Consider the following 72,089-nt stretch of genomic DNA (forward strand, 5'->3'; position numbering starts at 1 on the left):
TTTCATTGATTCAACTCCTTTTTTTTTTTGGGGGGGGGGGGGGGGGGGGGGGGGGGGGCGCTATTCAAGCATTTTTAGTCTAGAAGCAAATAAGAGCTGAGCATTGATATTAATTGCACGTTATTTTGTATTGGGAAAAGATATAATAGTAAAACAAAAGGTCTCCGATAGCATTAATTCCACCACCCCACCGCTCCGTACAGCTGCAATGGCAGAAGAACAATGATGGGTAGCTGATTTTAGATTTGATCTGTTTCAAAGAGGATGATGAATGAGAGAGATTTTTTTTTTTTTTTATTCTTTCTTTATTTTTCTCTCTTAACTATACAATTCATGTAATTTAATTATTTTATTCGTATAAAACCATGGTTTGTACAATTCATTTAATTTAATCTATTTTATTCGTAATTTAATTTCATAATTTTTTGTTTTCCTTTCATTCATATTTTTAATTGAAGTTGAATGTTTTTTCTTTTGATAGTCTCATTTTTTATAGTCATAATATAAGTGAAAATAAGTGATATTACAAAAAAAAAGAGTCATTTTACAAATTTATCCTTGAAAAATGAGTTACATGTTTGACACATGTCAGTTTTTAACGAAACATTAATGGAAGTTAGTGATAGGTGCCATTTAAAATAAAATCAAAAAGTTCAGGTATTGGTTATGATCAAAATTGAAGTTCAGGTACCATCGATAAGATAGAGGATAAATTCAGATACCATCAATAAGATAAATGATAAGTTCAGGTACCATTTGTGATAATTACCCATTGAAATAATATAGAAACACAAAATAAAAAAGCCTGCAGAAATTTATAGCAACTTACTTTTGTTCCCTTCCAAAATTGCCTCAAGCTGCTATACTGCATTTCAAGAACAACCAGGCTCTCCAAAGGAAAATCAAAGGGCATAGACTCCAACGGAAATTCAACCCAACACAACCATCTCAATCCATCAGGAAATTCTTCATAACATCCATTGAGTTGTACATGACTAAGCTGGAGTAATCTTAGCCTGCGCACCCTGGTAGATGCATTGGTTTCGAGAGTTACCTTGTTTGAATTGCTTGAAGGAGCGTCCGCAAGGTACATTTGCATGTCCAGAGCTAAACCTTCAAATTTTTTTTTAACCCTGATAAAAGATAGAAAAGAAGCATTTAGTAAGGTATTAGCACTATGCAGAACAAGAAAAAGCATGCACGTAACAAGAGGAGCATGTTTCTTACACTCTTTTCTTTTAGTACATTGAATGAATCCTTATGATGCCATAATCTACTACGTTCCTCTGGATACTTTGATTCTAGGCGAACAATTTCTCTTCCCATGTCACGAATCATTTGATGCATCTTGACTACATTATTCTCGTCTAAAGTTACCAAGCACCTATCAATGAGATTTTGAATGCCAACAATTGTGTAGAACTCGCATTCATCTAGTATCCTGACGATGACATCCTTGCCCTTTCCAATAAAGAAACATGCAATATGGAGGAATAAATCTTTGTCATGCTTATCTTGTAAAAAGTCGTAGCTTATTCTCAGCTGATTTAGGATTTCATCGTTTGGAATAGTTCTCAATTTCTTTAATGACTTTCCCATGCATACATCTATACTTCTCCCAGAGAGAGGAACCCAAGGTTTGAAGAGCTAATGGAAGTCCACCACTGTGGCGTACTACTGATTGTGAAAGTTCCCTGTAATCTTCAGTGGGATGGTCCTCTCCGAAAGCATGCCTACTAAACAACTCCAATGATTGAACACTATTTAAAGGTCGAACATTATTCAGCTTATCAGCTTGACAAGCCTCTAGAATCCCCACATACCTAGTTGTTACAATAATTTTAATTCCCGGATGAAACGAATCTCGCATCCCAAGTATTGCATTGAATTGGCTCATATGATCCACATCTTCAAGAACAATAAGAACTTTTTTAGAGCTTATGGCATCTCTAATCTTACTAATTAATTCCCTGACTAACACTCTGTATTTTCACTTTTCTGCCACCCAAAATATCAGAAAAAGTTGTCTCTGGAGTTGAACTAAGCCAATGGTTCCTTGTGAAGTTTCTCTGATATTTTCAAGGAAACTGCTTCCTTCAAATCTTCTAAAATTTAGATTATAAACAACTTGTGCAATGGTTGTCTTTCCTATTCCACGAATGCCATAAAGTAGATATAACCCAACACCAGATGATCCATCTTGTAACCATGAATCAATATTTTCGACTCAAGAATGAATTCCAATCAGATGAGAGGCAACACTCAATGCTGGGCGACATAATTTCTCCTCAATCACTTTCACAATTTTCTGAATGAACTTTGACTCGTGCCTAGAAAATTGCAACCCGAATCAAAATAAACAATTACAACAAACAAATGAAAACAAAAGCTTAAGAACTTCTCAACAAAAAAAAAAAAAAAAGCTTAAGAATATTGCAATTCGATTTCCATTTGATCTTGAATTCTTGATGGTAATTTTAACAAAGATAATGATACTGATTAACTGATTTGATGGTTGAAATGGTCAAAATGTCAAATGGGTTCAATTTTCTTTTGATCTTGATGTTCATTTTAATTAAGGTAATGATACTTATTAAGTAGTTAGAAATGGGTTTGATAACTTGATTTCCATTTAATGTTGATTTCTTCTTCAATTGCAGTTTGTAACTTTGTATGATTCATGATTGTATCAGACTATCAGTTGCACTCGGTCACTGAGGTCAATGAGAAGAAGGCCTCAAAACTCAGAAGCAGAGGGCCACGATTCCTTTGAGAAAGCTTGAAAAAAAAAAAATAAAGGTAATACCGTCATTAAATATTTAAATCTTGCTATTTTGATAAATGTATTGATATAATAATGGCATTGCTCTCATAATTGTAATTTTAGGTGTTACATATATGAATTATAATTGTATTGGCATAATGGCATTGCTCTCATATATCTAATATAAGCTAGTTAATTAATTAATTTATAGGTGTTACACTAAAATGTCAAATCATGAGCCGAAACAGAAGCTATCAAAAAAAATTACTACATGGTTTCAAAGAACTAATATTTCATCTTCATGCACAAATGTGAGTTCTAGTCCTTCCATATCCTCACAAAATTTTGATGATCAACCGCAACTTTTAGAGTCTCCAGTGGTCAATTCCCAACCTTTAGAGCCACCAAATAATATCAATGCTCTTGAATGTGATCCTAGATTACGTTGTCCCATATGGAAATATCCAGTGAATGAGCGTCATAGTGTTCGAAAAGCCTATATTTTGTTGGGTCCATTTCAGTCTGAGCCAGTCGAGATTCTCTACTATTTTTTTTTCTTCACTTTGTTAAGAAGTCCAACAAGAAAGAGACATCAAATTCACTCACCAAAAAGAGGCACTTGTTAGCTCCATGTCAATGGATTAAGTTCCTTCTAGGCAGCAATGCTGAGTACGGAGGAGAGAAACGAGTTCAATCCAAAGGCATGAAGATAAGAAGAGAAGAAGGTATTGTTGTGGCATAAGAATGGGCAGAGCTTGGGAACTATTCCAGTAACACTACTATAATCCAATTGTATAATTCAAATAGACATGGTGAAGAAGAAATAAGCAGCTTCGTAAAAGTAAAAAGAAATTTCATGTCTTTAATATTTCCAGTTGTTTCTTTTCTTCCAAAGGGGAACATTGATATTGTCCCTTGAGAACTACATTACATTCCGACTAATTCTGCTGTCTCTAATCTTGTACTTTGAATTATGATTGATTTCTCTTCTCCTTTTTCTTTTTTATTCAAACTCTCAGATTTCTGGTTCAAGCAGCACTCTGCACCAACTGATGGTATCAGTTCCTCACCATCTAATGACCAGGTGGCACAAGTAAATATTAACTTGTACATTTCCATTCCTCAGGTTTTCAAATGCAAACCAGGTTGGCAACCCTGCAGTCAGTGGTTCAAGCTATCTGGAATTCAAAAATAGAACAAACAAATTACAACCAGAGAAGCCAATAACAGGTTCACCACGTAAACTGAATATATGTGAAGAGTCGAGTAATGCATGTGATGCATAACTATTAGCAGGAATGAACATACATAAAAAGCATAATCTGCACTTATTTCATTCCCGCCCATATCGGCCTTCTCATCCATAATGACCATGTTGAGTAACAGTTCCTCTAATATAACAAATTCGGGCAGGCCTTCAAGGCCATCGTAGATTTTAATGGGAGAGAGAGAAGTGGGAGACACTACAGAAAGAGAAAAAAAAAAAAAAAGAGAGGAGAGGGGCCATAATGCAAGCAAGAGACTAAACAAATACAACCTGCTTGCAGACTACTTCAATTTGTCAACTCATTTCGGGTCATGTTAGAGCGGCTAGTGACGCAGTCAGATTGATAACTAGGTTTACCAGCAATAAACCTAACAAAAGGGTTCTGGAGTCCACCAGAGATAAAAGAGAAAACTCTCAATTTTGATTGATAATATGATAAAAGATAGTTCTGCAGCCGTTTAAGGTTGCTTATATATGGGAAAAGAAACCCTAGGGCAACTAACAATGAAACCCTAAAGCCCACGGATTAAAACAAAACAAATCCAAAATAAACTAGAAAACCTAAAATAAAAAGAATGTAAAACTAGCCTAAAAATATTAAATCACGAATCGGATAATTAAGACGATACATTTTGGCTAAATTTGATAGGGCTCACTAAAGTGAGTCTTGAAGATTTCGTCATTCCCATTCTGGAAAGGTATCATGCGTCTTAAACGGACATTCTGGTCAAAAGTTGATCAAATCTGATTGTGAATCAAAACCTGTCTTTTTGTACGAGTAACCCGAAAAGTCCAAAACCAAATCTTCTTGAATATTCCAGCGGCTAGTAATCTGATTCTCCGCCGCTTCTTTACTTTTATGGTTTTTCGGCTAAATTGGGTCCATTCTCGTCCTACATCATTCTCCTCCACTATGAAAGAACTCGTCCTCGACTTCCTCTTGAATAAAGGACAAGAATAGGTAGACAAAAGACTTGAGAAAAAAATATACAATTGCACCTGTAGATTATTGGCCTGATCCTCTGCAAATTTTGATGGCACAATCATGAAGCCAACACCATAGATGAGTCTGCCATATGAAATTTGGCTGTCATAGGCAACCTTAGTAGATTCTTCTCGGATCTTAAAGTTGCATTCTTGAATGACATCGGATTCTGAATGGTTTATTTCAGGCTCCAAGACTTCTTCATTATTAATAACGATGTCTACATAAGCAATTTCATCTTTAACCTCTTCTTGGTCTTCATCCATGAATTCTTGTGGAGTTTCTTCCATTAGAAATTCTTCTGGCTTTTCTTCAATTAAACTATTAATCTCAACAGGCAAAGAAAACCCTTTGGACTTTAACTTATTCTCAAAAACCTTAGGAGGGTAATTCTTAATTGAAAAGTCTCTAGGCAAAAATTTTTCGTTAAGAAGACCTTTCATCTTTCTCCATGTTCGAACACGCTCTTTTCCTTGCCTCTGACGAGAACTCTGCAATTGATCCCACCAATAAGCAGCATCTTTTTTCAGCTTCCGAGAAACCATCTTAGCTTGCTTGTATTTTGGAACCTCTATAATCTCAAAGAATCTATCCACTTCAACCTGCCAATCCAGAAAATCTTCTACACCCAAGTTGCCTGAAAAGAAAGGAATCTCAGCCTTGACTTTGTAATCCTGGTCAGCTTGTCCTTGGTGTTCATGTTGCACAATTTCTTCTTCAGACTCAGACTCTAAAGGATTAACAACAACTTCACCACGTGGAGCCCTAATTCGCTAGCCTCCTTCCCCGCCTCTATTCCGATTATTATTGTTGTTGTTGTTCCTCTCACCCAACAATCCACGAATTTCTCCAATCTGATTATTCATGGAATTGATGGCAGCAGAAACGCTATTGTAAGAGCTTCAATATCTGATTTCGTAACTTCACCCATTGCTACTAAGGCAAATAAAAGAGACAGGGAAGACCTGCTCTGATACCACCTGACGCAGTCGGATTGATAACTAGGTTTACCAACAATAAACCTAACAAAAGGGTTCTGGAGTCCACCAGAGATAAAAGAGAAAACTCTCAATTTTGATTGATAATATGATAAAAGATAGTTCTGCAGCCATTTAAGGTTGGTTATATATGGGAAAAGAAACCCTAGGGCAACTAACAATGAAACCCTAAAGCCCACGAATTAAAACAAAACAAATCCAAAATAAACTAGAAAACCTAAAATAAAAAGAATGTAAAACTAGCCTAAAAATATTAAATCACGAATCGGATAATTAAGACGATACATTTTGGCCTAAATCTGATAGGGCTCACCAAAGTGAGTCTTGAAGATTTCGTCATTCCCATTCTGGAAAGGTATCATGCGTCTCAAACGGACATTCTGGCCAAAAGTTGATCAAATCTGATTGTGAATCAAAACCTGTCTTTTTGTACGAGTAACCCGAAAAGTCCAAAACCAAACCAAATCTTCTTGAATATTACAGCGGCTAGTAATCTCATTATACGTGAGTTACCTATTTTCCAATCACTCTTCTTGATTCTCCGCCGCTTCTTTACTTTTATGATTTTTCTGTTAAACTGGGTCCATTCTCGTCCTACATCAGCTAGTCGGCTTGCAAGGGGTCCAATGAGTAATTCAGTTCAAGATCTTTGAATATTAAAGTGTTTTGGAGCAGAGTGTAGGTTGCGGAGAGCCCCTAGACTAATTGAGGTTGTTTGGCATCCTCCGATCATTGGATGGGTGAAGATTAACTCAGATAGTGCTTGGAAGCATGCAGAGGGTATTGGAGGTTTTGGTGCGGTATTTCGTGACTGTAATGGTCATGTTCTGGGTGCTTTTTCTTCCAACATTGACATTCCTAGTTCTATAGTGGCGGAAGTTTTGGCAGTGATAATGGCTATTGAGCTTGCTTGGGTTCATGATTGGAAACACATGTGGTTGGAGGTTGACTCATCACTTGTGCTAGACTACTTGCACTCTCCTTTGCTTGTACCTTGGCAACTTCGTGTTCGTTGGCTTAATTGTTTAATTTGCATCTCAAATATGATATTTAGCTCTTCTCATATTTTTCGTGAAGGGAATAAAGTTGCAGATGCATTGGCTAATCATGGTACGTCGTTAACTCAGTTGGTGTGGTGGGATGTGCCTCCTTCTTTTATTTTGTCCTTTTGTAATAGTGACGTTATGGGTCTTCCTCAGTTTCGGTTTTGCTAGGTTTGTTTAATTGTTAGTTTGCTTTGAGAGGTTTTGGTTTTGTCCCCCTCTCTTGTTATATACTTTTTCTTTGATTAATTCATTAGAGTGTTAGGGAGATTACTCCTCTCTTTCACTCATCTTTCAGCCAAAAAAAAAAAACAACCTTGCAGACTCTGTGACCTTTTGCTACCCCTCTCCTGATAATCTACAAGGAATATTGATAAACTTGTAATGCCAATGCTAATTAATCAGTAAGAGAACGGTCAGTGTCCAATGATATTATTGATATTATCTAACATGCTTGGTGATTGCATACCTATTTCCTTAACTAATTTTCATAGTACTGTACAAACTACAGAGTTGCATGAATGTCCCTGTGCTTACCACTTAATGATATAGATGGTGCCTCTTTACAATGTGATGTTGTTATATATATGATCAGCAACGAGGGGCACATACATATTTTTATACACTTATAAAATTTGGCACTTGTCTTTTACATCACCCGTCATCAGGAGTTCAGGACCTGTCATTTCCTTCACTTGGGGAGCAAAGAGCAAGTGACCATCGGATAATGGCCATAATGACAAACTTGCAGCCAATGCAAACCCTATCTGCTTCTACTTCTGCTTCTGCTGCAGGCGTCATGCCAGACTCACCATGATGCTGCTGTTGCTGCCTTTCTTCTATAAAACAAAAAAAAATTAGTAGCAGAAAATCCACATATATAGAATAGAATATCAATCAGAGAACAAGATAAACTATAAACATGTTATTACACACCTGTTTCTTCCGCAGAGTCTTCAAACATGTTATTCAACCAAACAGACTTATCGATCTAACTATTATACATTTCTCTAGTTGCTTCTAAAGGTCCACCGCTAAGCAAGTATGTTCCTGGCATCACCTGATACTCTAATAAATCTCCACCAATGACGTCATTGACATCTTGATCTGGATCATAACAAGAATTTATGTTGCTGCTGCTATCTTGGGTACTGATCATCTGGTCTTCTTGTTCTTCCACAATCTGAATGCCCCATTCTTTTAAATGAAAATGTTGCTCTGGTGTAAACACTGAAACAGTGACTTCATCGCCACCTGCCAATCGATTCCCCTACTTCCAATGGCTCAACCATATCATGTCTTTTTCCTCACTTGGAATGCCATAGAATGATGGCCCATAGATCCACTTCAGAGACTTGCTCTTATTAGTGAATCTTATCATTACAGGATGATTAGGTAAAAGACCAGAACGAAGACCTTTGGACTTCGCATAGACAGAGAAGAAGTTGAAGCCTCGAATCCCGAGGTTAGGAGGAAGTAAAGGCATAGTAAAAGACATTGAGGAGGCACCGCTGCTTCTATGGCTGAACTGCCCCGGAACCTCGTTTCCAAGAATAAATGTGTTGAATATACCATATTCAGACACTCCCTATAATTATATATATATATATGTATACCAAGTCATTACAGAACTTTGCATAAAAAATGACTATATGCGCGAGAGAGAGAGAGAGAGAGAGAGAGAGAGAGAGAGAGAGAGAGAGAGAGAGGCACCTGAATGGGATGCATTTTCTCTGATACATAAAGGCTGGCGTTGTACATCTTAATGGCTTCCATAGGTTTCAAGTTGCACAAACCTAAAAGGTTAATTATTTTTACATCAACCTTTACAATAGGTTCCAACTTGAACCAGTGCTCAATCTCAGCTAGTTTGGAGCGCCTACTCAGATACATGTCTATTCTCTTTGGTATGCATGATAATGACTGAAAAGTAACTTTTTCCAATGAGTCACAGTCCCACATATCCAGTACTTTTACTTTTGGTAGTCTTACAAGAGATTTGAGACTTGTACACTTTTGCAACTTATGGAGATCAATCCCTCCAAGGCCTCTGATGCAATCTGGTAAGCCAGAAATTGGATTCATGCTTAGATCCAATGTCTGCAGTGAGCGCAAGTTACTAAAACCCATAGGAAAATCATCATCAGAAAGTCCGCAGTTTCTAAGACTCAAATCAACTAAATTTGAGGGGAATGAAGCCCAAAAATTATCTATACTTTTTCGCGGCCATGATATGAGCTCCCCTGTCGTAGTGAGCATTCGATTTATGGGAACTTCATCTATTTCAAGCACTTTCAGAGATTCCATCTTACTCATCTGCACTGGAAACTCTCTCAGATTTGAGCAGCCAGATATAATAACTGTCTCCAGTGATTTAAGCTTAGAAAAACTCTCTGGAAGCTTGCTAATAGTTTTGCAATCTTTCAAAGTCAAATAAACAAGACTCTTTAGGTTTTCAATGGATTCATGGATTTCAACCAAGCTTGGACAATGTTCAAGAATCAATTTTTCTAGATTGGGGACTAATGAAAACTCACTAACTTCAGTCAGGTAAATGGAATTGCTGAGATCAAGGATCTTCAATGATGGAAGCTGGTTCTGTGGAACAAGAATTAAAATGTAGGGAGTTAATTCTCACAATCATGCCACAAGCTCAAATAAAAAAGGAAAAAGATAAAAACTGTGTTATAGCATACCTTCATTCCCTTCCACACCTGTCTCAAGTTACTACTGGGCATTTCAAGTACAACAAGGTACTCCAAAAGAAAATCACTCGGAAGAGAATCTAAAAGGAATTCAGCCCAGCACAACCATCTTAATCCTTTAGGAAACTCTTCATAACTTCCATTCGATCAGTTGAACATCACAAAATTCTAGTAATCTTAGTTTGCGCATGCGTGTAAATGAATTTGTTTCCAACACTACCTCATCTGAATTTCTTGAAGGATTGTCTCCGAGGTACATATGCATGTTAAGGACGAGGCCTTCAATTTTTTTTGAACCCTACAGAAGAAGAGGAAAGAAAAAGCATATTGAGTAATAAATAACAACAGAAATGCGCAAAAGGAAAAATGAGGGAAAAAAATATAAAAAACACAAAAGGAGCAAGGTTTTTCTTACATTTTTTTCTCTCAGTACATTGAAAGAATCTCTATCATGCCATAATCTACTACGTTTCTCAGGATACTTTGATTCTAGGCGAACAATCTCTCTTCCCATGTCTCTAATCATCTGATGCATCCTAATTTTGTTATAACCATCACAAAACACCAAACATCTGTCAATGAGGTTTTGAATGCCAACAGTGGTGTAGAAATCGCATCCATCTAGTGTTTTGACAATGACGTCCTTGTCCTTTCCAATAAAGAAACATGCAATATGGAGGAACAAATTGAAAGAGAGATATTTGGCTGGAATAGATTTTCATTCATTCACGGTGAATAGATATACAAGGAGTGACTCCTAATTACAAGGTAACTATTCCTACAATCAAGCTACAGCTACAATTAAGGAACTACAATCAAGGAATACAAATATTCACATATATACACAGATCATGCTTACCTCATACGGAAGATATGCAAGATTAACTTTCTAACACTCCCCCTCAAGTTGGAGAGTGAATATCTCGAACTCCCAACTTGCGAATCATAGGAGTAAAAATCTCCTTTCCCAAAGCCTTGGTTAGGACATCCGCCAATTGATGTGTAGAACTGACAAATTTTGTAGCAATTGAACCATCTTGGATTTTATCTCTGATGTAGTGGCAGTCCATCTCAATGTGTCGAGTTCGCTCATGAAAAATAGGGTTTGCTGCAATGTGCAATGCGGCTTTATTATCACAATATAGCAAGGCGGGTTCCTGATGCAGCACTCCTAAATCTCTGAGAAGACATCGAAGCCATGTTAACTCACAACAAGCACCGGTCATGGCTCCATACTCTGCTTCAGCTGAAGAAAGCGACACAGTTTTCTGTCGTTTGGATCTCCATGAAACCAGCGAAGGACCAAGACAAACACAATAGCCTGTGGTTGATCGTCTAGTAATCGGGCAGCCTGCCCAATATGAATCACAGTAGGCCCGCAGTCTGAAATCACTTGTTGAAGAGAAAAACAAACCTTGTCCAGGAGCATTTTTAAGATAACGTACAACACGTAGAGCTACTTCCATATGAAGTTATCGAGGCTGATGCATGAACCTACTTAATACATGTACAGAATATGTGATATCCAGTCGCGAAACAGTAAGATATATCAATCTCCCGACTAGTCTTCTGTAACGAGCCGGATCCTTGAGCAGGTCACTTTTGTCAGACAATTTTAATCCTCGTTCCATAGGAGTGTCAACAGGGGCTGCTCCTATCAACCCTGTATCCTTAATGATTTCCAATGCATATTTACGTTGGGAAATAAAAATCCCATTTCTAGAAGCAGAAAACTTAATTCCAAGGAAATATTTCAAGTCCCCAAGATCCTTAATACGAAAATGACTATGAAGAAATTTCTTGAGTGCAGCAATACTCACAGGATCATTTCCAGTAATTAGGATGTCATCAACATATATTAAAAGAGCAGTAAAGGACTTGCCTTGTTTTCTGGTGAACAAAGAGTAATCAGCTTTGGATTGTACATAACCAGCGGATCGAATAGCTTTAGAGAACTTTGCGAACCAATGGCGAGACGCCTGTTTCAGACCATACAACGACTTATGAAGGCGGCAGACCAAGTGTTCCTCCCCCTGTCTCCGAAGCCCTGGCGGTGGAGACATATAGATTTCTTCGTGGAGATCCCCGTGGAGGAAGGCATTATTAACATCCAATTGGTGAAGGGACCATCCACGAGCTGCTGCCAAAGCAAGTAAACAACGCACATAAATAATTTTGGCAGTGGCAGAAAAGGTATCCTGATAATCAACACCTTCCAATTGTGTGAAGCCCTTGGCCACTAATCGAGCTTTATACCTTTCGATGGAGCCATCAGAGCGATGTTTGATCTTGTACACCCAACGGCAGCTAATTAGGATCTTGCCGACCGGAAGAGAAGTGAGAGTCCACGTGCCATTAGCTTGGAGGGCCTGCAACTCAGACCGCATCGCCTCTTGCCACTAAGGATGGGCGGCAGCTTCCAAATAGGATCGGGGTTCGGTGACCTGACTGATCTGAGTGATGAATGAGCGATGTGCAGGCGGGTAGTGGTGATAAGAGACATAGTTGGAGAGAGGATAGCGAGTGCCCTTGTGTGGACCTGGAAACAAGGGAGATGACCGGTTGGAGGGTGAAAGCATGACCTGAGAACAGAGATAATCTCGGAATTTCACCGGTGGGGCGGTGGTGCGGCTGGAGCGACGAAGAGGCTTGTGAGCAGGGGCGGGTGGGTCGGGTGAGGGTTCTGGTGAAGACGCCGATGAAGGCGCTGGTGACAGAGAGGAGGGAGTAGGTGGTTTCGGTGACAAGGATGTTGTGGCAGAGGGAGAATGGACGATGGGTATGGCATGAGATGGGAGAGATGAGGCTGTTGTGTGCTCGGTGGATTGGAGAGAAGTGCCAGGTGGAATAGGGTCAGAGTCAAACATAGGTTCAAGAGATGGAGTTGGGTCGTGAATGGGGAAAGGAATTGGGCCAGATGTGTGGGCCAAAGGTGAGGGAACGAGGCTGGATTCGACAGATGCATAAGGGAAGGTGTTTTCATGAAAAACTACATCTCTACTAGTGAAAACTTTTCGGTTTGTTAAATCAAATAGTTTGTAAGCCTTCTGACCAACTGGGTATCCGATGAACACACATTTGATAGCACGAGGGAGAATTTATGAGTGACACAAGGGTTGGTAGCATAAGCTAAGCAACAGATAGTCCGAAGGTGAGAAAAAGAAGGAGATTTATTATAAAGACGTTCAAAAGGTGTTTGGAAAGAGAGAAGAGGAGTGGGGAGACGATTAATGATATGGACTGCAGAAAGAACACATTCCCCCAAAATTGGGTAGGGAGTTGTGCATGGAATTTGAGAGCTTGTGCTACTTGCAAAATGTGACGATGTTTGCGTTCCACTACCCCATTCTGTTGAGGCATGTAAACACAAGAGTGTTGAAAAACAACCCCATTATCTTTGAAGAAAGATTGAAGTGAAAGAAATTCTGCACCATTATCACTTCGAAAAGTTTTAATACGAGATGTGAATTGAGTGGACACATAATGAAAAAAATGTCTCAAAAGTGATTGTGCTTCATCTTTGCGTCTCATCAAAAATATCCAAGTAAAGCGTGTGTAATCATCCACTATAGTAAGAAAGTAATGAGCACCAGAAAGAGAAGGGTTTTTATATCGACCCCAAATATCACAATGAATAAGATCAAAAGGTCTTTCAGATGAAATGGAACTAACACCAAATGGCAAGCGATGTTGCTTAGCCAAAGGATAAATAGGGCAAGTATCGATAGGCTGAACTGAAAGATTTAAGAAGTTCTTAGTAATGAATTTTAACGGGGAATGAGAAACATGACCTAAACGGCTATGCCAGAGATTAGTAGAGGAGGTTGTGAGGTTGCAGGCTGGTAGATGGTTTGGTGATGAATAGGAATTGGTCAATGCTTTTAAGTAGTATAATCCATCACGCTGCTTACCCAAACCAATCATCCTCCTTGTAGCCAGATCCTGCAAGACACACCAATATGGGAAAAATGTCACTGAACAATTCAAGCCCCTTGTCAGACTACTGACCAATAACAGATCAACTTTGAATGTAGGCACACACAATACATCACGCAGATAATACACAGAATTCAGAGGCAATGATCCTTTTGCAACAATATTAGCCTTTTCTCCGCTAGGTAATAACACAGGAGGCAATGAACAATTTTTACTCTTATGCGAAAATAATTTATGAGATGAAGAGATATGATCCGTCTCCCTGCTGTCAATGATCCAGTTGCGGGAAGCGATCTTAAATAAACCTGAAGAATAGGACTGATTGGGCATGTTGCTCCTAACTGCCATGGCAGCAGCCGAATGTGATTGAGGACTAGAAGAATCATAAGATCCTTTGTGATTCAAAATAGCCAAAACTTGCTGAAGTTGTTGCTCGGAGAGAGGACGGCAACTGGAGGAACCGTTTTGCAGATTAGATTGATTTGGTCGATTATGTTGATTGAACATTATCACCAAGGCTGGATGATCAGAATGATCAATGAAAAATGATTTGAAATTTTGATTTCCCATAGAGACGAGATCGAGGATTGTTGTACGAGATATAGAGTACAACAGAATGAGAAGAAAAATTTGTTGCATGAGGGACAAGGTGCAGCGGCTATGGAGTCAGGATTCTAGTCCTGCTCTGATACCATGAAAGAGAGATATTTGGCTAGAATAGATTTTCATTCATTCACGGTGAATAGATATTCAAGGAGTGACTCCTAATTACAAGGTAACTATTCCTACAATCAAGCTACAGCTACAATTAAGGAACTACAATCAAGGAATACAAATATTCACATATATACACAGATCATGCTTATCTCATACGGAAGATATGGCAAATTAACTTTCTAACACAAATTTTGGTCATAATCATCTTGTGTAAGAATCATAGCTTATTCTAAGTTTACTCAGGACTTCACTGTTTGAAATAACCTTTAATTTCTTTAGTGCACTTTCCCATACATCTAAACTTTTCCCTGATAGAGAAGAACCCAGAGTCTGAAGAGCTAAGGGAAGTCCTACACAGTGGTTAACTACCCTTTCTGAAAGCTCCCAGTAATCTTCAAGGGGATGGTCCTGTCGAAAACAATGCCAACTAAAGAGCTCCAGTGAATGAGCATCATTTAGAAATCCAACCATTTGCACATTATTAACTTGACGAGCCTCTAACAACCCTGCCTGCCTAGTTGTTATGATAATTTTACTTCCTGGACAGAAACAATTTCTCATACTAAGTACTGCATCTAATTGGCCCGTACGATCAATATCATCTAGAACAACAAGTACTTTTTTAGATCCTATGACATCCTTAATCATCATTATCCCCTCACTGACACTCTGTATTTTCACTTTTCTGCCACTCAAAATATCAGAAAGGAGCTGTTTCTGTATCTGAACTAGCCCATTGGGTTGTTCATAAATTCCTCTCACATTTTCAACGAAACTTCTTCCTTCAAATCTTTCAAAATTAGAATTGTAAACAACTCGTGCAATGGTTGTCTTTCCTATGCCACCAATACCACAAATTCCCCATATGCCAACATCATATGATCCATCTTATAACCATAATGTTTTCAACCTGATCTTGAATTCCGACTAGGTAAGGTGTAACACTTAAGGGCACGCGACATTGTTTGTCTTCAATCACTTTAACAATTTTCTTGATAAACTCTGCCTCATGCCTTAAAAAGTTGTATTCAAAATGAAAAAATCAATCAGCAACACCAATTGCCAAGACTTGGGATAATGACATGACAATGTTAATAATCTTGATAATAGAGATGAATAGATGTTTGTTAGTGAAATCTTCATAACAAATGAGCTAGTAATGATGGAAAGTGGAATTACCCATCAGCTTGATTTTGTAGCACCATTCCTGCTAGATCTGCAACCTGTGCAAGTGCTTCCCTCCATCTATTCAACTTCTCCAGTGATTGCTTTTTCTGATGTTTAACAAATGCTTTTCCAACACTCCCTGTTTGCTTCCTCAAGTGAGATGGATCGATATCGTAGAAGACGGGTAAGACAACATGGTTGGAGGTCTTCTTGTGTTGAAGGATCATGACAACCTCGTCAAGGCACCATCGGGAAGAAGCGTAGTCTTTGGAAAACACAATGACAGAACTTTTTGACTGTTGGATGGCTCTCTCTAGTTCTGGTTTGATGTCTTCTCCTCTGGGAAGCTCATCATCGTCTCGGAAAGTGCGAAACCATGTGTAAGTATTTGGGTCAATGCCATTCAACACACACTTTCCTATTGCCTCTAAGAGATCAGAGATTACAGAACATTAGGAGAATATATCTCCTGCATTCTCGGTAAATCAAGGAAACAAGAAGAAGATTGCAGAGAAAATCAAGGAAGATCGCCTCACTGATCTTGCATTAAAGGTAGGACTCATGCATATCATTTTACATGATTTAATTTGATTTGCATATTGGATAGATGATCTGATATGCTTATCTTCATTAAAATGTTTTCATCTTACATATCACTTGGAGATTGGATATGCACAAAAATAGGAAAATTTATTTGCTGGTTTAAAAACCTTTACATACATATCTTATTCGGTGATGCAATAAGAGATTTGATTGAGGGGGAGTCTTGCTCCTCTATAAAAGGTTTTGAAACTGCTTTCTAAGCTAGGGTTTTTGGCTTTCACAAATAATCGTTTTCTTTGTGTGTTGCTTAGTCTTCACCAACAATTTTATGCCAAAACTCTCTTTGTTTCTTAAGTAATTTGTCTTCTCACTACATACATTTCATGTGTCGTATTTGAGATCAGTGAGTTCTTGATACAAGCAACTGAGGGGAAGATCTATAGTATAGAGATTACACTAAGCATTGGCTATGTGTGTAGTATAGTTTCTGCAATTGTAAACAAGTTAGCATTGTGTGCTAGTAAAGTGATTGTGATCAACATCACTACTTGTAATTGTGTTCTCTTTACACATAGTGGATTTATCCTTCATGTAGGCTACGTAAACAGCCTTGCAGTGAAGTTTCCTCAGTGGAGAGGTTTACACTGCATCAGCAATTCTTGTGTTATTTACCTCTATTACATATTGTGATCCATTCTGTGTTTTCAATTGGCATCAGAGCGGGTTCTAGAATCTTCTAGTAGGTCTCCGTGACGATGGAACACTCGCGTGATAGAGCTGCTGGTGGATCGGTTAACAGTCCTTCGTGGTTTGATGGTGGATGTGAAAAGTACACTCAATGGAAAATTTATATGAAGTCATATCTCTATGCACAAGATGAGTACGTATGGAACATTGTTAAGAATGGCTGGAAGATACCTGTTGTTCCAGCCAAAGGTGAAGGGTCCTCAACTACTATTTCTAAACCTAGAAAGGACTGGACTGATGAAGAAGTTCGTGATCTGCAAGCAGATTTCAAAGCCAAGAATAGTATCTTCACAGCTCTCTCTAAACGTGAAAAATTGAGAATTAGTCATTGTGACACTGCCAAGCAAGCATGGGATCTGTAACAAACTACTTACTAAGGGAATAAAAAGGTACGAGCACAAAAATTGCAAGCCTTAATTTTTGAGTTTGAAACAATGACCATGGGAGATGATGAAACTCAGGAAGTGGAGAATGCAGCGTTTGTGTCATCTCTATTGACAGATTCAGAGAGTGATGAAGCCTTCTCTGATGATGAAACTACTGTCCGCTGCAAGCAACTCTACAAAGCATCAAAGGTTACTTTGATTAGAAACATGGAATTAGAAAGAGAAAATCAGACATTGAATGCTGAAAAGGAAGAGATGAAGAGGTTGCTGAAAGAATCTCAGAACACATGGGAACAAGAAAGGAATAAACTCACCAGTGTGACAAATGACAAGGAACCACTAATATGGGGGATTGAACGCACTGAACTCAACAACAAAGTCAAAGTGTTAGAGCTAGAGGTAAAAGGGCAACATGCTTTAAATTTTAATTTACTAACCGAAATTGATTCCTTGCAGGAAGAGTTAAAAGCTACTCAAGATAAGTTCATTAAGTTTGATATCAGCTCAAGAGCTGTATCAAGACTGTTTGGATCAGGAAAAGCTCCTCACAATACTTTTGGACTCGGCTACTCAGGTGAGAAGTCCACAACCACCAAGTTTGTCAAAGAATCACGATCAGCTGTTGAAAATGATGAATCTTGTGCTGATGTTGTCATAAAGGACAAGAATCAAGAAAAGGAACAACCGAAATTTACTCAACAGCTAAAGTTTGACCAAGGAATTGCTACTGGTCAAAACAGGTATACTCAATCTAAGTCTTTTATTCCTATCTGTCATCACTGTGGTAAGATCGGACATATTAGACCTAGGTGCAATGAGAGAATTAATAAATTACAGTATGAAACATGCACTGTGGAATCCATGCAAAGTGAGCCTAGAGAACAAACGGAAATCATTAATAAACTGATTAAGTTAGTTTCCAAAAACAATATACCAAATGTTGGTAGAAAATCTGTTTGGACTAAGAAAAGTAGAAAAAAATGGTTCTCCTATCCATATTGATACTACTAATGCTGCTTGTTGTATATCACATGTGAATTCAGGTGAGAATTCAACATATATCAAAGCCACATGTCTAGTAGCTCTCACTGCTCTAGCAGATAAACGTAGGGACTTTTGGTACGTTGACAATGGCTGTTCTCGACATATGACTGGAGACAAGGCATGGTTTTCTTCCTTTGAAGATGAGTGCACCACAGGATCTGTCACCTTTGGTGATGGAAGAAAAGCAAACATACTGGCTCGAGGCACTATGAATACTCCTGGGATTCCAAATCTCAAGAATGTACTGTATGTTGAAGGACTGACAACGAATCTGATTAGTGTCAATCATCTGGCTGATAATTATGAAGATGTATGGTTCAATAAACAATGATGTCTTGTTCTTAATCACAAAGGTGAAGGCATTATGGGAGGTAAGAGATCTTGTGACAATTGCTATCATATTAAAGCTAATGAATCTTCTGCCATGCAGTCTTGTCTTTCAGTAAGATCAACAGAAGAGACATTTGAACTATGGCATAGAAGGCTCGGACATGTGAACTATCAAGATCTACTAAAGATATCATCCAAGCAATATGTCAGAGGCTTGCCAGCTCTAAAAGGTAAGACTGATAAAATGTGTGGAGGATGCAGGATTGGAAAGCAAACCAAAGCACCTCACAAAGTGGTGAACTCTGCTACAACCATAAAAGTTCTGGAATTGATACACATGGACCTCATGGGACCAGCTCAATCTAAAAGCATTGGAGGTAAAATCTATATGTTGGTAGTAGTAGATGACTTCTCTAGGTTTACCTGGGTGAATTTTTTGAAAGAAAAAATTGAAACTTTTGAATCATTCAACAATTTAAGTCAGAAAATGTTGATAGAAAAACAATCATCAAATCTCAGTATGGTCAGAGTTAGATCTGATAATGGAACTGAGTTCAAGAATGCTGCTTTCACTAACTATTTCAATGAGCTTGGTGTTTCCTATGAGTTTTCAGCCCCAATTACTCCACAACAAAATGGAATTGTTGAAAGAAAGAATAGAGTATTATTGGATATGGCCAGAGTTATGCTGCATGCTGCAAGTCTAAGCACAAACTTTTGGGCTGAGGCTATAAGTATTGCATGTTATACAATCAACAGAGTCTTCTTAAGACCAGGTATTGATCAAACTGCGTATGAACTGTGGAAAGGTAAGAAGCCAAATGTAGGGCACTTTCATATTTTTGGAAGTCCTTGCTACATCTTAAGAGATAGAGAGCATCTTGCTAAATTCGATGCAAGGAGTGATGATGGTGTGTTCTTAGGTTATTCTCTGACCAGTAGAGCTTATAGAGTCTACAACAAGAGAACTCGAGTTGTTATGGAATCGATTAATGTTTCTATTGATGATCAAGGTGTGAAACAGGAAGAATCATTTGCAGACACATCAACCCCACCAATCTCAACCACACCTGCATCCAGTCAAGAAGCCAAAGCTAAGGAAGAAGAGATCAATGACAGCATCTTTGAACCAGCTCCGACAATGAGACAAGGGTTCAAACAAGTTCGAAAGGATCACTCTGATCAAGACATCATTGGGAGAGCTTCAGATGGCCTAAGGACCAGAAGTCAAGCTACCACACAGGTAAGTCAAGATCAGGTAAGCCATGACAATGTATTGCTTTGTTTTACCTCTGAAAATATGATGAACATCAATGTAATATCCCAATTTGGGTTTGTGTCATTGGTTGAACCAAAAAATGCTAAGGAAGCCTTATTGGATGATCAATGGATTAGTGCTATACAGGAAGAATTGAATCAGTTTGCTAGGAATGATGTGTGGTACTTAGTACCAAGACCTAGTAATTGCAATGTCATAGGCACTAAATGGATTTTCAAAAATAAAAGTGATGAAAAAGGAAATGTCATTAGAAACAAAGCTAGGCTAGTTGCACAAGGATATTCACAGGTCGAGGGACTTGATTTTGATGAAACTTTTGCTCCTGTTGCACGACTAGAGTCTGTGAGATTACTTTTGTCTGTGGCTTGTCATCTTAGGTTCAAACTTTTCCAAATGGATGTCAAAACAGCTTTTCTCAATGGTATCCTACAAGAAGAAGTTTATGTGGAACAACCTCAAGGTTTCAAAGATCCACATAACCTGGACCATGTATACAAACTCAAGAAAGCCTTATATGGACTCAAGCAGGCTCCATGAGCCTGGTATGAAAGACTTTCCACTCATCTTGTGGAAAAAGGGTACTCGAGAGGATCAATTGATAAAACTTTATTTGTAAAACATGTGAAAATTGATCTTATCATTGCTTAGGTGTATGTTGATGACATTGATTTTGGTTCCACCTTTAAATATCTTGTCAATGAATTTCAATCTGTCATGGAAAGTGAATTTGAAATGAGCATGTGTGGTGAGCTAACCTTTATCCTTGGACTGCAAGTAAAGCAACTTGATGTAGGTACCTTTCTCTCTCAAACCAAATATGCTGAGAATCTCATCAAGAAATTTGGTCTTGAATCCAAGTAAGAGGTCAACAATCCCATGAGCACCACTACCAAACTGAGTGAAGATCCGCATGGGAAATCCATCGATTCCACTCTCTACAGAAGCATGATTGGAAGCTTACTGTATCTCACTACCAGTCGACCTGATATTTCCTACAGTGTGGGAGTGTGTGCTCGCTTTCAAGCGAATCCCAAAGAATCCCACTTGGAAGCTGTCAAAAGAATCATCCGATATATTTCAGGTATAGTTAACTGTGGTATTTTCTATACCTTCGATACTAACGTAGAAATTACAGGGTATTCTGATGCTGACTGGGGAGGAAACCTAAAGGATAGAAAAAGCACTTCTGGAGGCTATTTTTTTATTGGAAACAATCTTGTAGCTTGGCACAGCAAGAAACAAAATTGCATTTCCCTATCTACTGCAGAGGCTGAATATGTTGCAGCTGGAAGTTGTTGCACACAAATGTTGTGGATGAAGCAAATGTTTCATGATTATGGCATTTCTCAAGGTAAGTTGTCTATCTTCTGTGACAACACAAGTGCTATTAACATCACAAAGAATCTTGTTCAACACTCTAGAACAAAGCACATTGATCTTCGATATCATTTCATTAGGGATTTGGTTGAGCAAAATATACTTGAGTTAAGCTTTGTGCCCACTAAGAGTCAACTTGTTGATCTGTTCACTAAGCCTCTTGACACTGCTAGGTTTGAGTTGTTGAGAAATGCACTAGGGATATATTCTAAGCAGTAAGGCACAAGAATGTCTGTCCACTGTTGATTGAGAAATTCGTGATCTTAGTATATTTTGACCACTATCACTAGTGAAATGCATATATTTTCGGCTATGTACATTTTATGGCCATGCCTTATTCTGGACAAATGATTATGTACTCATGATTAGTCATTGAATCACGTCACTTTACTATGCACTTCACTTATAGCTTTATGTGGTGGCATGTTTCGTGTTCCTTGTCATGGGAGAATAGGTAAAGTAGGCAAAATGCTTAATATGCTCAGATGGCTAATTTCCTCTTCTTAAAGTAATCAGGTCCTTGTTGTGGTGAACTTTCAAGGATTTGTAAGAAACGAGAATGGTTATCTGTATCCTATCACTCAAAGTAATCAGGCCTTGGTTGTGGTGAACTTTCCAAGGTTTGCAAGAAACGAGTTGGTAGGTGAAATGTGTACGTAAATTGTGAAAATTCCAACAACAACTCGAGACTCTCTTCTTGGAGCATCCTTGTTATGCTTAGTACCCTAAGATCGTCTGGTCTGGGAGTTGCTAATACGGGTCTTGTTACATGAGTTCTTGTTTACAACATAAAGAAGTCTATGACTCAAATCAAATAAGTATCTGGGAACAATGTTTCCTACTTCTTCTAGGAGGTCTTCTGAGCTCAGTCTATGTGTGAAGTTTTCCTCTTCACTTCTTCTCTCTTTCACTGAACATGTCTCTAAGCCCCATGTACTGCTCATGCTCACATTCTTCACCGGTTTACGAGGTCATGTCTAATAATGAGTACAAACTCTATTTGTTGATGGAATACATCGTGGTTGATACATGGAAATATGTTCCTTTCATTAATTGATTAGTGCTCTTTGTGTTTCAGCTATGTTATATTTTCTCTGTTCAATATGACAACTGCATTCATTGCCTTGTTACTTATCACTAGAAAAGATTGTGTGATAAATTTGCTGATTTTGTGCTTCTGGTTGTCTCTTCGAGTTCTCACTTAATTGCCATATGGTTGCACTTCATTCTCTTATTGTTTACGCCTAAGTTGAGGGGGAGAAGTAATTTGCATGCGTGTATCTCGGAGAACTAAACTGTCATAATTCCTCTCCCCTTTGAGACGCTATCCCAACCAGTGTGTCCTTTGGTTTTCTCTAACCCTACTGGTTCCATATATATAACCTCTCCTGTCTCTCGGATTTTACTCTTATTTGTCTCAGTGTGCAGGTTCTCTCATCATGGTTCGCACAAAGATCACTACTCGACTTGGTGGACATCGGCGTCTTCCTCCTCCAGAGGAGGGCCGTCAGGCCGCTGCCAGAGCCGGCATCCTTCATCCCAACATGCACCTTGAACGCAGCCGGAGTCCTCCTCTTCGCCCCTCCCCTTCTGGTGCGCCTTCTGCTATTCCTCCTCCTCCTGTTTCTCTGGATAGCCTTCGCGACACCATCCTGGTGGCTGACTAGAGGATTGCATGTCTCACTACCGACATGGACGACATGCACTCTCTTCTGGTTCGTACTCATCATGCCCTGACCAACCTCACCAAGGAGATCCGGAACATGCAGCGCCACCCTCCCGGTCCATCCACCGCAGTCTAGGAGGCAGTCGCACCTGAGGAGAGCTCGGCTTCAATGGACAGCGAGGAGTTTCAGGACAATGTCACCAAGCTTCTGGAGGAGTTCGTCGGGCCTTCCCATTCAAAGGGGCAGAAGTAAAGTTTTTTTAATTTATGTTTTCTGCATTTTAAATTCTGTTGGACAATATTTATTTTTGCTTTTGGGGTTGTAAGTGCATAAGCACAAACTAACTAGGATGCTTATTTTTACTATATTATGTGAGATTTATTTTTGGCAACTTGGATCTGGAAAAGGATGGAAACTGATTCCTTGATCCGAGAAGCTAACCTTTGTTATCTATTATTATCTGTAAAATCTAACATGCAGGGGTTCAAACATGAAAAAAAAAAAAAAAAGGACATGTGTTGAATGGGAATGCCCAAAGGGGGAGATTGTCAGTATTTGGGTCAATGCCATTCAACACACACTTTCCTATTGCCTCTAGGAGATCAGAGATTACAGAACATTAGGAGAATACTTCTCCTGCATTCTTGGTAAATCAAGGAAACAAGAAGAAGATTGCAGAATCAAATATTGCAGAGAAAATCAAGGAGGATCGCCTCACTGATCTTGCGTTAAAGGTAAGACTCATGCATATCATTTTACATGATTTAATTTGATTTGCATATTGGATAGATGATCTGATATGCTTATCTTCATTAAAATGTTTTCATCTTACATATCACATGGAGATTGGATATGCACAAAAATAGGAAAATTTATTTGCTGGTTTAAAAACCTTTACATACATATCTTATTCGGTGATGCAATAAGAGATTTGATTGAGGGGGAGTCTTGCTCCTCTATAAAAGGTTTTGAAACTGCTTTCTGAGCTAGGGTTTTTGGCTTTCACAAATACTCGTTTTCTTTGTGTGTTGCTTAGTCTTCACCAACAGTTTTATGCCAAAACTCTCTTTGTTTCTTCAGTAATTTGTTTTCTCACTACATACATTTCATGTGTCATATTTGAGATCAGTGAGTTCTTGATACAAGCAACTGAGGGGGAGATCTATAGTATAGAGATTACACTAAGCATTGGCTACGTGTGTAGTATAGTTTCTGCAATTGTAAACAAGTTAGCATTGTGTGCTAGTAAAGTGATTGTGATCAACATCACTACTTGTAATTGTGTTCTCTTTACACATAGTGGATTTATCCTTCGTGTAGGCTACGTAAACAGTCTCGCAGTGAAGTTTCCTCAGTGGAGAGATTTACACTGCGTCAGCAATTCTTGTGTTATTTACCTCTATTACATATTGTGATCCATTCGGTGTTTTCACCCTGCATTGGTCAAGGCTGTGTAGAGATGGTCAGTGAAAGTCTTGCGAGTCTCCTCGCCTCTGAAACTCAAGAAAACGTGATAACTGAATCGAGAAGAAGAATCGTTGGAAGAAGAAGCTTCTTGAGCTGATGACGTAACAAGTGCCATGGATGATAATACAGATCGATCTATTTCAAGGAGCTCCGCGATCAGAAAATCGCAGTCCAGCTTTTTTTTTTTGGGCGAAAGTGTGATCCTAGCTTGGTTTCTAAGCAAAAGTAGAAATTTAGTTTCCTAGATACTTCGTATGTCCAAGATTACTGGCTCGCTCTGAGCAGGACCGTGATGATCGACAGAGGCAATAGCATCAGCTAAGAAATTCGCTTCCCTCTTCACATGCGTAAAAGAAACTGAGTTGAGAAAAGTGGCCAACTGGAGAATATCTTGAACCAGAGGCTTGGTTCTCCAAGCCGTTTGAATGTTCGTTATACTTAGAATCAATAAGTCAGTATTGGTGCTTCTTATGAAAAAAAAAAAAATTTAAAAAAAAGTCAGTATACCTGCTAATTTCAGCTGTAAGAATATGTCTACCTACTTGATTTGATATTAGTTTTTCTTTCCAGCTACTCAAACCTCTATTAGCATGCTCATAAAAACAGAGTGAAAGTCAGTCACTTTCCTTCAGCCATGAGCCCATGAAACTGTAGATCTTTGTGGGAAGAAAGATTTCATCCTTTTCAAGGAGATCAATAGATGCATGTAGAGACTATTTGTCACTATAGTTGCTGTCTAGTTGGGTGTACCACCTGCAATCTACCAAGTCCATCTTGCAACAACCTAAGTTGCCGGTTCACATTCTTAAAGACCATTATTCTTTCAGTGACCGTAATGTTGATTATTGAAATGTAAACAATAGCAAATGAAATGCAAGACGATTCTTGTACATAATAGAAATAAAAGACAACTCAAAACGATTCAACTTCATTTTTTTTCAGGGGCTATTCAAGCGTTTTTAGTCTAAGAGCAAAAAAGAACTCAAGTTGAGCTTTGTAATTTTTGGTTTTCCTTACCCTGACCTTTTAGACTTTTAGTTGAGTTGAGCATTGATCATTGACCAGTCTGACCTTTTAGACTTTTCGTTGAGTTGGGCATTGATCACTGACCGGTCTGACCTCTTAGACTTTTAGTTGAGTTGAGCCTTGATCAGTGACTCAGTCCAGTCTACTTAATTGCATGTTATTTATTGGATCCGGCTCCTCTAAAGTGAGAAGTCATGCAGTTGTGTGCAGTTCATAAAATGTGGCACACACAACAAATCTAATGATTTAAAATGTGCCACGTAATATGGGGTGAAGTTTTTTCCTTTCTAATAAACTAACGGATCGTTAGTACTGTGATTGTACCTCTCTTACTCTTGGTCTCTGGATATAGATTTTGTTCGAGAAAAAAAAACCTGCATATTGATTGAAATGGAACAACCCCATATCCTCAACTGAATTGAATCTATGAAATAGAAAAACAACCTCACGAGCGTTAAAAGAAGAGGACGACTAGAATGGATTTGACGACTGTGATTTTTTCAGTTCTGGGTTTGTGTGGTTGACTTGTGAGAGAAATCATAGCGTTAGATCTTGGTCAAAATGGGATGGGTGGCTGTATTCTTGGTCAAATCTTCATGATTTAGCATTAGATCTTCTTTTTCTATGATTGATTAAAAAGTGAAGTCATAGCATTCAGATTAAGAAATTATGCCCAGACAAAGTTGGAGGGTGCCCTGATCGATCATGAAAGACATTTGGGTGAGAAGTTTAGAACACGAAACAACCTAGATCAGCAAAATTCTTCTATTCCCATCAATCCATCATCATAAAATGTTTGACATGCTAAAGTGATCAGAACCCAAACGAATTTGGGTCAACAACTATTATCGATCGATTACAAACTAAGAGAATCAATCGATTACAAACTAAGAGAATCATTGCTTAACAGCAGGAGTTGGCAAATTCAGAGATGAATCAAAGCGAGAGAAAACTATTAACGGCAGGAGTCGCCGTCAACTGTGAAGAAAAGCCAAACTGTTATACTAGATGATGTGGCATAGTCCTAACTCATTGGATTCTATTGATGGTTCGGATTTTATGAAATTTACAAAAACTGCATAGAAATAACTTTAGAGGATCTCAATCCTTATTTTTTATTGGGAAAACTGAAAAAATATAAAAACAATAGCAAAACAGAAGGTCTCCTATAGCATTAGTTCCACCACCCCACCACTCTCTACAGTTGCAGTTTCAAGGAAGAGGATGATGAATGAGAGAGAATTTTTTTTAATTATTTCTTTACTTCTCTCTCTTAACTATACAATTCATTTAATTTAATTATTTTGTTCATATTAATTATTAAACCATAGTTCAGATAAAAATAAATAAAAAATCATGGTTACATTAGGGAAAATCAGTTTTTTTTGCACACGTTTTGCACCTCAAGTGCGTCACACATGATCAAGTTAATAGCTCTGTGACGAAATTTGAACGAAAATACAATATAAGTTTATAAAAAAAATAAATTCATGTATCACATTAATAAAATTTTGTAAATATAAGTATCACATTGAAAGTCACATCAGTGTTCGGACACTCTCGATCAGTGAGAAAAACCCTTTTGTTATTCCCCTACAATTCATAAAAGTTTCCACCACCCCACCACTCTTTACAGTTCCCGTGGCCCATGCACTTTAAAGCAAGCAGTTTTAATCTCGAAAGAAAGAAGTAGCTAGGAAAGTAAATTTCTACTTTTGCGTAGAAACCAAGCTAGGATCACACTTGACTGTGATTTTCTGATCGCGGAGCTCCTTGACACAGATCAATCTGTATTTTCATCCATGGCAGTTGTTACATCATCAGCTCAAGAAGCTTCTTCTTCCAATGTTTCTTCTTCTCGATTCAGTTATCACGTTTTCTTGAGTTTCAGAGGTGAAGACACACGCAAGTCTTTCACCGACCATCTCTACACAGCCTTGACCGATGCAGGGTTTCGCACGTTCCGAGATGATGATGAACTTCCCAGAGGAGAAGAGATCAAACCAGAACTAGAGAGGGCCATCCAACAGTCACAAAGTTCTGTCATTGTGTTTTCCAAAGACTACGCTTCTTCCGGATGGTGCCTTGACGAGCTTGTCATGATCCTTCAATGCAAGAAGACCTCATCCAACCATGTTGTCTTACCAGTCTTCTACGATATCGATCCATCTCACTTGAGGAAGCAAACAGGGAGTGTTGAAAAAGCATTTGCTAAACATCAGAAAAAGCAATCACTGGAGAAGTTGAATAGATGGAGGGAAGCACTTGCACAGGTTGCAGATCTAGCAGGAATGGTGCTACAAAATCAAGCTGATGGGTAATTCCACTTTCCATCATTACTAGCTCATTTGTTATGAAGCTTTCACTAATCAATCATCGATTCATCTCTATTGTCAAGATTATTAACATTGTCATGTCATTATCCCAAGTCTTGGCAATTAGTGTTGTTGATTGATTTTTTCATTTTGATTGCAACTTTTTTAGGCATGAGGCAAAGTTTATCAAGAAAATTGTTAAAGTGATTGAAGACAAACTATGTCGTGTGCCCCGTGTTACACCTTACCTAGTCGGAATTCAATATCAGGTTGAAAACATTAACTTATGGTTACAAGATGGATCATCTGATGTTGGCATATGGGGAATTTGTGGTATTGGTGGCATAGGAAAGACAACCATTGCACGAGTTGTTTACAATTCTAATTTTGAAAGATTTGAAGGAAGAAGTTTCATTGAAAATGTGAGAGAAATTTCAGAACAACCCAATGGGTTAGTTCAGATACAGAAACAGCTCCTTTCTGATATTTTGAGTGGCAGAAAAGTGAAAATAGAGAGTGTCAGTGAGGGGATAATGATGATTAAGGATGTCATAGGATCTAAAAAACTACTTGTTGTTCTAGACGATATTGATCGTACGGGCCAATTAGATGCAGTACTTAGTATGAGAGATTGTTTCTGTCCAGGAAGTAAACTTATCATAACAACTAGGAATGCAGGGTTGTTAGAGGCTCGTCAAGTTGATAATGTGCAAATGGTTGAATTTCTAAATGATGTTCATTCACTGGAGCTCTTTAGTTGGCATTGTTTTCGACAGGACCATCCCCGTGAAGATTATGTGGAGCTTTCAGAAAGGGTAGTCAACCACTGTGGAGGACTTCCCTTAGCTCTTCAGACTCTGGGTTCTTCTCTATCAGGGAAAAGTTTAGATGTATGGGAAAGTGCACTACAGAAATTAAAGGCTATTTCAAACAATGAAATCTTGAGTAAACTTAGAATAAGCTATGATTCTTTACAAGATAACCATGACCAAAATTTGTTCCTCCATATTGCATGTTTCTTTATTGGAAAGGACAAGGATCTCATTGTCAAAATACTAGATGGATGTGATTTCTACACCATTGTTGGCATTCAAAACCTCATTGACAGATGTTTAGTGTTTTGTGATGGTTATAACAAGATGAGGATGCATCAAATGATTAGAGACATGGGAAGAGAAATTGTCCGCCAAGAATCCAAGTATCCTGAGAAACGTAGTAGATTATGGCATCATAGAGATTCTTTCAATGTACTGAGAGAGAAAAATGTAAGAAAACCGTGCTCCTTTTATGCCTGTGTATTTGTTTTTCTCTCTTTTCTTTTTTGTGCATTTCTGTTGCCACTTACTCAATATGCTTTCCTTGTTTTTTCTTGTTTAGGGTTCAAAAAAAATTGAAGGCCTTGTCCTGAACATGCATATGTACCTTTCAGAAACTCCTTCACGGACTTCAAATGAGGTAGTCTTGGAAACAAATTCATTTACAAGTATGCGCAAACTAAGATTGCTCGAACTTTGTGATGTACAAGTCATTGGAAGTTATGAAGAGTTTCCTAGAGGATTAAGATGGTTGTGCTGGGCTGAATTCCCTTTAGACTCTATTCCGACTGATTTATTTTTGGAGAGCCTTGTTGTGCTTGAAATGCCTAGTAGTAACTTGAGACAAGTGTGGAAGGGAATGAAGGTACGCTTGAATACACTTTTTTGTTTTTCCTTTACGATTTTAGCTTGTTGATGATTAGGTATACACTTGTAAGACCCACCTTTCATTTTTTTTTTTCAGCAGAACCGGCTTCCATCATTGAAGATCCTTGATCTCAGCCATTCCCTTTACCTGACTGAAGTTAGTGATTTATCGTTAGTCCCCAATCTAGAGAAATTGATTCTTGAACATTGTCCGAACTTGGCTGAAATCCATGAGTCCATTGGAAACCTAGAGAGTCTTGTTTGTGTGAACATGAAAGATTGCAAAACTATTAGCAAGCTTCCAGAGAAATTTTTTATGCTAAAATCACTCGAGACACTTGTTATATCTGGTTGCACAAATCTTCATCAGTTTCCAGTGGAAATGAGTAAGATGACATCTCTGAAAGTTCTTGAAGTAGATGAAGTTCCCATAAATCGTTTACTCACTGCCTATGTGGAGATCAAATCATGGCCAAGAAAAAGTATAGATAATTTTTGGGCTTTATTCCCCTCAACTTTAGTTGATTTAAGTCTTAGAAACTGTGGTCTCTCTGATGATGCTTTTCCTATGGATTTTGGTAACTTGTGCTCATTGCAAACATTGGATCTAAGCTTGAATCCAGTTTGTAGCTTACCAGATTGTGTGAGAGGCCTTAGAGGAGGTCTTGATCACCTTGTGATGCAAAACTGTGCAAGTCTAAAGTCGATTGTAGGGCTGCCAAGAGTAAAAGTGCTGGATTTCTGGGAGTCTGATTCCTTGGAAAAAGTGACATTTCAATCGTTGTCGTGCATACCAAAGCAAATTAAGTTCTATGTGAAAAATCAGTCCAAACTTTCCGAGATTGAGCACTGGTTCAAGTTGGAACCTATTGTAAGAGTAAATGTAAAAATGATCAACCTATTAGGTTTGTGTGACTTGGAATCCATGGAAGCCGTTAAAATGTACAACCCCTCTATTTATACATCGGCAAAAATGCAACCGATCCAGGTCTCTCTCTCTCTCTCTCTCTCTCTCTCTCTCTCACACACACACACACACACACACACTCACGGAAACACATAGTCATACTATTTACCTGAGTTGAGTAATGACTTGGAATTGATATTATAGGGAGTGTATGAATATGGTATATTCAACACATTTCTTAGTGGGATTGAGGTTCCGGGGCAGTTCAGCTACAGAAGCAATGGAGCCTCCTCAATGTCTTTTACGGTATCCCTACCTCCTCCTAATCTCAGGATCCGCGGCTTCAACTTTTTCTCTGTTTATGCAAAGTCGGAAGGCTCTGGTGTTTTATTAGCTTGCTATCCATTAATGATGAAAGTTAGTAATAAGAGCAAGGGTCTGAAGTGGATCTATGGACCTTCATTCTTCGGTATGCCAAGTGAGGAAAAAGATGTGATATGGTTGAGCCATTGGAAGTTGGGGAGTCGATTGGAAGCTGGAGATGAAGTCACTGTTTCAGTGTTTACACCACAACAACATTTTCTGGTAAAAGAGTGGGGCATACAGATTGTGCATGAGCAAGAAGACCAGATGATCTGCAGCCAAGATAGCAGCAGCAGTATATATCCTTGCTATGATTCAGATCAAGAAGTCAATGACATCATTGGTGCAGATCAGGTGATGCCAGGATCTTACTTGCTTAGTGGCGGACCTGTAGAACAAAATCGGAATTTGTATAATAGAAGGATCAATAAATTACTTCAGTTGAATAACATGTTTGAAGACTCTGCTGAAGAAACAGGTGTGTTGTTACTGATATACGACATAAAGTTAATTAGCATCACAAGTTGTTAGTTTATCTAGTTGTCTGATTGATTTTCTATTCTATATATGTGGATGTTCTGGTATATATTAAATGGGTATATATGTTCCATAGATAAAGAAGAAGAAAGGCAGCAACATCAGCAGCATGGTGAGTCTGACCAGATGGTCGAAGGAGAAGCAGAAGTAGAAGCAGAGAGGGGTTGCATAGGCTGCAAGGTTGTCATTTTGGCAGTTGTCCAATGGTCACTGGCTCTTTTCTCTCCAAGTGAAAGAAACGACAGGCCATAATGGGTGTAGAATGTAAAAACGGAAGTGCCAATCTTTGCAAGTGTATAAAAATAACAACGTACATTGTTATTTGTATGTCCCCCTCGATGTTCACTATTATCCATCATATAACAACATCACATTCTAAAGAGGGACCATCATGTGTATAATTAGGTTATGTCCACAGGGACATTCATGCAACCTTTTTAAGTATTCCAGAAAATTTGGTAAGCATGTTAGATGACATCATTAATTGAAGAATGAGTGAATGAAAAGTCTGCTGTTACTGATAAAATAGCATTAGCTTCAGAAGTTTATCGTTATTTTGTGTAGATTATCTAGACAGCAGCAGCCGTAACTGTGGTCACAGAGTCTACAATGTAATATCTGCCTAGTCTCTCTTGCTTGCGTGATGGCCGCTGTCCTCTTTTTCTCTCTTTATCTAGTGTCTCCTTCTCTCTCTCCCTTTGAAAGATAATGACGGCCTTGAAGGCCTGTGTGAATTTGTTCTATTAGAGAAACCGTTACTCAACATGGTTATTATGGAAGAGATCAAGAGAAGGCCAATAGGGGTGGGCGTGGAATAATTGCAGATTTTGCTTTATGTGTATTTTCTGTCCTGCTTGTTTTTATGCATCACATGCATTGCTCGACTCCCTGGTTGGTGAACCACTTATTGGCTTCTTCCCTGGTTGTAATTTATTCGTTCCATTTCTGAATTGCAGATATGTTGAATCACTGACTATAGGGTTGCCAACCAGGTTTGCATCTGAAACATAAGGAATGAAAATTTATAAGTTAATATTTACTTGTGCCACCTTGTCATTAGATGGTGAGGAACTGATACCATCAGGTGGTGCAGAGTGTTGCTTGGACTAAGAAATCTGGGAGTTTGAAGAAAAAAGAAAAAGGAGGCCTTTGTAATTTTTGGTTTTCCTTACCCTGACCTTGTAGACTTTTAGTTGAGTTGAGCATTGATCACTGACCAGTCTGACCTTTTAGACTGTTCGTTGAGTTGAGCATTGATCACTGACCAGTCTGACCTCTTAGACTTTTAGTTGAGTTGAGCCTTGATCAGTGACTCAGTCCGATCTACTTAATTGCATGTTATTTTTTATTGGGAAAACTGAAAAAATATAAAAACAATAGCAAAACCGAAGGTCTCCTGTAGCATTAGTTCCACCACCCCACCGCTCTCTACAGTTGCAGTTTCAAGGAAGAGGATGATGAATGAGAGAGAATTTGTTTTAATTATTTCTTTACTTCTCTCTCTTAACTATTCAATTCATTTAATTTAATTATTTTATTCATATTAAACCATAATTCAGATAAAAATAAATAAAAAATCATGGTTACTATTATAAAGTAGAGAGAATATGAAGAGAGAATAGTTGGAAGGAAGTAGAAGTGTTCTCATTCAGTCTCATTAGCCTCCTTTATATAGAGGTAGGGTTTACATCCAAGTACATAACTAATGAGTATTTACGTGGACAGCCATATAGATAATAATATTTACAACACTCCCCCTTGGATGTCCACTAATGAATGATGATATTGGACGCGCTTATTGTTGCCTCGTTAAAAACCTTGCCAGGTAACAAAAACCCAATGGGACAAAAATAACCCTGGTCGAAGGACAAAAAGAGCACAACGCGCATATGTCCTAGGTAGCATGCTTCTAGAAGGTGGTTTGAATTCCAAATTCAAAAATAGTCATAAGGAGGAAGGGACCCCAGCATAAAAAAAATAACTAGAGGAACTTCAGGCCCTCTTATAATTGGAGATTAAGAAACATTTAAGTTCATATACTACCTAGGACATATGCGCGTTGTGCTCTTTTTGTCCTTCGACCAGGGTTATTTTTGTCCCATTGGGTTTTTGTTACCTGGCAAGGTTTTTAACGAGGCAACAATAAGCGCGTCCAATATCATCATTCATTAGTGGACATCCAAGGGGGAGTGTTGTAAATATTATTATCTATATGGCTGTCCACGTAAATACTCATTAGTTATGTACTTGGATGTAAACCCTACCTCTATATAAAGGAGGCTAATGAGACTGAATGAGAACACTTCTACTTCCTCCCAACTATTCTCTCTTCATATTCTCTCTACTTTATAATACGTTATCAGCACGATACATGATAATCTTGTATCTCATCTAACAAAAGACAATAGGAGAACCAAGTTCTCTGATCTAAATGCTAGTCAGAAGCTTCTGGCTTCAATTGATTGTCCAACTTTCAACTGCAGGTTCTAAAGGTGGTTTGAATTCCAAATTCAAAAATAGTCAGAAGGAGGAAGGGACCCCAGCATAAAAAAAATAACTAGAGGAACTTCAGGCCCTCTTATAATTGGAGATTAAGAAACATTTAAGTTCATATACTCAATTGCATAGCTTTGAGGATCTTCTGGCCCTCGTAATTGTATAAACTCTGAAAAACTTCATATTGCAATTGTAATTATGTAATTATCGAGGAACTTCAGGCCCTCTGTAATCAGATTGAGAGACTTCAAGTCTCAATTTGTTTTAATTTCAAAATTCCCAACTAGATATGTGTGAGTTCATGATTTCACTTTTCCAATCAAATGGATGAAGAAGGTGAATCAAATGGTATCTTTCAATTAAAAGAGTGAAATATGCACTTTCAAACATAATGCAAAACGGAAACATGACCAATTAACCATTTGTGAATATAATTGACATTGCCTATACAAGATTATGTTTAATCATAATAATGACATTCGGAGACTACTAACAGTGCTATATGGGCAATGATTATATAATAAATGATACAAATCCACTTGCTGCAAATCAAATTCAAGAAACCATCACCCAGTAGCCTTTTGTTGTAATTAAACACATAGGCATACCAAAATATGAGGATAATTAGTAAGTCGTGCCGGACAAAGGGAAAAGAACAGGCAGTAGAATTGTCAAATAAAAAAAAAATTAAAAAAAAACAAACCATGATCAGAAAACATAGGTTACGGCACAGTATTGAGACAAACATAGATATGCATATTGACTATCTCATATGTATATTATATTAATAAGGAACAGACCTTGGGAAGAAATAGGATTTCTACAACCTTCTGACCGTAATTAACATGTGCTCGATCATACGCAAACAATTCCCTTTTGATTTCTGATTATCAATTGGGAGCGCATACATACATGAAAGTAATCAACAAATAGATCTTTGTTCGTTATGGCAGCTGATAGGGTTTATCATAAACACTTTCGTCAACAGTAGAAAATACTCATAGATCAAGTTATTGGTCACAAGCAACAACGTTGCCCCATGTAACTGTTTGACCATCATGGAGTACAGAAGTAGGAAATAAAAAATAGAGCAGAGCGTGCTGATAACGTATTATAAAGTAGAGAGAATATGAAGAGAGAATAGTTGGGAGGAAGTAGAAGTGTTCTCATTCAGTCTCATTAGCCTCCTTTATATAGAGGTAGGGTTTACATCCAAGTACATAACTAATGAGTATTTACGTGGACAGCCATATAGATAATAATATTTACAACAGTTACAATAGGGCAATTCAGTTTTTTTGCACACATTTTGTACCTCAAGTGCGTCACACATGATCAGATTAACAGTTCCGTGACGAAATTTGAACGAAAATACAATATAAGTTTATAAGAAAAATAAATTCATGTATCACATTCATAAAATTTTGTAAATATAAGTATCACATTGAAAGTCACATCAGTGTTCGGACACTCTCGATCAGTGAGAAAAGCCCTTTTGTTATTCCTCTACAATTCATAAAACTTTCCACCACCCCACCACTCTTTACAGCTGTCGTGGCCCATGCACTTTAAAGCAAGCAGTTTTAATCTCGGACGAAAGAAGTAGCTAGGAAAGTAAATTTCTACTTTTGCGTAGAAACCAAGCTAGGATCACACTTGACTATGTGTTGCTTGAACTAAGAAATCTGGGAGTTTGAAGAAAAAAGAAAAAGGAGAAGAGAAAACCAATCATAATTCAAAACACAAGATTAGAGACAGCAGAAGTAGTGATGTAAGACGAGAATGAGCCCGGTTTAGCCAGAAAACCATAAAAGCAAAGAAGCGGCGTAGAATCAAGAAGAGTGATTGGAAAATAGGTAACCTCATGATGTAGGACGATAATGAGCCCTGTTTAGCCAGAAAACCATAAAAGTAAAGAAGCGGCGTAGAATCAAGAAGAGTGATTGGAAAATAGGTAACTCACGCGTAATGAGGTTACTAGCCGCTGGAATATTCAAGAAGATTTGGTTTTGGACTTTTCAGGTTACTCATGCAAAAAGTCAGGTTTTGATTGTAAATCAGATTTGATCAACTTTTTGCCAGAATGTCTGTTTGAGATGTATGATACCTTTCCAGAATGGGAACGACGAGATCTTCAAGACTCACTTTAGTGAGCTCTAACATATGTCATTTTAATTATCTAATTCGGGATTTAATATTTTTAGGCTAGTCTTAAATTTGTTTTAGGATTCTTTTTATTTTTGGGTTCTTAGTTTCCTTTTAAATTTGGATTCTTTAGGATTTCTTATTAGATTATGATTTTAGGTTTTGGATGCCTATATAAGCACCATCATGCTTTGTATCATGAGCAGTTTATCATATCAAATTTAATAAAAATTAGAGATTTTTCTCTCTTTCTCTGGTGGCTTCCAGAACTATGTTTTTTAGGGTTTATCGCTTGTAAACCCCGTTACTTCCGACTGCGTCAGGTGGTATCAAAGCAGATCTTCCCTGTCTCTCTTATTTACCTCGATTATCCATGGGTGACGAAGGTACTGCCCCAATTACAAGAGCAGATTTGGATACCCTTACCGCTTAGATGACTGCTCAAATTGCTGCCATGAACGCTCAAATGGCAAAATTTCGTGGGTTGTTGGAAGGAAAAAACAACAACAACAAATGTAACAGAGGCGGGGAAGGACAACGTGCTAGAGCTCCACGTGGTGGTGGAGGTGATATTAACTATGATTCCGAGGTTCTCATAACCAAGGCTGATATTCCTTACTTTTCTGGTCACATGAGCGCGGAGGATTTGCTAGATTGGCAGGTTAAAGTGGATAGATTCTTTGAGATCATGGAGGTTCCAGAATACAAGCCGGCTAAGATGGTTTCTCGGAAGCTAAAAAAAGATGCTGCTTATTGGTGGGATCAGCTGTAGAGCTCTTGTCAGAGGCAAAGAAAAGAGCGTGTTTGGACATGGCGCAAAATGAAAGGTCTTCTTAGCGAAAAATTTCTACCTAGAGATTTTTCGATCAAGAAACCCTCTTAAGGTTTTTGAGAAGAAGTTAAAGTCCAAAGAGTTTTCTTTGCCCGTTGAGATTAATAGTTTGTCTGAAGAAAAGCTAGAAAATTTTCTAATGGTAAAAGCTCCACAAGAAATCATTCATGATGATCAAGAAGATGTTAATGATGAAATTGCTCATGAAGTCATGGTTATTAGTAATGAAGAAGTCTTGAAGCCTGAACTAAATCTTTCAGAACTGGGTGTCATTCAAGAATGCAACCTTAAGAGCCAAGAAGAATCTACTACGGTTGCCTATGAAAGCAAAATGCATATGACAGACTCATCTATGGTGTTGGGTTCATGATTGTGCCATCAGAATATGCAGAAGATGCGGCCAATAATCCACAGGTTCAATTGTCTAATTTTTTCTCGGGTCTTTTGTCTACCTATTCTTGTCCTTTATTCAAGAGGAACTCGAGGGCGAGTTCTTTCATAGTGGAGGAGAATGATGTAGGACGAGAATGGGCCCGGTTTAGCCAAAAAACCATAAAAGCAAAGAAGCGGCGTAGAATCAAGAAGAGTGATTGGAAAATAGGTAACTCACGCGTAATGAGGTTACTAGCCGCTAGAATATTCAAGAAGATTTAGTTTTGGACTTTTCAGGTTACTCATGCAAAAAGTCAGGTTTTGATTGTGAATCAGATTTGATCAACTTTTGGCCAGAATGTCTGTTTGAGACGCATGATACTTTTCCAGAATGGGAACGACGAGATCTTCAAGACTCACTTTAGTGAGCCCTAACATATGTCATTTTAATTATCTGATTCGGGATTTAATATTTTTAGGCTAGTCTTAAATTTGTTTTAGGATTCTTTTTATTTTTGGGTTCTTAGTTTCCTTTTAAATTTAGATTCTTTAGGATTTTTTATTAGATTATGATTTTAGGTTTTGGATGCCTATATAAGCACCATCATGCTTTGTATCATGAGCAGTTTATCATATCAAATTTAATAAAAATTAGAGATTTTTCTCTCTTTCTCTGGTGGCTTCCAGAACTATGTCTTTTAGGGTTTATCGCTTGTAAACCCCGTTACTTCCGACTGCGTCAAGTAGTTGGAATGTAATGTAGTTTTACAACTACTATTCTTGAAGGACGGGACATTGGTCCCATTTGGAAGAAATTAAAGAAACAACTGGAAACAATAAAGACATGAAATCTCAGAGGTAACTTCACCAAAGCACTGGCAAGAGAGAGATTTTAATATCTCAGAGGTCTAACTTGGAAGTTGGAATGAAGAAGCAAAGCATTAGAGGGAGTGTTGAAGTTAATGCACATTTAACTAGGAAAGCACAGTTTGCCGCTTGCTGCTACTCTTTGCAGCTGCGACTTAAATGAATGTTTCTCCACTCAATTAACTACAGAGTTGGGAGAATAAGGTGCTCTCTTACGATGGAAGATTGCAACTTATTCAATCTGTTTTATCTAGCATCTAAGTGTACTGGGCGTCTCATTTAATTCTTCCTAAAAAAGTTCTCAAGGATATCGAAAAAAGGCTTCGTTGTTTTTTATGGGCTGGTAATTGCTCAGGTAAGGTTGCTGCAAAAGTTGCTTGGTCTGATATTTGCCTCCCTAAATCTGAAGGAGGGCTTGGCTTTAAAGATTTATATTGTTGGAACAAAGCTTTGATGATTCGCCACATTTGGAATCTTGTTTCAGGTTCCTCCAACTTATGGACCAATTGGGTGAAAGTTTATTTACTAAGGAATAATTCTTTCTAGAACGCTCCTCATCCTGCTGTGTGTTCTTGGAATTGGAGAAAAATGCTTAAAATTAGGGAGTTTTGTCGATCTTTCTTTGCTAATATCATTGGTGATGGTCATACTACTTCTTTGTGGTCTGATAATTGGCACCCTCTTGGTCCTCTTACTCTTAGATGGTCATCTAATATCATTGCTAATTCTGCTCTCTCTACCTCTGCCATGGTCAGTGATGTTATCTATAATAATAATCGGAGATGGCCTTCTCTCTCTCATGACTTACTAGTGATTCTGTTCGATGGACTCTTTCTTCAAATGGGGTTTATTCAACTTCTTCTGCATGGAATGGTCTTCGTTTTTCTAGGCCTATTGTTCCTTGGTATCATTTAGTCTGGTTTGGTAGTTGTGTTCCTAGATGGAGCTTCATCTTATGGCTTGCTATTAGAGGAAGGTTATCAACTATGGATCGTGTAAGAATTTTTTCTCCTCTTGCTGCCCATGACTGTGCTTTTTGTCTTGCTGCTGATGAGACTCACAACCATCTTTTCTTTGAGTGTGTTTATACCTCTAGCATTTGGACTAACATTTTGTCTAAATCTGATGTGAGTAATCCCCTCCTCTCTTGGCAGCATTTCATTCCTTGGGCTGCTGCTAACTGGAAGGGTAAATCTTTATCTATTGCAATCAAAAAGTTGGCATTGCAAGCTGCAGTTTATGATATCTGGCGCAAGAGAAATAACTGCAAGTTCCGTAATGAAAGCCTCCCTTCTGCTGTTATGTTCAAGGCAATTGTGGAGTCCATGCGGTTATGCTTATTGTCTTGGAAGATCCTATTGGGTGTGTGGATCTGATTCCTCATAGGATAAGGATTTGTTAATCCTTGATCAAACAGGAGTTTTGATTGTTTCCTACCTGCTTACATAATCCTACTTGGTAATGGCTTCTATGTCTATTGGGAATAGGTTTCCAATGTCTTATGGGATCTAGTTAGATATCTATAAATAGGGGCATATGTTGTAGTAGTAGATCAAGTCTTTAAAGCATTAAACAAAGAGAGCAAGTGAGGTCATAAGAGTTGGTGAGAACTTCTTGTGAGAGATTCTTGTATTCTTGTTCGTGTGTTCTTCTTCTTCTATAGTGAAACCCAAGCAGCCGGGGGATGTAGGCAAAGTTTTTTGCTGAATCTCGTTAACAAGTTCGTGTTTGTTTTCTTGATCGTTTATCTATATTGTTTTGCACTGTCTGCTTCTGCAAGAGGAATTTTAGGTCAAATTCCTAACAAAGTGGTATCAGAGCTTAGGCTCTAGAGTGGAAACAATGAGCATAGAAGACGCTGAGAAGAGGGTCGATAAGTTTGACAGTAATGACTTTAGCCTATGGAGGTCACAAATCGAGGACTACTTGAATATGAAGAAGCTTGTTAAGACTTTAGAGGGCAAGCTCCCAAAAGATATGAAGGAGGAAGAATTTGTCGAGATGGATAGGATGGCCCTTGGAGCCGTTCGACTATCGCTTTTGAATGATGTACGGCGATTTGTTATCAAGGAGACTACATTGAAGGGGATGATGGATAGTTTGTCCAACATGTATGAGAAGCCAAATGCCGTTCAACAGTTGTACTTGATGAGGCGGCTGTTCACTTTGAAGATGGGTAAGGGTATATTTGTTCGCCAGCAAGTTAGGATAGTTGGTGATATTATCGAGCAACTAGCATCGGTGGATGTTAAATTCGACGAACACATCAAAGCTTTGGTGTTGTTAACTTCCATGCCTTCAGATTGGGATGTGACTGTGAACTCGATTTGTAGTGGAGTTGGGACTATGAAGTAGCTGAAGTTTAATGATGTGCGTACATTCTTCTGAATGAAGAGACGCGAAGACAAAATAACCTTGAAGATCCTTCAAGTTCTGCGCTCTCTATAGAAAATATAGGTAGAACGTTCAACAAGAACTCAAACAACAATCGTGGAAGGTCCAAGTCTAGGGCACCTGGAAAAGGCTGAAGTGTGTCCAAGTCAGGAAAGTGGTTCGATGGGTGCTGGCATTGTGGAAAATCTGGACATGTCAAGAGAGACTGTAACCAGTGGAAGGAGACAATGAAGATGGCAAACACAACTGAGTTTGATTCGGATGCACTTGTACTAAGCGTTACTGAAGCACCATTGGAGTTATGGATCATAGACTCTGGAGCATCATTTCACTCAACTTCACAACAAGAGCTCATGGTGAATTACCGACGTGGTAATTTTGGCAAAGTGTTTCTTACTGATGGTCGAGCCTTAGATTATGGGAAGGGGTGATGTGAACATTTCATTGACAAATGGTGGAACATGGACCTTAACCAATGTTAGACGGCGGTTGAAGAGGAATTTGATCTCTGTGGGTCAGTTGGATGATGAAGGATGTCGCACTACCTTTGAGAAAGGTACGTGGAAGGTGTGTAAAGGAGCTATGGTGTTAGCTCGTGGAATCAAGACAGGGACACTTTATACGACCTTGAATATTGTTGTTATTGTTGAGAACAATGAAGGCACTGCGATCGTTGAGAAAAATGAAGATGCATACTTATGGCATTGTAGACTTGGGCACATCAGTGAGAAAGGTATGGGTGTACTTCAGTCGAAGGGTAAACTACATGGTGTGGACTCAGTGAAGATTGGGCTTTGTGAAGACTGCATATTTGGGAAGCAAAAGGTTGTTAGTTTCTCAAAGGGTGGCAAGGCACCAAAAGATACAAAACTAGAGTTGGTTCATACTGATGTGTGGGGACCTGCACCGGAGCTTTCTTTAGGTGGCTCTAAGTACTATGTGACTTATATTAATGACTCCACAAGGAAAGTATGGGTTTATTTCTTGAAAAATAAATGGGAAGTATTTGATACTTTCAAGAAGTGGAAGGCGATCGTAGAGAATGAGACCGGGTCGAAGATCAAATGTCTGAGGTTGGATAATGGAGGTGAATACTGTGGTAATGATTTCAAAGAGTATTGTGCAGAGAATGGGATTAGGATGGAGAAGACAATTCCCGGAACTCCACAGCAGAATGGAATGGCTGAACTCATGAATAAGACTCTGAATGAGTGCGCAAGGAGCATGAGGATACACGCAAGATTGCCAGACATGTTTTGGGCTGATGTGGATAATACTGCTGCTTATTTAATTAACCGTGGACCATCAGTACCATTGAATCATCTCCTACCTAAGGAAAAATGGAGTGGAAAAGCACTACACTAATTTCGGAATCAGACAACACATATCAGACGACAACAAACATTTTAACTGTCGTATGAAATAATCAGACGACAGCAAGAATTTTTCTGTCGTCCTAATTTTCGACTCAGACGATAGTTGTAACATTGCTGTTGTGTAATTGTAAATCAGACAATGGTTGTTTTTTCGATGTTGTCTGAATCAATCAATTCAGACAACAGTTATTACATTGATGTTGTTTAAGATTGATTAACACAATGGTTGAAAAAAGATGTCGTCTGATTGTTTTTAATCACACAATAGTTATTACTTCTCTGTTGTGCAATTGTTATTAATACAATGGTTGAAAAAAGATGTTGTCTGATTGTTTTTAGTCACACAACAGTTTTTAGTTGTCTGTTGTGCCACTCTCTTTCAGACAATGTACTTAAATTGGTGTTGTCTGAGTTTTAGGGTTCAATATATATGCAAGCCCGCCCTCGTTATACTTAGCCAAATTTTCAATTTTTCACTCTTTCCCTCCATTCGACAAAATTTGACTTTGATGTCGACTATTATTTAAAGGACCATAAGTTATAACCCTAGAAACCCAACACTATCTCTCTCTTCTCCTCGGCCGCACGCCCAATTCTTTCTTCTCTCTCTTCCACTTCTCTCTGCCATCGTCGGAGACCACCATTTCCTGCCACCAATTTGTCGACACTGCCACCACAGGCCTCCTAACGCGACCATCAAAGTCGCGATGGCGCTGTTCGCTAGCTCTCATCGAGTTCTCCAATACCTTAAAGAATGAAGTCAGTGCCTCTGCTTTTACCAAAACCAAGGCCCCAACTTCCGATTTCAACCAGAGCCGCGGACGCCGTCGGCTTATTCTCTTCGTTCTGGTAACCCATTCTCTGAAGCCTCTCTTTCGTTAATAAGCTGAGTTACATTGTCCGACAAGGCCCGCCCCGGATTCCACCCTGAAATCCGAAGTGGCCCTACGGGACCCACTTTTAAAGAAGGTTTACCAAAAATTTCGGCATAACCTCCCTTAAAAATGGACAACCCAAAAACTTGTGGAAAATAAATTTCACTTCCAACAAATCCAACCACATACTCTTGGAGCCACCCTGCTCCCATAATTCAACCAACTCAAACTCAAAGCTAATAATAGTATATCAAATACTTCAAGTCTAAGAAACTCCAAGATTTAAGATACCACAATTCACCAAAGTTAGGTCGTAGACCTTAAATATAATTCATTACAAGTCTGGGTCACAAATCCCATAGTAATCAGAGCAATTCTAAGAATGTAAATAACATAGAGTACAGTAGGTTAAACAGGTAACCTACGGAATGTGATGACGGAAGCGGATGCGGTCACTATGGCTCACTCCTGAACGCCGAGCAGCAATTCTGTAAACTGAGCATTTGAAACCGAAGGGCCCAGGGGAAAAGTAATTTAAAACACGTTAGCGTGAGTGGACAAAAATAAACAATTTTAAACAAAAGGAATTTTATACTTTCCCCATTTATTTCTCTATAAACTCCCGATGCATGCAATGTTAAGGAAAACAAAACAAGAGAAGTTCTGTACAAGAAAAACCGACTAGCCCTGCTAGTCACAAACTAAAATGAAAAGATTGAAACTCCGGTACTCAAGAAAATAGAACCAGCCCCGCTGGTTAAACGGAAATCGAACTAGCCCCGCTAGTCAAAAATAGTAAAGTGAGTAGGGGAAGACGTAGCCATACAAGTGAGCCTCCCAGGCTAAAGTACTCCAATTACTCCCGTAATATACCCTTACGCCACTAAGTGTAGCGATAGGATACTGGGCTTCAGAATTACTGTCACAGAGACAGTAACCAGCGCCACAAAGGCGGAGGGCTTCAGTGATCCCATCACCTCACCACAAAGGTGGAAGATCAAAGCTAGCAATGATAAGTCACCCAAAGTATGGCAAAAGAAAATCCGAAAACCACAGTAAAATCATAAATATATAAGGCTTCCCCAACTCTCGCAAAAGAATCTCATGACGTGTCCCACACGCCAAGATAAACTCAAATTCAAAAATAAATAAAAGGAAATAAGCATATTCCAATGACGTGACCCCGCACGCCATAAAATCTTCAAATAATCAAATATCCAAAACCATTTCCGAAAATAACCATATGCTCGAGAAAGTAATACGATAAACAAATTATCATTTCGGAAACAAATATATAAATGCATGCATCATTCTTTGAAAAATAAAAGTCCACTCACAGTATGATCAATCCTGACATCGCTCGGTATTTTCCTCGTACGAAGACTCCTCTCGTCCTGTACGAATAGCACTCGTAAAAACATATTTACAGGACAGAAATTAACTTTACGATAATTAGAAATTGATATTCCTAATGTCCCCCTTCAAAATCCAACTCCTTAATTCACATCGAATCCATCCGTAATTCTCCAATAATATTCATTCATTGATATATAAATTCTAAAGTGAATTCGAAAGAAAATAGGCGATCGAATTCACGTAAATTGATAATTAACAATTCATGCTCAATCGTAATTCCTTCAATTTCCACCAAACTTCATGTAAAAAATTCTACAATCATTAAAGGATTTATGGAGCCAAAACAGCAAATAAAACGCAGCTCTACGCGCCACCACGCGCCATCCACAGTGGCCACGCGTGGGGCCCACACGCCACCGGCAACCACCACCAATGGCCACCAAATTTTGGCAGCACCACCTACTCAACAGACCCAATACTTTTCACAGCTACAACAAGTTCCAATCTTACCTTGAATAGCTCCAAACTGGCCAGGGAAGTTTTTCCAGAAAATCCAAGAACCCTAGATATTGCAATTGTCAATCCGGCCTCTACACAGCAAATTGGAATGCAAGACCTTAGAGGAAATAATTCTTGGCAAAAACCCAACATTCGATGTCCGTTTGGTGATCGGAGGTGGCCGGAATCGCCGGAAATCGGCAAAAATCACAAATTGCTACAGTAACCTTCATAGCTCAAAATCGAGCTCCTCCGGCCAAATCTCTGCAAAACAGCACCACGTATGCAACAAGGGGGAGGAGACGAGCTTGGGGATGCCCGAATTCCGTCGTGGGTCGGCCGGAAAAGGGAGAAATCGGTGAAAATGAGGAAGAGGTCGGGGGAGAGGAGAGAGAGAGTTACCGTGGGTTTCCGAAAATGGAAACCTACAGTGGTAACTTTCCATATATATACTTTTATTACCATGAACAGTAACTTCCACATTTTAAGCTATAACTTTCACATACGAACTCCGATTTAAGTGTACCACATGTCCACGGACTCGGTTTAACGTCCCCTACAACTTACGTGAAGGAAATTTTCTCAAATTGTTAACCCATAAAAAGTCAACTTCTAGCAACCCCCTAATTGATAAAAAAAACTGAAATCAAAGACGGTAAAACGTATAATAATTCCTTTAGACTCAGAAAAAAGTAATTGGATACGGGGTGTAACATTGTCACAGTAATGGAGTTATTAATATTCATTTCTGTGATTGTTGTTCTTGAATTTCGAACTTGGAGAAAACTGTGAAAATTCAAATGTAAAGAGGAGCTTATGGTCTTGATTTTGAATGAGATTTTAGAGGGATGATGAGGAACTAAAGGGCTATAGGAAGCAGTACTACTTTAAGACTATGGTCTAGGCATAACTGGTATTGGGTAAGAATTTCAAGCCTTTGAGTTGTGAATTTGTTTTTGTTGGGATATTGAGATGAATACAGGAGTTGATGTATAAAAGCATTAAATTGATTGAATTTGGGGGGTTTTGCTCATTTTGGTCCTTTTCAATTAAGTTTGACATGAAATTAAATTGGGTTAAAGTTTTAGCACATTTGTATTTTCAAATGAAAACTGGCTTGCTGCAAATCTTTAATTGCAAGTGAAAACTGGGTTTCCTGTTTTCTGTGTTGTATTGGTTTGTGTTTAGATAATGTGCAAATGAGTTGGGGGTGTTTTGCTATATTGGTTTGTGTTCAGATATTGTGCAAACTGATAAGCATTTTAAGATCAAGGGCTTTTGTGTTATTTCTTTTTTATGATTTCCCCAGTTTATCAGTCCCGAGTGTAAACTATTTGATTGACTTGTGTCAATCTACTTTTTATATGAAGCATATCAAAGAGCCTCATGTCCTCATCATCAACATACAAATCACAATCACCATATCAGCACTTATGGATCATCAGCATATGCCAGGAGTAGAAATCATTGAGATAATGCAAAGCGATTTGTATGTAGCTTTGTATATGCCAGGGGTGGATGTAACTGCCTTTTTCTAATTATCTTGTTTCTTCCTTATCTGATGAGTTTCATCAACACTCTAGGATTAGATCCCTTTCACTCATCTGCAACATGTAGCTTTGTCCTTTATGGTCCTCTTATTCTTTCTCTACCTACTATGAAGCTTGTTTCAGCAACCAAAAACAACATTGTGTTTGAGGTAGTGAGTGTCAAGATAGATGGAGCTTACTAAGTGATCTGACTTACTAGTTCCTTCTGCTTGCTTTTTGTTACTAGTGAATCAATGTTCATGCTATTCAATGTTCATCATGATTTATCCTGAGCTTAACCACTTGTTTGGACTTACTGATTCACATTGCATTGCAAAAATACGGGCAAGGATATGGATGAGGTATCCAAGGATGGTAGGTTTTATTATAACTCTCTCTTTGTGCACAAATTTGTTTCGTTAGATAGATGTATATATAATTAGTAGTGAATTTTCTGCATTTTATGGCTTCTTATGGTCTCTCAAATTATGAGCATCTTATGCGTTTTGAATGAACGAAAGTTTGATAGGGGCCAAATAGATTCAACATTCGTTTGTTAGCTTATTTGGCTCAAGAATAATTTTCTTAACTTGGTTCATTGCCTCAATCACAAAGTATCACCTAACAGGCATCTAATAAGACATTAGGTTTCTGATAAGCTAATATAGCTAATGAGCTAACTATAAGCATCTTCCTCAATTATGTGTTCATTATGTGAATTTATTTTCTAATTGCTGAAAATTCATTCTATGAATTATTTTTCTAAGAGATTATTGTTAATCTTTTTGCAAGGTGAAACCAAATTACCATTTAAGCCTTACACTCGCTGGTATCATGTCCCATATAAGGCATCAGGGCGTACTGCCCCTTTTTGGTACTCAATCAAGAGAGCTTTGTTATACATTAGTCTTAGCTTAATATTCAACATATGGTAAGGAAATGTTTTGAGCTTGTTATTTTAACTTGACTGACACATTCAAGTCCACATATGCATCAAATGCTCTTTTGAATGTCTAATTATGAAAACGAAATTTGGAAATCCTTATCTGAATTGTCAGTTGCAAATAAACTAGCAAACACATAACTGGATACACCTTTCATTTGTCAAATCTATGTTAGCTCATGTTTCACTCCTTGTTATGTAAAAACCATATACATGCTCACAATCATATGCATACAAGCTTGACAATAATCACATAAGAATCAAGACTTACATTCAGCAATTACTGGCATGGATTCCATCTATGCAACTGCATAACAACGATCACTAGAATATAGTCTTCTGTTGCTTACCAACTTGCTTCTCAATGGACAGAACAATATGCAATAATCGTGGTGGCAATAGGGACCAATTCATCTGTATATATAGGTGACTTAAACCTCAAGAAGCTTCCCATTAAAGCTATCCATATTGGTTTAGGTTTCCTAGTTAGATTCTTAATGTAACACTTCATTGTAGTCTTTCTTGCAGACTAAGAATAGGATTACTTACCTTAATGAATAGATACACTCTTCCATTAAGTGACAAGTATTGATTTGAGTTTGTGTCCATGTTAAACTAGATTTGACATTTAGCTAATTATCAATATACTTAATGTTAATGTGTGACAAGTCCATATTTGATTCTAACAATCTGCCCCTTGGACTGACACATATTAACCTTGATAACTTGCACCAGAAAATGTCATAATCTATTTAACTTACTGAAGTGCGCGCCAGACAACAATTCAAACCAGAACTCGATTCCAACATGGTCAGATCACAATTACTTATGCAGAGCAAGAAACAGAATACATTTTATCAAAAATGCAGAGTTTCAAAACCACAAACACAAGCTTCTGCAATCCACATATGTCTAACCAGAAGTGATAAGATATATGCTAATGTGTATCAACAAGAAGGCATATACCAGGTCCTACTTTATGTTTCTTAAACCAGAAACTCAAGGAAATTTACTGAATACTGATGGCTTAAAATTATTACTTGAACCTTAACATCATGCTATACATGATTTAAGCCATCTGATAGTAAGTATAACTTTAAGTACAAAATCGACAATTTTCAGAACATTCAATAAAAGCTACAGCAATAACCAAATCGATCACAACTAAAACACAAGAACTCAAAAAACCTCATAATTTTAAATTGCTCCAACTGGAATAACTCTCTACTAAACTTAAGCATCTAGATTAGCTAAAACTCCAATGCTTGTTGTATGCTTCTGGAATGCAGCCACTGATAATGCCTTGGTGAAAGGATCTGCTAGCTGTGAATTTGTGTCAATGCTCAAAACAGCTATTTCACCATGTTTTACTCTTTCTCTAACACTGTAATACTTTAGATCAATATGCTTGGAATTATTTGACCTTTTACTGTTCTTACTAAAGAAAACTGCAGCCTCATTGTCACAATAAATCACAAGTGTGCCAGCCACAATGTGACTCAATACTTTGGTCTGCATGAGAAAATTCCTAATCCAAAGTCTTTCACACACAGTTTCATATACTGCAATAAATTCGGCTTGCATAGTAGAAGTTGAAACAAGAGTTTGCTTCATGGTTTTCCAAGCAATAGCACCTCCTGCAAGCATGAATACTTATCCACAAGTCGACTTCTTGGAGTCTGGATAATTCCATGCAAAATCCGAGTCTAAGAATCAAATGAGTTTCAGATCCTCCACTTGCCTATAAACTAGCATGTGGCTTTTAGTTCTCTGCAGGTATCTCAACACTTTCTTCCCAGCTACCCAATGTTGATGGCCTGGATTAGACTGGAATCTTGACAAAATCCCTACTGCAAAAGACAAGTCTGGCCTAGTGCAGACTTGTGCATACATGAGACTTCCTACAAGTCTAGCATAAGGCTTTGACTCCATATTTTCTTTCTCAACATCACTTTTGGGACTTTGCTTCTTAGTTAGCTTATCTCCTTTGGACATGGGGACTTCTCCAGCTGCACACTTCTCCAGACCAAATCTCTTTAGAATTTTAGTAACATAATTCTGTTGAGACAAACCAAGTAGTCTCTGTGCCCTATCTCTTTTAATCTCAATACCTAGTACATAGGATGCTTCTCCTAAGTCTTTCATGTCAAAATTCCTTGACAGAAAACTCTTGGTATCTTTAAGCAATTTAATGTTACTGCTAGCCAAAAGTATAACATCCACATAGAGTACCAGAAAAATAAAATTGTTCCCAACTGTCTTCAAATAAACACACTCATCAACAAGATTTTCTGTAAATCCAAAAGTAGAAATCACATAATCAAATTTCTTGTACCACTGTCTAGAAGCTTGTTTATGGCCATAAATTGATTTTCTTAACTTGCACACTAAGTTTTCACTTCCAGCTTGTACAAACCCTTCTGGCTGCCTCATATAAATCACTTCATCTAGTTCACCATTCAAGAAAGCTCTTTTAACATCCATCTGGTGCAGCTCCATATCAAAATGAGCCACTAAAGCCATGATTATCCTAAACGAGTCTTTTGTAGAAACTGGAGAAAAAGTCTCAGTAAAGTCAATGCCCTCCTTCTGTGTGAAACCCTTGGCAACTAATCTTGCTTTATGTCTCTCTACATTGCCATTTGCATCTCTTTTGGTTTTGAAAACCCATTTACAATCTATAGGTTTCTGATTAGGGTCAGGTTCAACTAATTCCCAAACTGCATTTTGGCTCATGGATTCAATTTCTGCTTCCATTGCCAGCTGCCATTGATGAGATTCACTACTTTCAATGGCATGATTAAATGTAGTTGGATCATTGTCCTCTGCACAGTCCATTTCAATTTCTGCTTCTTGCAGATAAACAATGTAATCACTCTCCCCCCCCCCCCAATAAGTTGGTTTTCTTGCTCTCTGTGATCTTCTAGGCTGAGGATGTTCAGGATTAGGTTGAGCTACAGGTACTTGATCAGTTACTTGGTCAGTTACCTGATCAGTTACAGGTACTTGATCAGTTACTTGGTCAGTTACTTGACCAGATACAGCTACTTGATCAGTTACTCGACCAGTGACTTGATCAGTTACTTGACCAATGACTTGATCATTTACATCTTGTTCTAAAGGCAATGCTACACTTATATTCTCATCTGACACAATTTCCTCAAAATCTGAGGTAAAATCCTCAAGGTTTGTATTGTGAACTTTTTCACTTAGAAACTTTACTTGATGTGTTTCAAAAATTCTAGGTGAATGATGAGCAGAATATAATTTATAGCCTTTAGATTTATCTGGATAACCTATAAAATAGCAACTAACAATTTTGGGGTCAAGTTTATTCAAGCTTGGAATATAAATCCTAGCTTCTGCATGACATCCCCAAACATGGCAGTGATGAAGACTAGGTTTCCTGCCACACCAAGCTCAAAAGCAGTATTTTCTATGGCTTTGCTAGGTGTCCTGTTGCAAATACAATTTGCAGTTTTTAAAGCCTCACCCCACAGAAATTTAGGCAAACCAGTTGTACACATCATACATCTAACCACGTTCAAAAGAATCCTATTCTTTCTCTCTGCAACACCATTCTGTTGTGGATTATAGGGTGTTGTGTATTAAGCTTTAATTCCATTGTCTTGCAAAAACAAGGCAAATAGACCCTTTTGTTGGCCGGAATCAGCATACTTTCCATAGAACTCACCACCTCTATCTGATCTTACTGTTTTGATTTTCTTTTCTAGTTGATTTTCTACCTCAGACTTAAAGATTATTTAAAAGGCTTTCAATGCTTGTGCCTTTTTTGAAAGTAGATAAATATAACTGTATCTAGAAAAGTCATCAATGAATGTGATAAAATACACATTCCCATAGATAGTTTGATGCCTAAATGGTCCACATATATAAGTGTGTATGAGTTCTAATAAATTTTGGCTTCTATATGCAGTCTTCTTTCTAGTATTAGTTATTTTTCCCTTAAAGCATTCCACACAGTCTGTTAGATCGAAAAATCAAGTTCATTTAGGATGTTGTTTTTCACCAAAAATTTTACTCTCTCTTTTGAAACATGGCCGAGTCTTCTATGCCATAAAAATGCAGACTTTTCATTTAGTTTGGTTCTTTTAACACCTGTTAAAGTGCTAGTACTATTTGTGTTATTTTCAACAAGTAAAAGTTCTTGTTGAGCCATTGAACAATTTAACTGTAAATAATCATTCGAGATAACACCAGAACCAATTTGAACAGAATTTTTAGAAATAAGAATTCCATTACTATCCATAACAAGTCTACAACTAGATTTTACTAAAAGAGAAATTGAAACCAAATTCCTTCTCATGGAAGGTACATAAAAAACATTGTCCAGAACTAACAATTTTCCTAATCCTAAATCGAGCTTTAAGGTTTCAATAGCCTTAACTGCCACTCTCATGCCATTGCCCACACACAGGTTCACTTCATCACTTTTTGGGATTCTCCTCCTTATGAATCCCTGCAAGGAATTAGTAATATGAATAGGTGAGCCTGAATCTATCCACCAAGACTGTGGTTCAACATTTATAAGATTAATTTCTAAGGAAAAAACTGTATTAGAAAAAATCTTACCCTTTTTGGCTAACCAGTTCTTATAGCCAGTGCAGTCCTTTTTCATGTGTCCTACTCTTTTGCAAAAGTAGCACTTGAACCTGAATGGCCTGTTTTCCTTGGCCACTGCAGTTGTTGAACTCTTAGTTATGGCTTTGGTAGGCTTGAGCTTATTCTGGGGCTTTTTCCTTTTAGGCTTCTCAATGAGGTTAATGGTTGTAGTAGGTTCCTTTTCTTCCTTGATCCTAGATTCCTCATCCACACAGATGGATATAAGTTCATCTAGAGTCCAGTTTCCCTTTTGAGAGTTGTAACTGGTCCTAAGATGACTAAAACTGTTAGGCAAGGAATGTAGTGCATAATGCACTACCTGCTCATCCCTAACCCCCATCAAGAGTTCCCTGAGTCTACCATTTATATTGATCATCTTCATAATATGCTCTCTAACTCCCCCTGAACCCATGTACTTCGAATCATGAAACTCCTTGGTTAGCCTAGCTGCTTCTGCTTTTTCACTTTCTTTAAACTTAGCACCTATGAGTTCGAAAAAATCTAATGCTAGCTCAGGCTCCTCTATACTTCCCCTGATAGTTTTAGACATGGAGGTACGAATGAGGTTCTTAGCCATTCTATTGGATCTATGCCACTTCTTGTAAAGTCAGTTTCTTGGTGCTCTTTTCATTCAACTCTTTAGGCTTATCCTCAGTAAAGCAATAGTCTATATTCTCATGCATTCCCATATAGTTCTCTACAGAATCTAGCCAAGCTCTATAGTTGGTTCCAGTTAGCATCAAGACACTGTTCAAGTTCATGTAAGAGTTACCTAAGGAGCAAAATAAAATTCATGTGAGTTCTCAATTTGTAAAGAAAATTAACTTTAAGTTTTCTGTGTTTTATTAAGCTTTAAGCAACCAAAAACAAGAACAATCCAATACAAGATCATACAGAAGACTTAAACAATCCATACTTGCATTCAGTCAGTCCATACATAAAAAAAATATTAAGCATCACTTTTGAGCAGAAACTCAATATCCTGGAGTTCTTTATCAATATGCCATGCTTAATCAAAATATGTTATCCAAGGAGATTCATTCACATCTTTAGACAGAAGAAAAATTTCCAAGTATCCAAATATATTTTCATAAAGCATGCATACTGCTGTCTTACATTCTAAAACCACACTTGACCACTTCTTTGGAAGATAAAACTGAAGCATAGTTTTAAAACACAAAACACAATTTCAGTTTTGTTACCTGATCAGGTACAGTTACTTGGTCAGGTACCTGATCAGTGTTTTCTGCCAACATCAATGAAGGATGCTTTGTGCATCATAATCACTTATGCCAACAGAAAACCACAAAACATTTGAGCTCTTTTACTTTATATTCTATCCAAAATCATCCTTGTAAGAAAATTAAGCTCTTGTATCTGTCAACTTTAACAATTTGTAAACAATTTCTGGGAGATTTTTGTTCTTCATACAATTTTACACAATCACAGATACAATACCATATAAGCAATCAATTCATCATGCATATTCAAGCACAATCTAAATTGTTTCGATTCCAAGAAACCACAGAACAATCAAGAAATTGAAAATTTCATCCGGTCACCATCTACTCTAACCTAACGCACGCCGGGAATGCAACTAGGGTTCTTGAGCACAATCAAAAAACTCAATAATCATGCTGTGAATCGAAATCAATCTCACAGAAAAACCTGTTTTTGCTTTTTCCCCAATTTACTGCTAAAAATCACAGGGGAAGCATGAATTTGATATCCAGATGCAGCAAAAACCCTTGATTTAGTAACTTACCTTGATCAGGTACCTTCATTTACCTGATTAGTTACCTGATCAGTTACTTGACCCATAAAGCAAAAACCCTTTTTTTATTTTATGTTTGTTTTGCAAAACCCTAAAACCATTTTCATGCCAAGCAAAAACTGAATTCATATTTGTGTGCCTATGCTCTGATACCAATTGTAAAAACCATATACATGCTCACAATCATATGCATACAAGCTTGACAATAATCACATAAGAATCAAGACTTACCTTCAGCAATTATTGGCATGGATTCCATCTCTGCAACTGCACAACAACGATCACTAGAATATAGTCTTCTGTTGCTTACCAACTTGCTTCTCAATGGACAGAACAATATGCAATAATCGTGGTGGCAATAGGGACCAATTCATCTGTATATATAGGTGACTTAAACCTCAAGAAGCTTCCCATTAAAGCTATCCATATCGATTTAGGTTTCCTAGTTAGATGATTTCTTCTAAGGAAGTGAGCTGCTTGTCATAGAGGAAAAGCGAGCTCTCCATGCAATGAAGGCTTTTGCCAAGGATGACCCATCCAAGCCCTGCAAGCTGATTGCTTCCCATATATGGAACAATTGTTACATTTATACAAGTCCAAATGTTGTTCATTGTAGTTTCATTGTCTTTTTTTTCGACGATATTGCATCGCCTCATGTACTCTTTACTTTCATTTAATAAAGATTGACGTTCTTCCATACAAGAAAAAAATACATCATAAGAATCACTTTCTGACCACTCTTAACTAAGTAAAAATAATTGTTAGAGAGAGTTAAACACGACTAAAAGGATAACAAAAACTGTTGTTGGAGCCATTTTAGTACAACAAGACTACATCAAAAACCATTGTCTAATAAAAACTAAAACAACAGTTATTTAGAGAAATCTATAGTATCAAAAGTGGATAGCTGTTGATGCTCATATCTGGCGGTAGCCGATTCCTTGCTTAACGCGGGTCCGGTGGGCGGACCGCTACTCCTAGGATTAGATGATTCCTGTTTGCTACAACACGATAGACAGGGCGTCAGAGGGAGACCGCGTTGGGCGGTCTTCACTGCTCCGATGCCTAAGTCAGTCACTGTATTCGAGCAGCATAACAATAAATGAGTAGTAATTGCGTAATTAATGAGGAGAGAGGAGATAACCTTTTATAGTTGAGGAAGAGGTTGATCTTCCTCTTGTTTCCGATGTGGGACTGATATGCTTCGATTCCCAGCGTCTGGAGCTTCTGATGCTATCTTGACGCGGCGCGTGGCGGCGCGTCGGCGGTGATCTAGGGGCGGTCCAGGGCTTAAGCGGTAGCATGCCTGGCCGTGCCTTCGCAGGTCATCCCTTTGGTGGGAGTCGGTACTTCTGGCGGTACAATGAGCGTGGCTCATTATAGCTAATTATGCTCATTCTGGCACATGTAGGTACAAGTCCCCCAAGTCCCCAGTCAAGGAGGGCAATCTTGGTTGGGAAGTTGATCGGCGGTGTGAAGCGTTACTTCCACTAGACTTGCAACAACATAATTAGTGTCAGTGCATTGTCAACCATGGATTTACTGAGCAAACGCTTTATACCCTTTCGGGTGGGCCCCTGCTAGGCCCGCCAGGGAGTCCCCCACTCCCTAGCCAAGACGGACCTCCGGATGGTCGGCAAATTGTTTGTTTGAGGGGAAGCTGCGCGGAGCAGAGGGTGTTGGGTAGCGAGCCCAATCTTAGTACCCAGGTGACGGGGGTCAACGTACCTAATCAGGGTCGTCGTAGACTGTTGACAAGTCCCCGTGTCCCGTAGGGACCATCTGATAGTAACGCCGCGTGGCGGTCGTTGTCAGAGTGAGGCGTAGCCTCGGGATTCGCCGCTGGCGGATACCCCCCACTGGATGTAGCGGGAAACAGCGTCGCGTAGACGTGTTTGTCTGTAGTTAATGAGCGGAGTTGCGCTCAGCAACGCACAGGTTTTGCAAAATGGAGTTGGTTCTGCCGGCAGTGCCACGCATAGCAGAGGGTGCCTCTTGCAAATTGACAAGTGGAAGTTTTCTAGCGGGCATCAGCTCAGTAGATTTCGATAAGTGTCAAGTGAGAAGTTGCACTGGCGGGGTTTCGCTCAGCGGGCTTCGATACTTGGAAGATGACAAGTGAGAAGTTCCGCTAGCGAGGTTTCACTCAGCGGACTTCGATACTTGGAAGATGACAAGTGAGAAGTTCCGCTAGAGAGGTTTCGCTCAGCGGACTCCGATACTTGGAAGATGACAAGTGAGAAGTTCCGCTAGCGATGTTTCGCTCAGCGGACTCCGACACTTGGAAGATGACAAGCGAGAAGTTCCGCTAACGGGGTGTCGCTCAGCGGACTCCGACACTTGGAAGATGACAAGTGAGAAGTTCCGCTAGCGGGGTTTCGCTCAACGGACTCCGACACTTGGAAGATGACAAGTGAGAAGTTCCGCTAGCAGGGTTTCTCTCAGCGGACTTCGATACTTGGAAGATGACAAGTGAGAAGTTCCGCTAGCGGGATTTCGCTCAGCAGACTTCGATACTTGGAAGATAACAAGTGAGAAGTTCCGCTAGTGAGGTTTCGCTCAGCGGACTTCGACACTTGGAAGATGACAAGCGAGAAGTTCCGCTAGCGGGGTGTCGCTCAGCGGACTTTGATACTTGGAAGATGACAAGTGAGAAGTTCCGCTAGTGAGGTTTCGCTCAGCGGACTTCGACACTTGGAAGATGACAAGTGAGAAGTTCTGCTAGCGGGGTGTCGCTCAGCGGACTCTGACACTTGGAAGATGACAAGCGAGAAGTTCCGCTAACGGGGTTTCGCTCAGCGGACTTCGACAATTGGAAGATGACAAGTGAGAAGTTCCGCTAGCGGGGTTTCGCTCAGCGGACTTTGACACTTGGAAGATGACAAGCGAGAAGTTCCGCTAGCGGGGTTTCACTCAGCGGACTTCGATACTAGGAGGATGATGAGAAGTTCAGCTAGCAGGGTTACGCTCAGCGGACTTCGACACCTGGCGCCTTCCTGCCAAAAGTTGTGGCTTCTACTAGACGCTTCGCCTGATGGTGGTGGACACATGGCGAACCCCTAAAGGGTTAGCGTGCGGAGGCGTGCCTCCTCCGCCGAGCCGTCTCCTCGCCATTAATGTCGAGTAATGATGGATTTCATAACCGAGGCGACGCCTCGGTTAATCCGGAGAGTAACTGCAGTTGTGGGACACGTGTACGGCTGACATTTGATGTCGTTTTTAAACGGAAGGCATGGGATTGTTTGACGTTGACATAAAAGGGGGGGAAGGTAGCATATTTCGCACTGCTCTAAACTTTGAACTGTGCCTTCGTCGTCTTCAAGTGTTCTGTGTCTGAGATTGGAGAAGAAAGGTGAGGTGATATTGGCGAGTTTTTTGTGCGTGGAAGAACCGACGATCTCCAGCTTTGAAGACTAGTGCACACACTACTGTCAGAGGCTCCACTGTTAAGGTTGGTATTCTGGCCTATTTCCCTGTTTCATTGGGTGTCTGCGCCGGTGAATCTCTGGGTTTTGGGTGTTTCTGTGATATGTTATTTGTCGACGTACTGTGAGGGTGTGTTTGGGGAAAGGTGGTTGTGATTGACAGAATTGGGGTTGTTAGGGCTTTTCTAGATGGTCGAATCTGGGTTTGAGTGCGTTTGTTCTTGTTTTGGCATTTTCTGGGTTTAAGTGTTCTTGATGTTCTTGGGCACTGACTGATATAGGGGTAGGTTAGATCTTTGTGTAAGCTAACTTATTTGGGTTTTAGGGTTTTGGGATGGCCAACGTCATAGAGATTTCGAGCAGTGAGGATTCCGGATCTGAAGTGTCGTTCAGCGCGGCGGATAGAAATTTTATTGACTCGTTGCGTCCGTCTGCCAGTGCAGGAACCTCACTGCCAGAACCGCTAGAGGTCGAGCCGCTACAGACCATTCCGTGGGACATATATATGGATCGTTCATCGCGTCCGGAGAGTTCTAGGGCGGGGGAGGCTGCCGCTGCACACACACTGCATGAAGAGCGGCTAGAAAGTAACAGTACCGCCAGCGGTTCCGCTGGCGTGGAGGTGCAGCGGGAGAGGATACCGAGTCGGCGTGGGTGTTTGAGGACGGCACCCCCGTTGACGAGGCGGGAGGTAGGATGACAGCGGTTGCCGTCAACCGACTGAAGCGGGTGTTCCGGTTGCCCGGTGTGGTGAAGGCTTCGATTCTGCCAGTGGGCCATGCCGCGGTGCACGAGGCTATATTCCACTAGGGAGTGACCCTGCCGCTGGTGCCCAACCTACAGATCCTGGTGTGTGAGTTCGGCATCGCCTTTGGGCAAGTGTGCCCTAACATGTGGCGGTTGTAGCTGGCGTTGAACTCGTTGTGGCGGTTGTCTGGTTGCGAAGGACCGACCATGGCGGAGGTATTATACTTCTACGAACTGGTGTACGTGAAGCACCAGGGTTGTAGAGGGCAGGTAAACCTCAGTCGTCGCCAAGGGGCGCCCAAGCTGATCGAGAACCTGCGGGACTCAATGTCGTACTGGCGGGGTTCATTTTGCATTGCCACAGCGGGGTGGGAGTACCAAGCGGGGTCTAACAAGGGGGAGCCGTCGTTTAGAATTAAGTCAGAGTTTCAGCCCATCCGAGGTTGTTTGTTGTTTCCGCTGAACACGACTGGCGGGGTTTCTGTTTTTTTTTTTTTGTTTTTTTTTTTTTTTTTATAATGACCTTTTTTTGTGCAGTGGGGTTGCGGTACAACCTGACTCGTGAGGAAGAGTGACACGTAGCACGCATCAGGGGTTGTTGGCGGAATCGCAACTTACTGGACTTCCGTCTCCTCACCTGGTGGAAGCTGCTGGTAGCGCAACAACTGACGCGTGCTGTTGGTAAGTACTCTCCGCTGAACTGCATGTTTTGTGACGTTGCCTCATATTGACTGGCTTGCCACTGTACTTTTGTAGAGACTCATCCGAGAAACAAGGCCAGCCGTGACGCCTTCAAGAAAGCGATGGACCGCGCTGAAATAGACAACTTCTTGGAGGCCATGTATGCTTCCGGGCTGGCAGCGCAGAAAACGGCGGTGGACCCCGATACGCTAGCGCTGAGCCCATCAGAGGTTCCCGTGGTGCTGCCAATGCCGCACCACTCTCATCTTGGTGGTGACGGGCTGCCCGCTGTTCAGGCGGGGACCGGCGCGGCTAGCGAGGCGGCGCCGCGGAAGGAAAGAGCCCCGGCGATACGGCACGGGGTGCCAAAGAAAACGGTGAGCCCAACGGAGGGAGTAACCATAGCGGGGTTGGAGCCGTTGAGGGGGGGTGCGAGGGCTGTCGCTGCTGGAGGTACGCGGGCCCTTCAGCAAAAACGCCGTCAACCCGACTCCGGCGGGGAAGAAGAGGAGGTGGAGGTCACCGGGGCCCGCGAGCAGCCGAAGAAGTCAAGGCAGGCTCCGCCCGAGGCTCCCGCTGACGTGGCTACAGCGGCGGGTACGAGCGGCTTGAATTCTTTTGCCGCTTACGCCGAGTTCCTCAACGACGGTGAACGGGAGTTCCTGTATCACCTTTGCGAGCGGCTGGGGTTCGACGGCTTGGAAGGGATTGTTCGGTCGACCGTCGTCAGCGAGTCGCCCTTCAGCACAGCCTTCGGGCATGTCGCCGTTGGGCTGCATGAGATGTTCCAGGCGGCGTCAAAACAACCCCTAGTTGAGCGGGAGCTCAGGGAGGAGGTGGCGGGGCCACAGAGAGACTTGGGGAAGACCCGGGAGCAGTTGGCTGACGTTGAGCGACGCCTGACGAAGGCCGAATGCGATGCGGCAAACACCCGTGGCAAGCTCAACGTTGCCATTGAGTGGCACCTGGAGCGGAACGAACATGTCGCCAAGTTGGAGCAAGACATGTCCCTGCTGCGGGATTGGGTGGCCGCTAAGGATAAAAAGGTTGAGATCCTTCAGCGGGAGTCCGCCGTCAAACAGGCTGAGGTCAAACGGCTAGAGGGTGAAGTCGCTCGCCTGGAGGCTGAGGGGAGCCGTGCTGCAGCCGCTGTTGTTGAATCATACAAGCAGTCAGCGGAGTACAAGAAGGCGCTGACCGAAGCAGCGAAGGCCGGTGCCCTGGCCAATGTGGAGATGTTGCAGCAGAAGGGCGCCATCGACTGGGCGAAAGCGTCGATGCTGGTCGTGCAGGCAACTAAGGGAGCTCCGCCGACAACAAGTACCGCTCCTCCTGCTGCCCCTGGTAGTGTTGGAGTCTGTTCGGGTAGCGAGGAAAGTGGCGAGCTTCCAGAAGGCGACTCTCAGCGGACGCCTACGCAGTCCGAGGTGTCCCGCGCCGGGTTCTTGGCGGGCCACACCTGGGCGGATGTCACAATAGAGACTCCCAGTCCCACAACCCAAGGGTCAGACCAGACGAGCCGCTCCCATTCGCCGCAGGCCGCCGGTGGAAATGCCGAAGGTAGCGGGGCCGATCTTGCCAACCCTGCCAACGCCGCTAACCCCGCCAACCCCTGAATAGGAGTAGGAAAGTTTTTGTAGCCGCTGAGGCATAAATGATGTAATTCAGTTTGGGATATAAATGAAAATTTTTGGCACCCAAATTCCTATAGTGTTTCTTTTTGTTTGTGATAATGTGTGCGCCGCTAGAGGTCTTGATACTTGCTTTTGGCCATGAATGAAACATTAAAGGAATTAAAATTGGTCCAAGTGCACAATGTAGCCGACGTAGTCCGCTGACTGGCGTTGCCAGTTGCCCTCTATGCTAGACTTGGTAACAATGGTTTGAATAATTCCTCGTTTCATTGATAGCTGTCTGAACAGCATTTAAAAAAGCGGGGTCGTACCCGTTGGGTAGCTTCCCTTAGCTAAATATTGAACAAAAATTTAGCTAAGTCAAGATGCTCTTGGGTAGCGGTTTGGCTATTTGTAGTAATACCGAAGGTGTTCGGTATTCCAAGGGTGGGTCGTTGCGACGCCATCCTTGTCCATCAAGTAGAAGGTGCTTGGGCTAACGACCTCTACAATTTTGTATGGGCTTCCCAAGTTGGGCAGAGTTTTGTTGGCGGGGGTATGACTTCTTTCATTACCCAGTCCCCCAGTTGGAGGTTGCGGGTTTTGACCCTAGCATTGTAGTAACATGATATCCGCCGCTTATTCTGGAGATTGCGCAAATGGGCTACGTCTCGCTTTTCCTCTAGTAGATCCCTGTCGAGGTTAACGCCGTCGCTGTTGGTCTCGGGGCAGTACCCTTCGACCCTAGCGGTTGGTTGGGTTACCTCGATAGGAAGGACAGCCTCAGTTTCGAACATCATACAAAAGGGGGTTTCACCTGTGGCGGAGGTTGGGGTTGTTCTGATGGCCCATAGGACCTCCGGGAGCTTCTCCGCCCACAAACCCTTGGCTTCATCGAGCCTCTTCTGCAACAGTTTCTTGATTATCTTGTTTGCCGCCTCGACCTGGCCGTTGGTTTGGGGATGGGCGACCGATGCAAAACGCATCTTGGTGCCCAGATTGGCGGTGAAAGAGATGAGTTCCTTATTGTTGAACTGTGTGCCGTTATCTGTGATGATTGCATGCGAGACACCGTAGCGGCAGTAGATGTTCTTCCAGAGGAAGTGGATTACCTTGGCGGTAGTTATTGCCGTCAGGGGCTCTGCTTCTATCCATTTGCTGCTATAGTCGATGGCGACAATTATGTATTTGAATTGACCTTTGGCGGTTTGGAATTTTCCCATCAAGTCCAGGCCCCACGTTGAGTGAATCCAGGGGCTGACGATAACCGACAGAGGTCCCGCCGGAGCATGTGGAAGATCAGCATATTGTTGGCATTTGTGACAAGATCTTGATATCTGCCGGGCGTCATCACCAAGCGTAGGCCAAAAGTAGCCTTGTCGCATTGTGCGATTAGCCAAGGATCTGGCGCCTGAATGATTTCCGCATTCCCCGCCATGTATTGTTGCCAGCACGACCTTTCCCTCCTCTGGGGTTAGACAGCGGAGGTTGGGGTGAGTGAATCCTTGGCGGTAAAGTTTGCCGCTCTGCATGTTGTAACAGGTTGCTCTCCGCTGGAGCTGTCGCGCCTTGATCTTGTCTTCTGGCAACGTCCCATTGCGCTTGTACTGGATAATCTCGTCCATCCAACTAGGATTGGCCTCAATGCTAAAGATCTCTGCCAGGGTTTTCGTGATACTTGACCTGTCCAGAGATTCTACCCTTGTGTCCGTTGGGCTCTGGTGTGGTTGGGCGGTTGCCAGTCTTGCCAGTGAATCAGCCTTGGCGTTCTTTTCCCTGGGGATTTGTGAGATGGTGTGGAACTTGAATTTTTTTAGCAGCGTTTTGGCGTACCCTAAGTATGCCGCTAACTGTTGGTCCTTGGCCTGAAAGCTGTCGTTGACCTGGTTAACAACTAACTGAGAGTCGCTGAAGATGTTGACACTGTCGGCCCCTGAATTAGTGGCGAGGAGTAGGCCGGCAATGAGTGCCTCATATTCCGCCATGTTGTTAGAAGCTTTGAAGTTGAATTTCAACGCATACTCGACGCTAAGCCCCCCTGGTCCTGTTAGGATGATTTCGGCGCCGCTTGCCTTGGTGGAAGCGAAACCATCCACGTGTAGGTTCCATTCTGATTGTTGGGGGGGCGGCTCCACGGCCGTAGCAATTTCCGTTCCGGGCGGTACATCGATCCTGGTTTCGGGCTGACGCCCGGTAAGCTCAGCAATGAAGTCTGCCACCGCCTGGCCCTTCATGGCGGTTCATGGTTTGTAATCAATGTCAAACTCACTAAGCTCAATGGCCCACTTGCTGAGGCACCCAGAATGTTCAGGGTTCTGCATTACTTGTCTCAGCGGTTGATTGGTTAATACATGTATTGTATGGGCTTGGAAGTACTGGCGGAGGCGCCTGGCGGCAACGATGAGTGCGAGAGCAAGCTGCTCCAATGGAGGATGCCGTGTTTCTGCTCCATTCATGCCCCTGCCGGCATAGAAAACTGGGAGCTCGTCCTGGCCCTCCCGCCGGACGATGGCGCAGCTCACCGCTGATTGAGATACCGCCAGGTAAATGTACAATGTTTCTCCTTGGACAGGAATGGAGAGGAGTGGAACTGCCGCCAGGTATTCCTTCAGGCCCTGGAACGCCGCCTGGCACTCTGGGTTCCAATCATTGACCTTCTTGTGGGTTGTTTTAAGGACTTTGAAAAATGGGGCACACATGTCGGTCAGTCTAGAGATGAATCGAGACAGGGCGGTTAGCTTGCCTTGGAGGCATTGGACGTGCACCTTCCACTCCGGGTCCTCCAGGTTGAGGATGGCCTGTACCTTGTCAGGGTTGGCCTCGATGCCCCGCTCACTGACAATATACCCCAGAAATTTGCTGGCGGTGACGCCAAAGAAACATTTCTCGGGGTTGAGGCGCATGCCGTAGGCCAAGAGGATGGTTATTATAATTTTCAGGTTTGCCACATGTCCGCTGGCCTTTATACTCTTGACCAACATGTCGTCTACGTAGACCTCGATTATCTTGCCCAGATGTTCCGCGAACATGGCGTTCATCAGCCGCTAATAAGTTGCCCCTGCGTTCTTCAAACAGAAAGGCATCACATTATAACAATACAGGCCTTTGTCGGTGGTGAAGGTGGTGCATTCCTGGTCGTCGGGATGCATCCTGATCTGGTTATAACCGGAAAAAGCATCCATCATACTGAGAAGCTCGTGTCCAACGGTTACATCGACGAGTTGATCGATGCGGGGTAGCGGGAAACTATCTTTCGGGCATGCCTTGTTAAGGTTTTTGAAGTCGACACACATCCTCCACTTGCCGCTAGCCTTTTTTACCATAACCAGGTTGGAAATCCATTGGGGATAGATGACCTGGCGGATGAACCCAATGCCCCGGAGCTTGTCAACCTCCTCCCCTATAGCACGGTACTTCTCTTCGTCGAAGGCTCTGCGTTTCTGTTTGATAGGGTAGAAGGATGGTTTGATGCTCAACTTGTGTGAGATGATTTCAGGGGAGATACCTGGCATGTCTGCATATGACCAGGCAAAGACCGCAGCGTTGTCACGTAGGAACTGAGTGAGCTCCGCCGCCAGCTCTGGGTCCAACTGGGTGCCTATGCGGACCGTCCGCTCAGGGTGCTCGTCCGAGATGCTAACAACCCTCAGTGATGTTTCTGGGGTGACCGGCTCCTTCCTTACGTACTTCTTTTCGTCCTCCCTGGGGTCCTCAAAAATGTTTGGTGGCGGTGCCTGACTGCCTACCGCCAGGATCTCGTGGCGGTGGGTTGATTGTGCTATGGTAGTAGAATAACACTCACGTGCCAATTGTTGACTTCCCCTGACACATCCTGTGCCGTTGGGTGTGGGGAACTTCATGAGCAGCATGTACCCGGAGATGATGCACTTGAGTTTGTTGAGCGCTGGCCGACCAATGATGGCGTTGTATGAACTGAAACAATTGACAACTATGAACTCCGTATGTATTTCACCAATACATGGACTAGTACCAATAACTAGCCGCATATAGTCAGAGCCTAGCGGTTGCGTGACATCACCGGAGAAGCTGAGCAGTGGTTCATGATCTTGGAGCAATATTCTGTTCCGCTTAAGGTCGTTGTAACAACCACTGAATATAACGTTGATAGTGGAGCTGCTATCAACCAGGATTCTTCCCACCGACATTTTGCCTAGAATAGCGTCGATCAAGAAAGGATCATCGTGGGGCAGATGTACTCCGCGTTCCTCCTCCTCTGAGAAGGTAATCGGCTCCCAACCAGACCTTGGGAGTTTGGCGGATCGCTCGTAGCGGATGTTGCAGACTTCCCTTGGGTGATTAGCTCGCGCATAACACTTTCTAGCTCTGTGAGACATGCTGGTGATTGGAGCTCCTCCGTCGATTGTGTTGATGCGGCCCATGGGCTCAATATCGGCGATCACTGGTGGCGGTTGGCGCACCCTGAACTGCTCAAGCTGGCAGTCACGGTACAAGGTCTCAATGGCTGTTTTGAGGGCATTGCAGCTGTTGGTATTGTGACCGCTGTTCTCGTGGTATTTGCACCACCTGCCGGTGTTTCTCGGCTTTCCTGTTTTTGGGTATTTTCCCGGGGGCGGCGGTGGGATCTGATCCTTGCACTGATTGTATATTTCTTCATGCGAAGTCGTGAGGACTGTAAATACTGCATACCGCTGGGAAGACTCCGTATGTTTGTCGCGGTTGTCCCCATGGGATGGGCGGTTTCCCTTGTAGTGCTGGTCCTTTTGCCGCTTGTTTTGGTACTGACCCTGCTACCACTCCCTCTTCTTGTCAGTTGGCGGTGTGGAGGTTTTATTAGCGGTCCCCTGCTGACTGGAGGAGGGTTGTGTCGACTTTGCCAACGCCGCTGGTGGCGATAGGGTCTCTCCGTATGTGATGAATTCTGCCTGGGCATGAATGACCGCCTCGCTCATGAGGTGGTCGTATACCGCATTTGGATGATTGTAGTTGAGGTGATAGAGAAATGGCCCCCTGAGGAGTCCCTGCTTAAAAGCCGCCGAAGGCATTGTTTTATCAAGATCACGGCACTGAGATGCCGCCGCTCACCACCTTGTGACGAATGCCTTTAGTGTCTCCTCCGCACCCTGCTTGACGTTGAACAGTTGGCTTGTGTTGTGGTGCTTGGCGGATAATAGGATGAACCGAGAAAGGAAAGCGTGCTATAATGCCTGGAATGAGTCAATGGATCCCGGCGGGCATTTGAAGAACCAATTCATTGCCTCATTGTCTAGCATTTCACTGAACAAGTGGCACAGGGTGGAGTCATCGAATCCCTTGTTGTTGGTGACTTTCTTGAAGGTGTCCATATGGACGAAGGGATCAGTCTTACCGCTGTAATGTGACATTTTAGGGGTCTTTGCATACGCCGGTCTGACGGCCAGCAAAATTGCAGCGGTAAATGGTCTTGGCTTGGACGTGAAAAGTGGATTTGAAGCTGGTGCCGGGGTGCCTGATTCCTCCCGGATTAACCTTTGCTCCAGCTGCTGCATCCTTTCCAGTATTTGAGCGGTTGCGTCACCGGCGGGGTCTAGCCGGGTACTCCGCTGAACTGATCCTCGCCCGGGAGCGGGTGGATTTCCCTCTGTTCTTGCCTGGGGTCTCGAGCGGTGGGTGTGTAGTGATGATTCTGCCTCCTGTTCCATCATTAGCTGGGGTACAGGGGGTGGTCCCATTGCCGCTAGCTCTGGTGGGTGCAACGGGACCTGAAGATGCACGATTGGTGCTGATATCAATGCTCTGGTACCAGGTCGGCTGTGCCTGGTGCTTCATGACTGCTCGCTTAGCGCCGGGTTGGCGGTGGCTTCCAGCGTTTTCCTTAACTCATCAAAGCGGGACACAAGTGTGGCCACCTGCCTCTAGGCCTCGGCCTACTCCTTGCGTTCTTGTTCGCGCTCCCTGTTCGCTTTGTGAAGATCCGCCAGTGCCAGCTCATATAGAGAGGCGAGGTCTTGGCCTGGCGGGCGGCTGCTACTTGGGTTCATCTCACCGTCGGGGTTGACCGGGGTGGTGAATAACGCGCGGTTGATGCCTACCGCCGGGTTGGTGGGTTGGGGAATGGCAGATTGATCTGCCTGCTCTTCAGCGTTCCCCCCGCTGTCGTTAGTCATGGTGATTGTGGCGGGATGACCTTTTGTTCAAAGATTCCCACAGACGGTGCCAATGTTGATGCTCATATCCGGCGGTAGCCAATCCCTTGCTTAACGCGGGTCCGGTGGGCGGACCGCTACTCCTAGGATTAGATGATTCATGTTTGCTACAACAGGATAGACAGGACGTCAGAGGGAGACCGCGTTGGGCGGTCTTCACTGCTCCGATGCCTAAGTCAGTCACTGTATTCGAGCAGCATAACAATAAATGAGTAGTAATTGCGTAATTAATGAGGAGAGAGGAGAGAACCTTTTATAGTTGAGGAAGAGATTGATCTTCCTCTTGTTTCCGATATGGGACTGATGTGCTTCGATTCCCAGCGTCTGGAGCTTCTGATGCTATCTTGACGCGGCGCGTCGGCGGTGATCTGGGGGCGGTCCAGGGCTTAAGAGGTAGCCTGCCTGGCCGTGCCTTCGTAGGTCATCCCTTTGGTGGGAGTCTGTACATCTGGCGGTACAATGAGCGTGGCTCATTATAACTAATTATGCTCGTTCTGGCACATGTAGGTACAATAGCCAACGCCATTTTCAGCAGTCTGTTGTCTTGTTTAAATTCTGTCAACAGAAAAAAGCTAGTCTTTTGATGTGGAAGCTTCGTAGAAACAACTGTAAGCATATATGGTGCTGTTGTTCTTTCTGGTGCTCAGACAACAGACAGGATAGTAACTGCTGTTGTACTAAAATTTATCAGACGACAGTTTCGTGGTATTGTCTTATTCACGTATCATACGACATTGAGATAGACAACAGCAGCCCCTATAATCAGACGACAGTGAAAAACTGTCATCTGATTGAATTTTTGGTGTAGTGAAGAGATAGGCCTATCGCATTTAAGAGTGTTTGGTTGCGTGGCATATGTTCACATTGAGTCCGGTGCGAGAAGCAGGTTGGATCCCAAGTCTCAAAAGTGCATATTCATAGGCTATGGCGGTGACGAGCTTGGCTATAGGTTTTGGGATATGCAGAATAAGAAAGTTGTAAGGAGTAGGAATGTCATCTTTAATGAAGAGGTGGTGTACAAGAATAGGCAAGCAGCAGAGCCTAAAAGTCCTGTAAGAAAAGATCGGCAATTTGCAAGGTTGGAAGAATTGTCCAATGAAGATGTGTCTAAGGGAAATCATGGGGAGGAACGACAACAAAAAGAAGCTCCTGAGGTCGCACAGCCTGAAGAACAAGTTCCTAGTGATGAGCCAGCGACACCTCCTTTTGTGCTAAGAGTATCGTCAAGAAAAGGAATACTAGCTGATAGACACTCGCCTTGTGCTAACTATTTGCTGTTAACTGACTGTCGTGAACCCGTGAGTTATGATGAGGCAATGCAACATAAAGATTCTGCTAAGTGGAAAGGTGCCATGCAAGATGAGATGGACTCTCTCATGTCTAACAATACTTGGGAATTAGATAAGTTACCAACAGGCAAGAAAGCATTGCATAACAAATGAATTTAAGCAAGAAGTTGATGGGAGCAAACGTTACAAGGCAAGGTTGGTTGTGAAAGGTTTTCAGCAATGGGAGGGAATTGATTGTGATGAGATCTTTTCGCCGGTTGTGAAACTTACCACAATCCGGGTGGTGCTTGGTTTAGAGGAAGCTGAAGGTCTGTATTTGGAGCAGCTAGACGTCAAGACTGCTTTTCTTCATGGTGATTTGAAGGAGGTCATATACATGAAGCAACCACAAGGTTTTATAGCACCTGGTAAGGAGGACTTGGTATGCAAATTGCAAAAGAGCCTTTATGGCTTGAAACAAGCCCCAAGATAGTGGTATAAGAAGTTTGATGCTTTCATGTGTGGGAGTGGCTACACAAGATGTCAATCCGATCACTGTTGTTACTTCAAGAGGTTTGACAAATCTTATATCATTCTTTTACTGTATGTGGATGATATGTTCATAGCTGGGGAAGACTTCAATGAGATTGAGAAGTTGAAGAGAGAGATGTCAAACCAGTTCGCGATGAAGGATTTGGGTGAGGCGAAGAAAATCTTAGGTATAAAGATTATCCGTGATAAAGTGGCTGGTACTCTTAAGCTTTCACAAGCGGAGTATGTTGAGAAGGTGCTTAAGTGATTCAATATTGATGAATTAAAGGCTGTAGGAACCCCGTTGGCGGCTCACTTTAAATTGTCCAAGGAACAATCACCCAAGAGCGAAAAAGAGAAAGAATATATGAAGAATGTACCTTATGCATCGGCAGTTGGATGCTTAATGTATGCTATGGTGTGTACTAGACCCGATATTGCTCTTGCAGTTGGAGTTGTAAGTAGGTACACGAGTAATCCAGGAAAGCAACATTAGGAGGCTGTGAAGTGGATCATGAGGTATCTTTGGGGTACTACTGATATGTCTCTTTGTTTCAAGAGAGGTAGTGCTGAACTAGTGGGATATGTTGATGCAGACTTGGCAGGAGATCATGATACTTGTCGGAGTATTACTGGTTATGTGTATACTGTGGGTGGTGCTGCCGTATCTTGGGTCTCAAATTTGCAAGGGCAAGTGGCCCTGTCTACAACGGAGTCCGAGTATGTAGCAGTCTCAGAGGCTGGTAAGGAGATGGTGTGGCTAAAGGGTCTATTGGAGGAATTGGGTAAAAAGCAAGAGAATTGTGCATTGCACAGTGATAGTCAAAGTGCAATTCACTTGGCACAGAACCCTGTTGTTCATTCAAGGACTAAACACATTCCTATGAAGTATCACTACATAAGAGAACTCGTGGAGAATGAAGTGCTGCAATTGTTGAAGATTCAAGGAAGTGAGAATCCTGCTGATATGTTAACTAAGTCTGTGTCAATAAGTAAACTGAAGCTGTGCTTGGCTTCAGTTGGTCTACAAGTTTGAAGAAGGAGATGTTGGCTGTGATAATGGGTTTTGTGTTGGCTATGATTGAAGAGTATTGAAGAATGTTAGCTACTGGCGTAATCGGCTCCAAGTGGAAGATTGTTGGGTGTGTGGATCCGATTCCTCATAGGATAAGGATTTATTAATCCTTGATCAAACAAGAGTTTTGATTGTTTCCTACCTACTTACATAATCCTACTTGGTAATGGTTTCTATGTCTATTGAGAATAGGTTTCCAATGTCTTATAGGGTCTAGTTAGATATCTATAAATAGGAGCATAGTTTATAGTAGTAGATCAAGTCTTTAAAGCATTAAACAGAGAGAGCAAGTGAGGTCTTGAGAGTTGGTGAGAACTTCTTGTGAGAGATTCTTGTATTCTTGTTCATGTATTCTTCTTCTTCTATAGTGAAACCCAAGCAGCCCGGGGACGTAAGCAAAGTTCTTTGCTGAACCTCCTTAACAAGTTTGTGTTTGTTTTCTCGATCGTTTATCTATATTGTTTTGCACTTGTCTGCTTCCGCAAGAGGAATTTTAGGTCAAATTCCTAACAGATCCCTCCTTCTCCTTCTAACAATTATATTATTCATGAATGGAGACTCCCTTGGGGCCATCTCTGGGATGTATAGCTGTTAGGTTGTTTGTGTTAGTTTCTCTTTGTTTTTCTATTCCCTCTTTGCTAAGGTTGTTGCTTTGTTAGCTTTTTTTAGCTACTGTTCCTTGTTCCTTGTTACTTGTCTGGCTTTGTTTAAAGCCAGGTTTCTTCTACATATTCATTCATTTACCAAAAAAAAAAACTTATAATCTAGTTTATTTGTACTTCATTTCAGCCACAAGATGGTTAGGTAGGTCTAATCCTTGACCATATAAGGGTTAAGGTTTCTTTGTATCAGTAAGTGAACTAGATATGAAATTCAAGCACACAAGTTTGCTAAGTTTTGTTCATCTATTCATGCTTCAATTGCTACTGCAATTTCAATCAAATATCCATGTTGTGTTATTGATTGTGATATGTTATTTACAAATTAGAAGCTCAAAGTCTAACAAGATCGATGACCAGATCATTTCTATTCGCTTTCTAATTTATCTATCCATACCATTTTTCCCTTGTTCTCTTTTCAAGCAACCCACCTCTAGGTTTGGTCTGTCATGATTGTTTTATCCACTTGCATCTACCTCTCTCTTGTTTTGTGCCATAATCACATCAACTTCTGGTTTCTACATGAAAATACAAGGACAGAATATGATTTTCTGGAAAATGGGGATTGCAATGCACTGATCAATCCTTACTGGGCAGCAGAAACCAAAAATAATAAACAGAACACCAGATTTTGGTTACGCAGTGAAAACCTCAAATATGAGATTAAAAACACTGCGGAGCTCTTACTCTTGAGAGCCCAAAATAAGAATGATCTTATTATGAAGGATATGTGCTTTTACAGACTTGAATAGCACTAGCTCGGCTACAATGATTAGACAAAATCTACCACAAAGTTTGTCTTCCTTCTTAAACTCCTTCACTTGAACGATCATCAAATCTTGCTCTTCTTTCTTCACAATCTCTCTACTGATCTGAAGAGAGTTTTATGCATATGAAAACATGATCAACAACACTTATACATGGACCAAGTGTTTTGACTTCTTTGTGAAGATTCAATCTCAAGCAAACATGCAAGACTCTACCAATATTCTTGCGTTCCCAAAAGCCTCTGTCTTTGCCATCTGTTTTTCCAAGCTATATGAATAGCTGCCGTCCTAAACAATAAAACCAAACCAGCTATTTACCCTAATCCACCTTTCTCAACGATACTTTCCCGTTTTGTATGGAATGCCAACACACCAAAACTTGTACCTACACCACGGCGACTACAGAGGAAAAATGACAGAAGTACTATTTCTTGTTCTTTTAAAGTAGGCCTCATCAAAAAGCCCGCGGATCAAGTGGGCCGATGGAGGCCTGCCAAAAAGCCCAGAAAAACCCAGCCCAACCCTCCAAAAGCCCGTTAGGCCTGGCCCGTAAAAGCCAGTAAACTATTATATTATATATATATATATGTTGATGTGCTCATATTTTCTTATATTTATATGCCTCTTTGGCTCTTTCTCTTGGTATATATGTTTAGTTCTCCTTATTTATGGTTCATTTACGTTAGTTTAGTGTCTTTGTAGGTGTGTTTCAAAGAAAGAAGAAAAGAAGCTAAGCCGAGCTAACTGACACATAAACTATTGTGCAGAACACCTAAATTTGCTGAATTACTGGGAACTTCTCAGATGAGATTAGGAGTTTTACCCTATATGCACGGAAATCCCTATGTGTCTAGTTTCTAAGGAACTTTACGGTTTGCGATTCTGACTTTTCTAGAAGGAGTTACGGCAATTTAAGTGAAGGCAGTTCAGCTTGGACGGGAATCTGCAACATCTTTTACAAGTTCATGTCTAGAACCTAACTTCGCTGAATTTCTGGAAACTGCTTGGATGGAATTAGGAGCTGTACCCTATATGCAAGGAAAGCCCCATGTGTCTAGTTTCTGTGGAATTTTATGGTTTGCGATTCAGACTTTTCTAGAAGGAGCTATGGCAATTTAAGTGAAAGCAATTCAGCTTGGACGGGAATCTGCAACATCTTTTACAAGTTCATGTCTAGAAGGCCCAGCACATATATTTGGAAATCTTCAGTGTGCCACATCATCATTATTGAAGATCCAGGACTTTTAGATATGTTTATATATGTGTGCGTGTGTGTGTTTATATATATATATATATATATATATATATATGTATGTATGTATTAATGTATATGTTATATATGTGTGTGTGTGAGTGTGAATTTGTTGTAATTTGGCTTATGGAGAAATTAAAAGTTCTCATACTTCTATATAGAATATGTGCATATATATTCTACATGTCATGACTACGGTTGACCGATTCGATCGGATTCGAAATTATGGTGAAATTAGCTAAAATTTTTATCACACTCATAATTTATTATAATAATCTCATCCAACGGTCGGTTTTTCCATTTTATTTGAATTGATAGAGGTTGCCCTTTGAAATGTATGATATATAAATATAGGTTTATAAGAGTAACTAAGTTTGACCTAGTTGATCGAATTCGAAACGAGAACTAAATTGGCTGGATTTTTTACAACCACCATAAAACATTACAATCTCTCCATCGAGCGGTTGGTTTCTCCATATTCATCTTCCACTTCATGGTTGCTTTAGAATGGACATTAACAATTTAAATGCAATGTATAAGTCATACAACTTTAGGAGGAAAATTGGTATAGGCCA

The 72,089-nt window shown here is 40.7% G+C and overlaps 2 protein-coding genes and 2 pseudogenes across 3 annotated transcripts; 1 reads left to right on the forward strand and 3 right to left on the reverse strand.

The window, feature by feature from the left end:
* Window positions 1-1,127: 1,127 nt before the first annotated feature.
* Window positions 1,128-5,561, reverse strand: LOC112166937 (annotated as a pseudogene).
* Window positions 5,562-7,462: 1,901 nt separating this feature from the next.
* LOC112182138 lies at window positions 7,463-24,545 on the reverse strand (annotated as a pseudogene).
* On the reverse strand, window positions 7,730-9,795 carry LOC121049406 (disease resistance protein RPP2B-like). Its single transcript, XM_040506699.1, has 5 exons — window positions 9,754-9,795; window positions 8,771-9,655; window positions 8,369-8,645; window positions 8,054-8,311; window positions 7,730-7,896 (listed from the first exon to the last, which is right to left on the reverse strand). The coding sequence occupies exons 1-5, from the start codon at window positions 9,793-9,795 to the stop codon at window positions 7,730-7,732; spliced, it is 1,629 nt and encodes a 542-aa protein (XP_040362633.1).
* A 2,510-nt stretch (window positions 24,546-27,055) lies between the features above and the next one.
* LOC112181783 (disease resistance protein RUN1) lies at window positions 27,056-31,778 on the forward strand. Of its 2 annotated transcripts, none has more exons than XM_024320187.2 (6): window positions 27,056-27,765; window positions 27,933-29,028; window positions 29,141-29,443; window positions 29,543-30,433; window positions 30,557-31,193; window positions 31,329-31,778. In XM_024320187.2, the coding sequence occupies exons 1-6, from the start codon at window positions 27,251-27,253 to the stop codon at window positions 31,502-31,504; spliced, it is 3,618 nt and encodes a 1,205-aa protein (XP_024175955.1). In that variant the 5' UTR covers window positions 27,056-27,250; the 3' UTR covers window positions 31,505-31,778. The 2 variants fall into 2 exon arrangements, with proteins under 2 accessions (XP_024175955.1, XP_024175962.1); XM_024320194.2 differs by having other exon boundaries at window positions 27,057-27,765; window positions 29,546-30,433.
* The last annotated feature ends 40,311 nt before the right edge of the window (window positions 31,779-72,089 follow it).

The sequence above is a fragment of the Rosa chinensis genome, chromosome 1 (assembly GCF_002994745.2).
Source record: "Rosa chinensis cultivar Old Blush chromosome 1, RchiOBHm-V2, whole genome shotgun sequence".
In the NCBI taxonomy this organism is placed as follows: Eukaryota; Viridiplantae; Streptophyta; class Magnoliopsida; order Rosales; family Rosaceae; genus Rosa; species Rosa chinensis.

Excerpts from the sequence above, each read along its gene's own strand:
- LOC121049406 (XM_040506699.1), bottom strand. The coding sequence starts at position 9,795 with ATGCCCAGTAGTAACTTGAGACAGGTGTGGAAGGGAATGAAG. Across the intron at positions 8,646-8,770 it reads AGAAAATGCATCCCATTCAG|GGAGTGTCTGAATATGGTAT; the intron begins GTGCCTCTCTCT and ends ATATAATTATAG. Across the intron at positions 7,897-8,053 it reads AACTAGAGAAATGTATAATA|AAGAAAGGCAGCAACAGCAG; the intron begins GTTAGATCGATA and ends TTTGTTTTATAG.
- LOC112181783 (XM_024320187.2), top strand. The coding sequence starts at position 27,251 with ATGGCAGTTGTTACATCATCAGCTCAAGAAGCTTCTTCTTCCAATGTT. Across the intron at positions 27,766-27,932 it reads CTACAAAATCAAGCTGATGG|GCATGAGGCAAAGTTTATCA; the intron begins GTAATTCCACTT and ends CAACTTTTTTAG. Across the intron at positions 31,194-31,328 it reads AGACTCTGCTGAAGAAACAG|ATAAAGAAGAAGAAAGGCAG; the intron begins GTGTGTTGTTAC and ends TATGTTCCATAG.